Source organism: Papaver somniferum, chromosome 2 (genome assembly GCF_003573695.1).
Source record: "Papaver somniferum cultivar HN1 chromosome 2, ASM357369v1, whole genome shotgun sequence".
NCBI classification, from domain to species: Eukaryota; Viridiplantae; Streptophyta; class Magnoliopsida; order Ranunculales; family Papaveraceae; genus Papaver; species Papaver somniferum.
Genome location: NC_039359.1, coordinates 76429833 through 76501921, shown reverse-complemented (window position 1 = coordinate 76501921; position 72089 = coordinate 76429833). Strand labels below are relative to the sequence as shown.

At 37.8% G+C, this 72089-nt stretch overlaps 3 protein-coding genes, 1 long non-coding RNA gene and 1 pseudogene across 9 annotated transcripts; 2 read left to right on the top strand and 3 right to left on the bottom strand.

The window, feature by feature from the left end:
• Positions 1-15615: 15615 nt before the first annotated feature.
• On the bottom strand, positions 15616-21246 carry LOC113348087. 6 transcript variants are annotated; one of them, XR_003359465.1, is made up of 6 exons: positions 21105-21246; positions 20964-20996; positions 20209-20251; positions 18212-19026; positions 17214-17399; positions 15616-16511 (listed from the first exon to the last, which is right to left on the bottom strand). It is a non-coding gene; the product is annotated as an uncharacterized LOC113348087 (long non-coding RNA). The 6 variants fall into 6 exon arrangements; XR_003359467.1 differs by having other exon boundaries at positions 15616-16090; XR_003359466.1 differs by lacking the exon at positions 15616-16511 and adding an exon at positions 16530-16888.
• Positions 21247-29712: 8466 nt separating this feature from the next.
• On the top strand, positions 29713-31479 carry LOC113348085 (cytochrome P450 86B1-like). The gene has a single exon (XM_026591785.1). It carries the CDS (start codon positions 29738-29740, stop codon positions 31292-31294), a length of 1557 nt encoding a protein of 518 aa, XP_026447570.1. The 5' UTR covers positions 29713-29737; the 3' UTR covers positions 31295-31479.
• Positions 31184-35011, bottom strand: LOC113348086 (annotated as a pseudogene).
• A 3583-nt stretch (positions 35012-38594) lies between these two features.
• On the top strand, positions 38595-39718 carry LOC113351416 (protein SIEVE ELEMENT OCCLUSION A-like). The gene is made up of 2 exons (XM_026595404.1): positions 38595-38963; positions 39104-39718. The coding sequence occupies exons 1-2, from the start codon at positions 38595-38597 to the stop codon at positions 39716-39718; spliced, it is 984 nt and encodes a 327-aa protein (XP_026451189.1).
• A 1526-nt stretch (positions 39719-41244) lies between these two features.
• On the bottom strand, positions 41245-41883 carry LOC113351415. Its single transcript, XM_026595403.1, has one exon. It carries the CDS (start codon positions 41881-41883, stop codon positions 41245-41247), a length of 639 nt encoding a protein of 212 aa, XP_026451188.1.
• Between the last annotated feature and the right edge of the window lie 30206 nt (positions 41884-72089).

Below are 72089 nucleotides of genomic sequence, written 5' to 3'. Positions count from 1 at the left end.
CGGTTGAATTTGTCCTTTTCGTCCCGCTGGTATGTTCGGCAGAGTTTGTCTGGTGTGATTTCTGGGTGTGAACCCTAGGATTCTCCCTACGGATTTCTTCTAGTCTGGCATGTCTTTCGATGATTATTCGAAGATCTCCTTCGGTGGTAGGATTTTTGCTGTGAATCTCGATGAACAATGGACTTAGTCTGTTCAGTCCCCATTTATAAAAATTGATGATGACTACTGGGTCGACGTTCCATATTGCTTAACAAATTTTATGCCAGCCGTCAGTATATTCTCTGATGGTTTCCTTAAACGCGATTACCAGCGAGAAGAGTTTATCCATGCCAGCGTTGACAGTCTTGTTGTACATGTAGGTTTCTAGGAACACCTCTGTGAGCCGCTCGTAGGAGTTGATAGAATTGGTGGGTAGGTTATCAAACCAGGACAGTGCTGACCCTTTAAAGCTTTACGGGAAGTATCTCCACATGACGACATCATCTCTATCCCATCTGGCAATCATCCGGTTGTAGTAACGAAGATGGGAAGCTGGATCGTCAGATCCATCGTAACATTCGAAGGCTGGGATTGGGCACTTTAATGGGATGAGCGCTTTTGCTAGGTGGGGAACCAGTGGAGGTAGATGCTTCTTTCATTACTTCTTAGAGCCTTCCTCCCCCTTGATTTGCCTTTAACTTCTTGATCTCGGCCATCATCTCGCTTCTGAGGTTCTCCATTGAAAGGTAATGCTCATCCCAAGATCCTGCACGCTTCGACTTTATTGACTGGCTGTCATAATAATCAGAGGAATGTGGAGTGTAGTCAGGATCGTCTTGGTAGATTCGTCGCGTGGGGTGTGCGGGGCGTCGGCCCAATGCTTCCGGGTTCGGTTGATTGGCCAGGATCATCCTTCAGTCTTGATTGGGCTCCGGAGCTTTCGAATTGGCTTCGCCTTGTGCAGCAAGTGAAGTCGTGGGTCTTGTATCTACTGCCATCATCCCTTTGAGTTGTTGATTCACCCGTGCCAGTAGAGCTACATCGTCCATGTAGATATTATGGTTTCGTTTCATCTCTTCCAACTTCGCTAACAGGTGGATTGACGGATTAGATCCTTGATTAGATGTGCATGTTTGTCCTTCCACTTCAGCTGTTGTTGGGTCATCGTCCAAGGTGTGGATCATCGGTGCAGGTGGATCCCCTACTGGTCCTTGATGCATGATTGGAGGGACGACGTCCGTGTGAACTTGTCCAGCTACTTGGTTCATCGCGCCTTGAAGCAACAATGGCTGGTTCTGGTCATCGGTCCTAGGCATTCCATATAAAGGTTGTTGCATCATTGAGTCTTCGACGACTTCTTATTGTTCTGCTTCCCTTTCCACGACCGCTGCCTTTGATACATTTATTTTGTATGCCTTTGCGTTTGCTGCTGCTGCTTTTGTTGCTGCTGCTTCTACCGATTCGGCATCGGCCAGATTGACGCTCTCGACTTCATCCGGGTCTTTGCTGGTAGCTTTGAGTTTTTCACCCTTTTTTTTGCTCCTGGTCATGACTGGTGTGGTTCTTGGTGTTTCTTTCGAGGACGCTTTTGTTTTTTCTACGTCTTTTGTTTTATCCATAGCTTACAAAAACAAAAATAACGACGAGGAAGATATATCGGTCTCGTAATGTTAGTTAGCACGACGATGGTATGCTTGGTAAGAATATCCATCTCACACATTTGGTTAAACTAAAATTTGCTCAGGGGTAAAAAAAACATAAGTTTTCAGATTTAAAGGTTTTGTCCAGGAGGGTACGGAATTTGACTAGGTGTAGAAAAAAACGTAGAAAGTACGAAACTTTAGGGATTTTTAGCCAAAAAAATGCAATTCTAATGATTCTTCTGCGGTAAATACATGGATCTGAGATAAAAACGCAGATCCGAAGGTTTTCTAGAATTGAAAGTATAGATCCGAGGGATTTTCAGAAATAATAAAAAAATGGATCTGAGGGTTCATTGCGACTGAAGTTCACAGGATAAGATAAATCTTTTACCGGGACAAAAACAGTCCATATTTCTAGTGTCAAACTGTAAGCACAGATGTAACTATGATGAACATCGTGCTCACAACCAATGTCCACGTTCATAAAAGTGCTAAGGTAGAAGTAATGATAATAAAGAAAACATGCAAAGAGAAGGAAACTCTGAGTCTTCGGACTCATCATCGTTTCTCCAATAGACGTATAGCGATGTAAATCACAATAGGCAGGAATTATAAAGAATAAATTAAATTGACACGATGATTTACGTGGTTCTGCTCTAAGGCCTATGTCAACGGGGATATTGGTTTCACTGTGTATCTTATACGGTTACAATAGACAATCAAATGACTTTGAGTGGGGACCGAAGGTATATAAAGTGAATTCATACTTACAATAATATTCTCTTCCTCACTATAGTTCTCTCTCTTCACTATAGTTCTCTCTCTTTAGAAATTGGTCGACCTCCACTTCATTAGCTGAAGGGGGTCTTTATAGGGCTTATATGTGGGGTCCATCCCTTTGTCTTCTTAGAACCTTATCTCTTTGGTAATTGTGTAGGTGCCGATGGAGACCTTCGTTACTGTCCGATCCTCCTCAACGGTCATGAGCTGCTACGATGGCTTGCCTCCTATCCCTCCATAGATCTCTTGACACGTGCCCCCTGTCTTCAACATTTAATGCGAGTGGTTGGGGTCAGACCACATGCGTGAGACAACTGTTGCAGATGTTGTAACATCCTCGTCAGTGAGTTATATCTCATCTGTTCGTTTTATGTCTATCTCGAGATGGGGTAAAGTAACACTTGGGTCCTCTATGGTGCTCCTCGGACCTTTTCTCATCATGTAGCCCCAAATCTTGGGACCGTAGGATCGGTTTGGTGATGTCGACGTGTCACTTGGTGGTGATCCTCCTCTTTGGTGTAGTATCGTGCTATCAGGGTTGATGTTCTTGCTCTGCATGAGTTACACGTAAGACTTTATGTACACGTGGCTATCGTTGGGATTATGTGTGTACAGTACTGGTCACCTTCTGCTGCTCACTCTATCAATTTGATTTTAAAGGATTTTGGAGAACTAGCTCATATAAAAGATGTCGTGAAGAAAGCATCGCAGGTAACAAAGTACATTTATTTGTTTTAACTTTATACGATAGTATTATTAAGGCAAAGAGTGCTGTCTGGAAAATGTTCCACAGAAGGGAATATGAACCTTACAAGAGTATTATCAACGATAGGTTGCATGAGCACTTGACGCAAGAAATTCATATCATGGGATATTTGTTGAATCCTGCTCTCCAGTATAGTGAGGACATGTCTAAAGACCCGGGAATTCAGTCCTCTGTCTTAGATGTTATTGAAGATGTCGCAGGATATAATCCAGCATTGCAGGATAAATTGATGACTGAAAAACAGATTTTCCGGGATGCAACAGGTGAATTTGGTCGGAGACTTGCAATTAACCAACGTAAAACGATGGCTCCAGGTGAATTTCTTATGACATGGACGCTATGCTGAATTTCATTATTTTTATTGTTAATTCACCACTCAATCCTTGAGAATCTTTTAGATGAATGGTGGAGGAACTTTGGCTCTGCTACTCCTAACCTCCAGAAATTGGCGATTCGGATTCTTAGTCAAACTTGCAGTTCGTCGAGGTGTGAGAGGAACTGGAGCGTATTTGAACGCGTACATTCCAAAAAAAGAAACAGACTGGAGCATCATATGAACGACTAAATAATTTGGTGTATGTTCACTACAATCTTCGTTTAAAGAATAGGTATACTTCTGGACATGCTTCTAAAATCTGAAAACTTATTTACTAGATCCTTTATATTATGCTAAATATTGTCTTTACATTCAGGACTAGGACTAAGAAACCAATCTATGATCCTATTGATTCTGACGCACTTGATCTGACGGAAGATTTGGTAGTAGATGATGATCCAGACCAAATTGATTTAGCTGAACTTGAAGATATAGCTGCTGATTTAACAATTCCAATATTTGAAAATCAAACTCACGGATATCATGATATATCACAAGCAAGAGAAGGTACTCGAATGAAAAATTATAGTGTTTTACGATTACATGGACTCAATTATGTCGTATTTCGCTAAATTATTGTTTCTCATTTGGCAGATGACGGAGTGACGGGCGATTGGAATGAATTTGATATGCATTTGGAGAATGAATTTTCGGACCATGTTCCAGTTGATGCTTATTACTAACATTTCAATCTAAGCAATCTTCCTTGATAATAGGAGTTAAAGTAGAACTTAGAATTAAACTGCAACACTACCTTGATTGGCTACTTTTTAAGTTTTTTCTTACATTTCTGGTTAATTTTGGTGTTTTAAACTTCATGAATATTTTCTCTTTTCAAATGCTTGAATGGAAGTACTTGTTAACTTTCTAAGAAAAATATTTATGGAATTGGTCGAAGATTATCTATTGATAACTGATAAGTCGGAAACTCAGATATTTTTGTTAGCTATCTTATTATTTGACTGATCCAGTTGACCTTGATCCACTGATTTTACTGGTTCGTCGGATTATTAAAACATTGGGTACAAGACAATGAAGACAAGATTTGTTGTTTGAATGCTTTGATAATATTTGTGTTTAAGCAAACCAGAAACCAGCAATAAAGTATGACATACAACAATGTTTTAAAAATCGAAAGCGTAAAGTGATGCGTTCTTTTAGCTAGCAAGGCGCAAAGCGATGCTAGAAAGCGTTATCGAAGTATATCTAGATTAATAAATATTTGCAAATCTATATGAAAAACTAAGACGTTCTCAAAAAGCTACTAAGTATCACCCGGCCTACGACCGGGCTCAATTTTTTGTGGTTAGCTGAGGTATAACGCTAGTGTGTGTTATGATTTATTTTAGAAGTTTAGTTTTTCCACTGTTATTAACAAAGATAATGACGATGGAACGCAAACAACGAAATGTATGTGCTAATTAATAATACAAAATTTGAATACATACTTCCATGAGACACACGCTGTGTTAAGTCCTATTCACCATTGAGGATAATATACTCATATATATATATAATCATTTATCTAGGAAGCGGATGTATTTCCCTCAAAGATTTGTATGATTGCTGCTTTTGATGTGGAATAAGGATGCTTTATTTATCGTGTGATAATGGTATGAACTTGTTTAGTGATGTTATATGCTACATATTACCCTTCTGTAAAACTCTGGATTTGATTCATTCCATCGGCATTATCTCTATTAAAATTTTGCAGTAATTTTCTAAAAAAGTGTAATACCCTCAGTGTCGAGTATACGTGTGTACCAAAAATTCCAAACCCAATACTAATAGAAGCACAATCCACTAACACGGAACACTGTTATTAGTACCAGTGAATTGCTAATGAATCCTATACTAATATTGCATTACATTGATAAAAAACACACATACCATTTGTGTGTCACTATTTTCCCATAGCTTAGCAAACACAACCAAAGTTTTGCATTCTTCCCGGTAAGATCTTGACAGTCTCTCAAGAAAATGAATTGAAGATCTTCTCGGTCTCTCTAGAAAATGAATTGACAGAAAATTAGCTAAGCACATTCCTATAATCGTTGTAAGGACTATGTGGAAGTGAAAAAGAAAAAAAATAATTGTTTATCGCACGTCAACCCAAAAATTGAGACTGATCGCAGACAATGACATACTGGTCCGTTGTGGAAATTTCTTAGGATATGTAGGTGTAAATAATTCACACATCCAGGTGGAGCAATCCTGGGTAACGAAGCATCGACAACAGATGAAGTGTGAAACACCAAATCATCTTACCCGGCCTTGGCGCGAGAAAAGAGACACCAAGGAAACCCGTGAAGACAATACGTGTAAAGGTTGGAGGTGGATGAAGAGATAACCATCGAGTACAAGAGCAATAAATGCACTGACGAAGTAGTTGAGAAGATAAGGAGAATCTGGTCAAAGTAAGACTCGGCTAAGAACATCAAGTGCGACATTGTCTATACTCACTAAGTAATCTACATCGGATGGATGGACGTAGGGAAAAGACATCACTAGGTTCGGCCCTACACCTCAGATGAGACATCACCAGCCACCCGAGAAGGACTCAAGGAAGATGTACCGCGACGCACACTGCAACTTGGATGTATCATCACTTGTAGCTATAAATATAGAACTATGTAGGGAGCTAGGAAGGCAAGTAATCAGTGAGGGAAGAGAGAATACCAAGAGCTCGTAGTGAGAAAAGATAGCTTGCTAGTGATTTATATCTCTTGTAACCTTGAAATCGAGTAATAAGATCATCCTTTCACCGTGGACGTAGGTAATCATACCGAACCACGTATATCTTGTGTTCTTGTACATCCCTTTCTTGTTTACTTCATGATGTGTGTGTTGATGTTTCTTGGATGTAGAAGTAGGGTTTTTCGCATCTACATTCTGACGCCGACTAAGGGGACCGTGTAACATCATTTGATACCTTGCATCAAAACCATTAAAGAGAGATTCAAAAGCTCCTAAAATATCTGTGGATGTTAATTGACGCTAAGTGAAAGACTTTTTTGGTTATAAGTTGATAGTTGAGTCTTTTAAAACCATTTTTTATTCAAGCTCGGGTCTTCTACATTTTTTTTTATCTAGTCTTTGTAAAGCTTGCAGAGTTTTCATGTTGAGTCGAAAAATTATGTCAATGGTCTGAACTGTTTTGTTCCTGTTAAACAAACTTTGGTCGCCTGTCGAACAAAAATCTTCTTATCTTACGACCTTGAGTCAAAGAACTTTGTGATTGGTTTTGCTTTTAAAATATTTTCTTTACATCAAAACCTTTTGAAATAGTTAAGATCTCAGGTTTGAGTTATGGTCGACCGTGTTTCCTTCTATGGCTAAGACGAGTTGTTAGAAAACTTCGAATCTCCCAAAAAGATCATCTTTGATGCTTTGTAGAAGCTAGAACGAAACTTCATCTCACTGGTCATATTTCATCATGGGTTAATTAAACACAACAGTAGCAGCGGAAAAATCAACTCACAATCATTGAGTTACGGTTTTCCAAAGCTTTGGCTAGAAAGGGTATGGTGAGTACTTCGATAACAGTCTCATCCGGATCCCATAACAAAAGCCTTACAACGCCGTTGGAAATCCAAAAGGTCGAGAAACCTTGTTTTGGAAACTTGTGTAGTTGAGACATCGGAAAAGCGATTGACGGAAGTCATCATTACAAACCCTGGACAAGAAACAAATTTTCCGATCAAGCGTACGGATGATTAATGATTTCTGGCATAAAGAATGTTAGGACAAATAATGATTAATGCATGGGAAAAGTACCAAAAGCGACGTAACAAAATAAAATTTAAAAGGTCGTCTTATCAGTCAAAATCACTTGGCTTGTTGAGTTCAGCATGTTGAAGTAAAAAGGAATCGTACTTGTTTGAACTTTTTCCTTTTCTGAAATTCAGAACTGCTGTACTTCATCTTTAACCTTTTCGAAAACAGTCCAAAGGGATTTGTTGTTTATTTTGCTGATGTAGGTAGGGGAGGGAAAGCCGAACAATATCAATCATACCCGATCTGATGGCAAGTACTTTCGGGACAGGCAGGATTCCGAGGAATCGAACGGTAGCAGGAACTAGCGCGCAGGAAGGAGTAACGGGCTCTCGACAAAACAGTCGACAACATTAGCAGGAAGAATCCCAGGTACTGGGTGGAGGCATGGCAACTGTCGACAAGGAAGTCGACCTAGACCGATACGATGATACTTCTCCGAGAAGATTAAGGATCAACCCGAGCCAAATGAGACTAGAGGACATGAGAGACGGAATGACTGCATCGGACACAGAGGACGACGAGGAAGTGCAAATGCAAGGCAACGCGCGGAATACCGATTTTCCTTGGAACAAGAAGGCGAGAGGCTTATAGGGGTGAACCTAGAGATGGGAAATCCCACCAAAGACATCCTACCAATATCAACCTCTCCCTCTGTAGTTCCTCATGTGGCACCACCGGTTCCACCACCCAACATGGTAGGGAACCATGTAAATGGTCATTCCAGTCACGAGAGTACCGACCCAAAATTTCTAGCAATCCTGGCCAACCAGAGAAGGAAGACATATTGAGGGAATTTCAGAGAATAAATCTGGCACTAGAGCATGAAAACTATCAACTTCGAAACCAGAGGTCTGGGTCACGAGGGTCATCGAGCCGAGGAGATTCCATATTCCATACCCGATCAAGGAAAATCCGAACTCCAGCCCTTGTCCGAGGGTGCATACCCGACCCTAACCGTACGATAAGCGGGTACGGTCATCCCGAGAACTCTTCAACTGACGAGGAAGTGCATAACGGGAGACCAGAGGTGGCAACTGAGTCCAAACTCAAACATCTTGAAGAGATGGTTAAGAAATTGGCTGGAGGTGGCGAGGACGATAAGCTGGCAGAAGTGATTATCGAAGCGCAAAAAACTCCATTCACCAAGGAGCTTGAGCGAGCTCCGTTCCTTGATAGACGCATTTATGTGTCTATTTTGTTCTCAATATTCTGTATTGTTAGACTCGATTAAGTACTTATTGTGTTCTTGTAGGAAATTTTAGAGAAATAAGCCCTTACGGCGAAATGGGCTCAAAAAGTGGTGTTTTACACCCCCAAGATAATAAAGGAACCCCAGAAATGCACTGGAAACGTCACAGAAATGTCCCGGAGGAACCAAGAAAAATTACTATTTCCACCCAAAAATTACTATTTCATCCCCAATTGCTAAAGGGACACCAGAACTGGATTAGAGGGAGGCCAGTTTTCTTCCCAAATTCAAATTCCAAAATTGGAGGGAAAATTTGGTTATTTACTGGTATATTTGCCAATCGATTTTTGAAGGAGTTTCAGGCCGATTCAATGGCTGAAACTCATTGGGTATCTTCTGCTGGGCTAGACAGGAAGGATATGGGTGTTGGATGCGATTAAATTTGGCTGGAAAATCCATCAGATGAAATCAGAGCAGACGCGTGCATGGAAAATATTTCACGGGGTTTTGATGAGTTGGAAGTGTACTGCTCGTGTTTGGATGTGGCTTGGCTATATTATGAAGTGTGTTTGAGATAAACAAAGAAAATCTACTCACCATTTACAGCTCCAGACGCGTATAGAGATAATTCAGGGAAGAAAATATTCCGAAATATTTTTCTTCAATGGCCGAGTAAATGAAGATTATTTGGAGTTAATGGAGGAGATGCAATGGTTCAATTACGTATAAATATGTTCCTAATGTGCTACAGAGAGGTTGTCGAGAGTTGGAGGTCGAGAGGATAGCTCAGGAGCAAGAAATCACGAGTTGATCAAACTCTGTTTCTGCTGCTGCTGATGAAGAACACCAAGAACACGAAGAACAGACTAGCGTAAGCAGTCGTTAATCAACAGTGTTTGAGACGCACACTGGGGGGTCGCATTGCACTCTCCACATCAGCAGCACTTGTCTCTTATCGTTCCTTTTGTGACGCCTTATGTGGGTCGTACATTCACTGTTTTACTCATTTTTATCATTTTAATCAACTTTTGAGAAACAATTATGTATTTTGAGAACATGATTAATATGACGAGTTAAACCCCAACACTGGGGCGATGGAGGAAGCCTTATTTCACACTTGGGTAATTATATTTAATTCTTTTCATGACTTTTGCATTAATTTTAATTGAAATTATGATTTAAATTAATTAGTTGTGATTTGATTTGATGGGTCATGCTTAGCTTAGATGATTTGATGTCCCATGTTTAACATTTACACCTAATATTTTGAGAATCTATCTTGGCAATAAATTAGAGTCGATATATTTAATATATTTTTCGAGCTATTATTGATAAAAGAATTATTATTTGAACCTTAAGAAATGAATTTGGCTGAATCCTAGTCCCAGTACCTCTCTACCAATTTGTCAATATTTTTGTATATAATTTTTATAAATCTAAAAATCCTTCACCTTCACAAGTCTTAGAGTTCGAACCATCCTTATCACTTCATTACTACAACCCACAAAAAAATCTTTAATCATTCCTCCTTAAATGTATACTCCCAACTTTTCCTCCCAGGTTCGATGTCACTGGCGACGCAGGGGAGCATATCAAGATGTATATCATGTCCCTATTGCAATGGAAGAACTATGACGTGGTTATGTGCAAGTTTTTTCCGGCAAGTCTGGAAGGCGAGGAAAAGAACTAGTTCTATAATTTTCCCGATGAGTCCATTGGCAACTACGGAGTCCTAGTGGAAACATTTCTTGAAACCTATATGCATAAAAGCATTTCTCTCCCAAGGGTATATAAGTTATTCACACTGGCACGAAGGTTCAGGGAACCCTTATGATCTCTAACGGATAGATGGAGGAAGTTATGTACCGATATCGGAAAGGTCCCTGTCGATCAACAGATCTTTGGGTTTGAAAACTCATTAGGAAAATCCGACCCTATTTGGATATCAACGTACACCGAGAAACCACAAACGTTAAGGGAGATGAGGAAGATGCAAGAGCATTACATCGCATTAGAGGAGATACAAAAGGGGGCACAAGATAGAGGAGTAAAAGAAGCCAGTACGGCGGTGGAGCATGTCCCTCAGGGAGATCCAAAAAGATCAGAGAAAAGGCTGATGGCACCACAACAAGTCTCGGGCAAGAAGGAATGGGTCGAGAAGGGAAAGAATCCTCGTCACGAACCAAGAACTTACACGCCTCTAAACGCACAATTGGAAGAAATATTCAAGCAAATAGAAAAGAGAAGCGACATTAGATACCCCAAGACCAGGGGCATCCAATTTGACGAGACAAGAAATCATCCCGAGTTCTGCCATTACCATCAGTACCGAGGCCACTCGACTAACAATTGTCGAGAGGTAAAAGATATCGTTCAGCATCTGATCCGAGATGGGTACTTGCGACACTTTGTTAAGACAACGCCGACACCCACCCAACCCGACGTACCAGTGCACCAAGTGAGGATTGATCACGGAACTCAGTTTATTTGCAATACCATCTCGCACTCGGCAACTCAAGGGTTCGACTTAGGGACTAATATTACTTTTCTAAAATCCACAAGAGGGATCGAGCATGAAAAGAAATCTTTAGTGTGGAAAAAACATTACCTATGGAACCCTGCTCAGTAAAGGATGTTCCCTCTAATGGCCAAGCACATGGAGATCCTCTAGTGATCACCTTGATCATCAAGGAATGGGGAGTCAAAAGAATACTGATGTACAGTGGGAGCTCAGTTGAGGTCCTCTTTTACGACACTTTTAAAAGAATAGAGTTGGATGATGACATTTTAATCCCTTCAACTTATCGAATTTGCGGCTTTAATGGTACAGTGACTATACCAAAGGGAGAAGTCACTCTCAGAGTCTCGGATGGAGAGGGATACTTGGAAACGCTTACCACCTTTTGTTTGGTAGATGTCGTGTCGCCTTATGAGGCGATCCTCGGCATACCTTGGATTGCATGCATCAAAGGGGTGGCATCGGCATATCATCAAAGGTTAAGATTCTCATCTTATCGAGGGGTGGTGGAAGTGTTAGGAAAACCCCAAGCCGCGAGACAGTGCATGCAGTTAGATATCTAGCAAAATGAAGAAAGAAGATCAAGACAGCGCCGAGAAAAGAACAAATCCAAGGAGATAAAAGCAGGGGAAGAATTGGAAAAGGTGATCTCACAAGCCATCGCAGATAACGAAACAGGCGAGAAAGAGATCTTATAGCAATCAAAGGAGGCGACATCGGTTGAAGGACAAATCGATCATTCAAAGGAGCCAAATCCCAATTTCCCGGCCTTAGAATCTACCCGTCAGGTTAACTTGGGGACCGAGGAAGAACCGAAGATGGTAAGAATTGGAACCCTGCTACGGGACGAAAAAACAAAGCAGTTAATAACTCTATTGAGGGAAAACATGGATGTATTCGCCTGGAAAATGCATGATATAGAGGGGATCGATCCAGAGTTATGCTCACATCATCTAAGGATAGATCCCAAATTCAAGCCGATCCGACAAAAGATGCGAAGAATTTCACCCGAGCTACAATCCGCAGTAGAGGCCGAGATAAAAAAGGTACAAATGGATGGGATCATTCGAAAGGCTCAATACCGCAATGGATATCAAACATAGTGATAGTCCCTAAAAGGAATGGAGGAGTTAGGATCTGCATTGACTTCAGCGACTTGAATAAAGCTTTCCCAAAGGGGAAACTTCCCTCTCCCAAGTATCGATCAGCTAGTAGAACCCATAGTTGGATAAAAGGAGATAACACTAATGGAAGGGTACTCGGGATACAATCAAATCCCCCTGGCTCCCGAGGATCAAGAACATACGTCTTTATTTACGCCTAGAGGGTTATATTGCTACACTAAAATGCCATTTTGATTGAGGAACGCCGGCGCCACATATCAAAGGTTGGTGGAAGATATGTTCGAAGACAATATACACAACACCATTGAGGTTTACGTGGACGACATGTTAGTCAAAAGAAGAGTAGCATCCAACCACATCGATGATATTCGGGGAATCTTTCAAACTATGAGAAAGTATAAGATGCGAGTAAACCCGGCCAAATGCACTTTTTGGGTTACCTCGAGTAAGTTCATGGGATACATAATTATCGATAAAGGTATAGAAGCCGACCCAGACAAGATTAGAGCTGTATTGGAGATGTCGTCCCCAGTGACCATAAAAGATGTACAACGGTTAAACGGAAACTTGGTGTCACTAGGGCGATTCATCTCACGATCTTCGGATAAATGTAAAGATTTCTTAGGGATGTTAAGAAAAGGAGAAAAATTCAAATGGAGCAAGGAGTGTGAGGAGGCATTCCAAAAAATTAAGCAACATCTTGCGAGCCTACCAGTGTTACAAAGACCCGAGTCCGACGAAGTGCTTGCCCTATATCTCGGGGAAACGAGTTATGCCATAAGTGCGGTCTTAGTCAAAAATGTGGGGGCAGAAGAGAAGCATGTGTACTTCATAAGCAAAACTATGAACCCAGCGGAGAAGAACTACACCAGAATTGAGCAGTTGATACTAGCCTTAGTATTTGCAACACAAAAGCTTCGAACGTATTTCCAAACTCACGGAATTTGAGTACTTACGAAGTCTTCCATAGAATTAGTACTTGAAAATGCAGCAAGGTCGGGACGGATCTCTAAATGGAGTGCTCAAATAAAACAGTCTGATATCTTCTATTGAGATGAGAACGGCAGTAAAGGCACAGGCAGTGGCCGACTTTCTGGCAGATTTCCCTTTAGACGATGAGGACGAATTCGAAGACATTCCAGGAATGGAAGAAAACCGAGAAGATTCATCCGACCTCCTTGAAACCTGCAGTCCGACGCGATGCGAAGTCTTCGTAGAAGGGTCGTCCAATAAAGATGGGTCGGGCTTAGGACCAGTCTTTACCAAACCAAAAGGGAAGAAGATGGTTCACTCCTTTAGGCTTGAATTCAAGGCAACAAACAATGTCATCGAGTACGAGGTTGTGATATATGCTTTAGCTGATAGACGAAATGGGGATCCACGACGTGAGTCTAACTAGTGACTCTCAGTTAGTTATTAGGAAGATCAATGAGAAGTACGCTATACATGACCATTATTTCAGAAGTATTGGGAGCTCGCCCAATTTTATATCGTCCAAATACCAAACATCAAATTCCGACACATTTGCAGAAAAGATAATCGACATTCGGACGCGTTGGCATACATCGCCTTCATGCTAACAGACTCGAGAATTGAAGGCATCAGAGTCATGAGAATCTCGATGCCATTTGTACCTGAGCCAGTAGACATAAAAGCATATGTAGCGGTAACCACGACCGATAAATATGAATCCCCATTGGCGAAAGCCCATTCACCAGTACTTGGAGACGGGAGAGTTACCCAAGGGACGACCTGAGATCAACAAAATTAAAAGCAAAACAGCGGCGTACGAATTAAGAGACGGTGTTCTGTACAGAAAGTCCTACCTATGGCCACTGTTAAGGTGCCTAAGAAAATAAGAGGGGCACTCAATACTAAATAAGCTACATTATGGGTCCGCGGGAAATCATAGCTCGGTTCGGAGCTGGGCAACCCGAGCCAAAACCATGGGATATTTTTGTCCCTACATGAACGAAGATGCAAAACATATGGCTCTAATTTGCGATGAATGCCAAAAGTTTGGCAAAAAGATACATACACCTGCAGTAATTCTAAACTCAGTGATTAGCCCTTGGCCTTTCACAAAGTGGGGGATCGATATTGTAGGACCCTTACATGTCGGGTCGGGACAGAGAAAATATTTTATTGTGGCTACTGACTACTTCACAAAATGGGTGGAAGTTGTACCACTGCGGCACATTCGGGATAAGGACGTTTTTTGTTTTATTTGGGAACACATCATTTGTCATTTTGGCGTACCAGCAACAATCATCTCGGATAATGGAAAACAGTTACAGGGCAAGAACATTGACCTGCTATTTAACACCTACAACATCCGGAAAAGCAAGGCGACACCCCTTTTCCCCCAAAGTAACGGGCAGGCCGAGATCACAAACAAAACCATAGCCGACAACCTTAAAAAGAAGCTGGATGCAGAATATGGCGAGTGGTGTGAGTATCTATACAACGTTCTATGGTCTTACAGGACTACTCAAAGGGAAGCAACCGGCTTATCACCCTTCATGCTAACATATGGGACAGAAGCTATTCTTCCAACGGAGGAAATGATACCTACAACAAGAACCGATGCGTGGAGACGGGATATCTCGGCGGATCTTATTTTATCCAAGCTCGATGACTTAGAAGAAACTATGGAAATGGCCTTACAAAAAATGGAAAATTACCAAAGAAGATTACAACGTGAATACAACAAACGAGTTCGACCGATATAATTTCAACCCGGGAAATTGGTATTGAAAGAGCTACCCATGTACGAGCGTGAATGGAAGGGGGGGAGGGAAACTAGAGGCACGATGGGGCGTGCCATATACCATTATGGAAAAGGTTGATAAAGGGGCGTATAAGATATTGAATCCAGATGGAACACCCGAACCACGACCATGGAATGCTAGGCGTCTGAAGTTATATCACCCATGAGAGATGTGTAAATAGGTATCATATTCTGTCATTTATTTCCTTAAAAATCCATGTGGGGTAGGGAATGTAACAATTGCGTCTAATGGTCATTCGTACTCAGGGCGACAGTAGTGTGCAAGTGCCGACATGACTTACATTCGAATGGACATTCGTACTCGGGGAGATGGCAGTGTGCAAGCGCCGAGGTGTCTTACACTCGACGGGCTATTCGAACTCGGGGAAGTGGCAGTGTGCAAGTTCCGAGGTAGTCTAAGGTCCCTGATGATTGGAAACCAGTGGCCGACTGTCGTGGCATGAGTACCCGACAGTCGAGCATACAACATTGCTCCCATCGCAAGTGGCCGAAATCACTTGCCCAAAAAAGTTAATTGATAACTCCTTGGGGATATCGAGCCAATAAAACTTAGGAATGACTAAATACCCTACCACTATATCAAAATGACGGTGATGAGATGCCTCAATCGGTATATGGCATTGGGCCCGATGACCCTCCATATTGAGTGTGTTCGAAGAAATGGATTTTATACTAACTAAGTAAACCATTTTTTGTTCAGAGAAACATTAACATGTCATATAGAAACAACAAAGTACGGTCGACGAAGCACAAATGAAAATATCTGAAAACAACTAATACAATCGATTGGCGACGCATCACCCCTTAAAAGAAAATTTTCAGAAAAGATAATGGTGTTTAAGCGAATTACAGCCCAATGCAAAGGGCACAATAGTGACGCAGAACTACAAAAGATCAACTTATGCCTTTGGAGGAACTGATCCTGATCCTGCCTTCTTAGCAGCGGCATCGGCTCGCTTCTTCTCCATAACCGCCTTCACACCTTATTTTACTTTGGCGACAAGTTCGGTGTTGAACTTCTCCTTCTCGGCAGCACGATCTCGAGTCAGTTGATTCGATGCCGCCTCAACAGTAGCCACCTGCCCGAGTAGTTGGGTCTCCCTCGCCCTTATCCGAACAGTCTCTTCCTCCAAAGACTTCAACTTTCCTTGTTCAATTACAGTTGAGAAGAGACAATTAGTGATAGGGGAAACAACATCATAACATCAAAATACAAACATAACACAACGCAGGCATCAACACCTTCAAGCAAGGGAAAAACTACTTTAACGGTTTCCTCGGACTTAAGCAAACTACACTCAACACTAGTGGAAATCAGCAGTTTCGCGACTGACAAAGCAAGTCATTTAACTCATATCTATGAATTGCTTTGTCGGTCGAAGAAAGGGTCGCTGTTTGAGCGTCTTTTTCAACTATGACGTGTCTCCGGGGGTCGTTGAAAATCTTATATTAACGACCAATTTTAACGGTCAATACTTTCTGACTGACTTCAATCAGTCATAGATATAAATCTTAATAAAAAAAATTAATTTAGATTGGCTATCTGGCCTGACTGAATCTGACTGAATCTGAAATCAAACACAAATGAAACTCAAATGAGAATCAAATGAAAATCAAATTCAAATGAGAATCAAATGAAACTCAAATTAGAATTCAAATGAAAACCAAATTCAAATGAAATGAAAATGAAAATCAAAGTAAACTTGCACCCAAATAATCATTCAATTTAACATTCATTGATTCATTGGTTTCTGACCAGTGTAATCTGTAGTTCTAGTGTTCGATTACAAAACGATGAACTAAAAAACTATTGATTAAAGAGCAAAATGATTTTCTCCACTCCCTTGTGATGGAAACCATATCAAGTGCATAAACTTCATTCAGTCGGAATTCTGCATCATCAACTCTGGTTCAGGAACATTGAGTACAACCTAGGCAGCAATAACTTTTGAAAAGCAGTTTTCAAGAGAACATTTTTCAGTTCATTGTTATTCACAGTTGTGAAATTATTTGTATGACATGCTATAATGAGTCTGACAACCAAGTATTTAAGAGACACACCTCTAGAGCTGTGCGTTCTTATGTAAAAACTATCTAATATTCAGTCGTAGTGAAAAATGCTATGAACTCGTAAGATTGTAAAATTATGGCAGTAAGTTACTAGTCTATTCCGGTAACTATCAAACAATCAATATTTGAAGATATTTGGTTTATTAATATTCAATACACATAAGTAAAAAGAAAACAATATTAAGTAAAAATAAACTGACCTGAACATTTGGGAATATCCCACACCACACGGCAATGGATGATAAGTCCAGTAAGGTTCGCCCAACGAATGATTATTTGCATGGTTAACATTCATTGTTACCATCGATGCGCCAATGGTAACATCTTTATTACAGAACATTCAGAAACTGTAATTCCAAACATATAGGTTCGTTACTCGACACCACCTGGACAAACTAACGATACTTAAATAGAAGAAAAAAACTCCTGGGATAATACTCCAAAAGGTGGATCGTAACAACTATGTTCTTATTCGGCAATCTCATAGGAAAGAAAAAATAGTAAGCCAAAAAAAATTATGAGTTGTCGTTCCTTGACGTGCTTAGTTAGCTTACTGGGCCCTGTGGTTTCTATCAATATAATGCAGCATTCAAATGAAACTCAAAATATAGACCAGGTGTTTCAGGTCCACAAGTGCAATCTAGTGTGTTCTTGTTGTTATTAGTATTTTTCCTACCTTCTAATAAAATGTGGAACTTAACAATAATGGAAGGTACAAACTTCTTCTTTGCTATCACCTGATATCGCTTTTAACATGGTTGGTTGGTCATATAAAATCAACTCAACATAAATAATTTTGTTTCACCTTGTGCTGATCCGTTCCTAGATGCCAGCTTGTAAGACCAATAAAAAAGATAAGCATAAGACTGTTTAAGCTAAATATTAACATAGCCATCGAATTTCCTTAAAAAACCCAAATATAAATTGCTTTTAAAACTTGTCAAACAATAAAATTTTATCAAAGGCAAGTCCATCAAAATCTAAGATTGACCCTTCGTGCTATACATGTACATGTAACTTCTGCTTTCGCATACTTTCATTACAGTACCAAATATTAAATAATTCATAATACCAGCAACCTTTTCATTTTGTATTCTTAAGCTAGGTTTTAGGTATAAATACTAAATAATTACCTAGGAACCTTGAGTGTTTCCATAAAGTATAAACAATTTCCATCAGATGGGTTCTTGGGATTTACCTGTGTTCGAGCGGCGTTGGTCCATCTTTTATGTTTTTCGAGCTCCAACTCATCAATGACATACAAAAAAGGAAATATATATTCAGAAATAGAAGAACTATGTAGTGGAAAATATTCATCTTAAGAAATTACTGATCGTGTAGTCAAAGATAGCATATGGTAAAAATAATACCCAAATGAGGAATTGTTGGTGCATCAGTGTATAGTAGGTTGTTCTTCATTCATTAAGAGGTTGTTGCATAACAAACGCACAAACTTAGAATTAAAAAATTTAGCTAATCCAAGATTGGTAGTTATCTTCTGAAGGAGTAAACAAGTAAAGTTAAACCGTAACTCAGAAAATTTCACTGAAAACTTGAACGAAGGATCAAGTAGAGATACATATTTTTGGGACTGAAAGACCACTATCTTAAGCTTTATGGAGGACTTTCCATGTCACTAATCCAGGCATGATCACGTGAGGCATCCAGGTCCACAAAAATAACTATACCAAACCATAGATAAATTAGTCAGTTAATCAAGAAGGTTCCAAGTTTTATTCGTTATTAGGAACACATGATGTAGTTATATAAGAAATTAAGAAGTGTGTATCCAAAATAAATAAATTAAGAAGTGGTTCACAAAATATTATTTCACAGAAATGAGATGAATGAACATAACCTTAGGTCACTAACGTGAGTAAATATACAGCTGGAAAAATGACAACTGAAAGATGAGCTTAGCTTTTCCACACTTGGTAGTAATGCAGAATCACCACTTGCATCAGCGTCAAAAGCCAAGTTGGGATAACGCTCAATCAGCGCCAAGTGCTACATCTACAAAAACGTAAAAAGGAGAATGATCATATAAATTTAGTAAGTATTATCGTAATTTAGATTCCCTTATTACCAATCAAAATCATAATCTTTTTAGTATTAAAAAAAAGAAAAGAGTCAAATCAATATAGACTTAAACTCTTACATGATTTGAACGAAACGAATTAATCTGCAAACATATTATGTGACTGAGGTTATTCATCATATTTATTAATTAATCAGGGTGATTAAGATATTATCTGTGAGACACTCAAAAATATGAAAGGATTACATATACAACCCAAGGATCTAATGGTCTTAATGATGCATGTAATAAAATGAGATAACAACATACCATGAAGCTGGAAAAATGGTCAGAATCTAAGCATGTAACAGACTCAATTGAACATCATAGACCCCTGCCGGATGAGATAATGAATTGTTTGGATCCAGGACACCCAAAACAAGCGTTTCTATCCATTTGGTGGTAGTTGTACCCAAACCAACTTGGCTCAGGTGCTCTTCCAGCTGCAAATAGAAAGTATTGTATGGGGCCACCTGTGCCATACTAATAACTCTTCTGATCATTTTCTAGAATGAGTAGGACGATAATGAATTCATATTGTGTATCAGCAACATTTCTATATACTACAAGGTTACAAGAGACTTTACATGCAACTTATGATTATCCCCAAGAATTACTAGCCACTAGTTTACTCCTACATAGAAAACGCACTCATGACAAATGGAAACGGTTATTCGTTTAGTTGCAGTGACTTCTTTCTTTGGCAGTTATCTCTTAATGGAGAAAACAAATATAATTAAATTCTAACCCATAATTGAACAAGGATTTTTGTTGGTTACAATAGTAACTCAATAAACTAGAATCGGGTCAAAAGTCTTGCACCATTCACTACAAAAAGTATATTTTTATACAGGACAAGCATCTATTACCATTCACGACACAAATGAAAACTAATAACTCAACCATCGTCTAAAGAAAAAATCCATATCATAGAGAGCAAAAATCAATTATAGCAAAAAACTACACTTCACTGAAACCCACTTTTAAAGCTTAAATTACTTTAAACAGACTTGGTTACAAAAAAACCAAAATACTTATGCATCAAACACAACTGATATATTACAAACATGATCATAAGCAAGTAAAAAATTACAATCCAGATAAGTAATCGGACAAACCTTTGCATCAAGTGGGATTGTTACAATTTGAACTATATCTATCCTGCACCATTTATACAAAAGAAAAAATAATTAGAGAATTACAGATCCAAACACAATAAAAATTAACCCCCTTATAAATTTCAATATTTATGAGTCTCTTATTGTAAAATAAATAAAACTCTAGATTTAAATGAAAAGGGCGTTCACCTTGTAAGAAACAACTTTCAATATCAAACCCAAATATGCAAATCACAACACCCCAAATTATTCGCGATATTTAATTGAAGACTAGGATTAAAAATTTCACAAGAGATTTAAGATGACATGATGCTGAAAATTACTGATAATTCCTAATAGAAGATTAATATCTAATCAAAACATCTTCGCTGATTTCTACTAGTTTATGTTACTATGAAATGATAGTGGTCAAGTATAAAACTGAAAAAAATCAGTTCTATACCTTTGGATCTTCGAGAGAATAAGTTAGGGATTTCTGATTTTAATGATAAAAAATCAGAAATAGGGTTCATAGACGTGAATCAATTAACCAGCCACACCACAATCAATAAATATGAATCAATCTAAATCAAGAAACAAAAACCCTAACCAGAAAAACCCCTCAGATCAGCCCTAATCTACTAATTGTACCAATATTGATAACCAAAAATCATGGAAACAAACCCAAAAAAACATGATAAAACGACCAAAAATTTAATTAAAAAAGAAGAAGGTGTAAATAGAGATTTAGGTAGAAGGACAAGAAATATCCTCACCAGGATCGCACTGCGTGAAAAATTCTTTTACATCTACAACAAAACAAACACAGAAACAAATTAGAAGAAAACCCCTAAGACTAAAAATAAATCAAAATTACATAATAAATTGAAGATGAGTAGAAGAAACTTAATACTAACAAAGATATTGTTTTGTCATGGTCGGAGATTTCTTCTTCGATTAATAACTTAATCCCTTTGTTTTTGAGGAGAAACGACTTGGGCTTTTTAGCTTCTGTATAACAAAAAGGAAAGAGAAGAGGTGAGAGGGAGAAGGATAAATATGAGATGCAGCGTATGAAGAGGATACAGTAAAGTTGATAAAAACAAGAGATAAGGTATCTTCATCCAGCCGTTCACTATAGTTGCTCAATCGCGACCACGCAGAGAATGGGCCCAAAAATCCTGACTACAGGATCAACCATGGTGACCGGTCGAGGCATGGGTCACGGATTTGAAGGATAAAATGGTAATTATCCAATGACCGTTTTTGGCGCTTTGTACTGTGCTCCGCATTTTTATTAGTTCTGGGATTGTCTTGACCGGTCCACGGTCCGTTGACCGCCATTGAGGGTCGAGGTTGTGGGTCAGGAAAACCTCATTTTCCACTAGTGCAAGGGCCGAGAACTTAGCAGTTAACTCATTATAATGTTGCTCATTGAACTCATTGGTGGGGAAATATTTTTTGTGGTCGCTCCAGCTATCCTTCTGTCGATCATGTGCCAACTGTAAACCCGATAACTGAGCCTGAACCCACTCCAAATTTTGGGATACCTGATCAAACTGTCGAAGTTTCTCCCGTAATTCATGGTTAGACTTTTCCGCAGTGTCTTTCTATTTCAATATCCGTTTACGATCGACATGCAGGTCCTTAATCTGAAGTCTCATCCTACCACACTGACTTTCCAAGCTATTAGCCAACAACGTCTTCTCGGCAGCAATCCCTTGGGCCCGAGACAAGTTCACCCGAAGATTGTCCATCTCGTCAGGCACATACTCAAATCTCTGATATCGAAGTAGCTCATCTCGAAGTTGCTCGAGCTCGACCGCTTGTCTATCTATCTTGTCGTCCTTACTCACAATTCTTTGGTGGATATTATCAACATGGTTCAGTTCAATGTCCAATTTTCTCTTCAACAAACGATATTCAGAACCTGCGTCGGCATCTATACTAGACATCTCGGCTAACAAGATAATACTAAATTCAGGATATTGGCACTATGGAATCAATCATAGCGACTGCGGTTTTGGATAAATACCTTGGGTCTCGGCTAGCTGCTTCTCTAGTCCTCGAGCTCGATCCTGCTCTCGATGCAATTCAAGACGAAGGTTCTCAATTTCTACTAATTCCTTCTGCCTTATCGCCGCACATAGCAACTGCCTATTGGAAGCCTGAGAACATCGCACTTCATAGCATAAGGAAATAACCACATTACAACAATATGATTAAAAATTTTTACTCACAGCACGAGAACGTTCACTCACCATTTGATCGAAAGTGCCCTTCAGACCAACAAAATACAAGGATACAGCCTGGATCATCTCCTCGTCGGTTAGGGATCCAAAATCGGGAGAAGTAAGAGCCCCTAGAGAATTGCACACTGGTCCCGAGAAAGTGAAGAAGGTAGTCTGGCCCGAACCCGGGGCAGGAACAACAGAAGGCACGGTTTCCAACAACTCACCCCCAGGAGCAACATTTTCTAAACCCTCAGAAACAACATTATTTCCATCACCAGCATACTTGTCTATTTGCTTCGGTTCTTCTTCCTCGCCCACACCACCAGCCCCGTCCTCTTAATCAAAAAGATCGGCATCATCATCATCCTCACCATCCGACAACAGAAGCACAACACCATCGGCAAGGACGACACCTTTATCAGCAGATTGCTGGGGCATAACTGTCCCTGGGGAAGACTCATCGACCTTCAGTTCCTTACCCTTCCCACTAGGCTTACCACCTACAATGGTAGAAGAAACATCAGAAGATTTTTGAGGGGGTCCTCAGAAACTGAGATAAGGGAAGCCGATCATCGGGATCCTCACCACCGGTCGCAGAAACACTCTCCATATTTTCCTTATCATCTTTTGATATATGCACATGAGTATTCGTTAGATCCATGCAAGGAAACAAATAGGGTAAAGTACATGTACTGTGGGTAGATCAGTATATTTGTTACCTTCCCTGCCTCTCCCTCGACTCCTGTGTTAGGACCTCTATCACTCTTCTTAGAAACCGAAGCCTTAAATTGTATACTTTGAGAGTGAGGATGCAAAACAGGAAAATATCAAAACATGACTCATCTAGATACCCGGGCCGACAAAGTCAAACAGCCAAAGCAACTTACTCGGTCAACGTTAACCACCTAAAATGGATAGGGCTCGGCTGAAGGAGGAAATCGGCCACTCAGAAGAGGACCATAAATAGAAAGAGGGACCCGATCCCAAGCAACATCACTAGTGTGGTGGGCATGTTTGTTAGAAGTACCTCTCTCCGAATCCTCATCCAACAAAAACTTGTTAACACCCTCGGGGAGAGATTTATGGCGATGAGGACTAGCAGCGAAACCGGCGAGATCACCATTAGTGGAAGTTCCACTTCGGTAGTTGGCAACAAAACTGGAAGGCTGTAGTCGCCCGCCTCAGAAGGATCATAGGTTGACCACTCAGTAGTAGAGCATTCGCCTCGTCCTCGCCTCTCCCACTCGGCCATGATACAGAAAGTGTTACCATTCCATTGGGCTAAAGCACGAGACGGTCGGATCTTGGAAAGAACTTCATACATAAAGGTACGGCTAGGATCATATAAAGGAAAGCGCAATCCGAGCTCCAACTGACCCTTGGTGATGACGGTCTCCTCGGCTGGGTGTGGGAAATTCATGACATCACTCTTTTTCAAAACACCTCTTCGGCCCGATAAGAGCTTGATGTCATAACATTGGAGATCAAAATCATCTTTTAACTGCTTGATGAACTGTCCATCAGACAAGTCTTTGGCAACCTTTTTGTCATTCCTACATGAAAACGAAGGAGAACCGTCAGAAAGGATAGAGTTAAGGGCGCGATAATCATGGTGCAAAGGGCTGTCAACAATAAACAAAGAATCAACGGAAACACCATCATCATCAGAAAAAGTATAACTGACACACCTCTTCTCTGTCGTGAAGGGAGTCGAAGAAGCCATGGAAGAACTGTTGGGAAGAAATCTCGAACCAAAGAAGATAACAAGCGGCAAAATCGCAACAACAGCAAGGGGAAAGCAATGGAAGGATCAAAGGATGGTTGAAGCTCTCAAAGATTCGGAAGACGAAGGAATATCAGAGCAGCAGTGGGAAGAAGGAACTAAGGAAGGAGAATGCAAGTTTTGGAAAAGGTAAACGTGAAAAACCAAGGGCTTATGGTTTGAATTTATAGCCCCAACGATTGTAACCGGAGAAGAAGGTAGACAGGTCATAAAGACAAATGTAATGGGAAACAACATGGCGCGAAACACGGCATGGTAGCGGACGTGGAAGGCGAAGCGGTTTTTTCCCCTCGTGTCTATCACACGAGTGAAAGAAGGGGCATAAATGTAGGTGTAAATAATCCACACATCCAGGTGGAGCAATCCTGGGTAACGAAGCATCGACAGCAGATGAAGTGTGAAGCACCAAATCATCTTACCCGGCCTTGGCGCGAGAAAAGAAACACCAAGGAAACCCGTGAAGACAATACGTGTAAAGGTCGGAGGTGACTGAAGAGATAGCCATCGAGTACAAGAGCAATAAATGCACTGACGGAGTAATTGAGAAGATAAGGATAATCTGGTCAAAGTAAGACTCGGCTAAGAACATCAAGTGCGACATCGTCTACACTCACTAAGTAATCTACATCGGATGGATGGACGTCGGGAAAAGAAATCACTAGGTTCGGCCCTACACCTCAGATGAGACATCACCAGCTACCCGAGAAGGACATCAAGGAAGATGTACCGCGACACACACTGTAACTTGGATGTATCATCACTTATAGCTATAAATAGAGAACTATGTAGAGAGCTAGGAAGGCAAGTAATCAGTGAGGGAAGAGAGAATACCAAGAGCTTGTAGTGAGAAAATAGGATTTGCTAGTGATTCATATCCCTTCTAACCTTGAAATCGAGTAATAAGATCATCCTTTAACCCCGTGGACGTAGGTAATCATACTGAACCACGTATATATTGTGTTCTTGTGCATCCATTGCTTATTTACTTCATGGTGTGTGTGCGTTTATGTTTCTTGGATGTAGAAGTAGGGTTTTATGCATCTACAGGATATATTGCAGTTTTTAACAGATACTGAAAAGGTCATCTCGACACAACCCGTTGCTTCTTCGGCTTTAAAGAGATCAATTATATCCTCCAGATGTATTCCCCTCCTTTGGGCGAGCATCACTCCGACGTATCACCAAATTCCTGATATACAATACAATATAGAAAATAATGAAATTTCCTTAAACGGTAAGAAGAAAATGTCTAATACCGATACTACAATTCATATAGTTAAGGCCAGAAAATCATATATCCTCCTTCGTAATGATCCTGATACTCATATCACAATTGCATTAGCCTTATTACTCTTTTTCTATGATAAATGGTACAATTTTTTAGTTAATATGGATATTAAAGTGATGTCGTTAATAATGGCCGTTCATGGGATATAAGATTTCTTGTCGGTCATATTTACCTGACTAAATTGGGGCCTATACCACTTAATTGGGGCCTATAGGTTTTTTCTTCTCACACCCCCAAATTACTCTAGGCACCCAAACCTTATAAAAAATACTAATTTACTCCCACATTAATTTCTAAAACTCACTCATATAAATTCTAATCTTTCTATTTTCATTAAATCCAAAATCAAAAAAAACTAAACTTAAAGAATCTTTCTATTTTTATCATAAAATTTCCAAATTCTCAAAACCCTAATCAATTTTTTTTTCATCCTCTACTCCGACGATCTTCGATCCAACCAAGAAGAAGGTAAATCTTCACCAACCCATCTTCTTATCTTATTGATTTACATCTTTAAATCATCGTTTTTGAAAAATCAAAACTCCGATTACACCCAAAATCGGTTTTTATTGACCTATCGAATAAATCGATTCTGGGTTTTGTTTTCGACATGAAGAGCATGCACAGTAATCGGTTTACATAAATATTAACATCAACTGATTCTGGCTTAGAAATGAAATATGAAAATACATCGCCAAAATCGATTTATATATGTAATATGTATAATCCGATTAATATAGTCTTTTCATCTTTCTTTCATAATCAGGTTACATAGTTTTCTTTATGTACCGATTTTTAACTTGATTTTTGTTTATTTTTTATGTAGAATGGACTTCGGACACCTACCATTCTACAATCGGTTTATTTTTTAACCGTGGAGGATATCCTGAGGCTACCACAAAGAGTGTCAGTAAGGAGCCTATACAAGTTTGCATTCGGAGCTGAAACCCGTCTTGAACAAGCCCTCGCATTGATTGATAAGCTTTCCCTTGAAGAGCTTATTGAGGTCATCACCTTCGCCAGGATGAGGAGAAACCTGATTTCATCTGGGAGGGAGCTCCATGCAGAAATGGAAGGTATGTGGGAACTAATGGCTGAAGCACAAGCTGATGCTCCTGATGGTGGTGATGCTGGTGTTGGTGCTCCTGCTGATGGTGGTGGTGCAAATGCTCCCGGTGGTGCTGCTGTTGCTGATGTTGGTGCTCCTGCTGTTTAAGTTCTTATGTTTAAGTTTTAGATATTAAAAGTTTAGGTTTATAAGACTTGTGGTTATTTTAAGTTCTTAACACTCTTTTAAGGTTTTTATTTTGGATGACATCTGTGTTGAACTTGATGAACTTGACGCTTTAATTATAATTATGTGATGCTCTATAATTCTAGCCTGACATGCCAAGAATCGGTTTACTCGATATGTCATTATAAACCGATTGTGCAAGCCAATCTTTCTGGATGTTTTGGAATCGGATCACATTTGGAAATATATAAACCGATTAGTGTCGGTGAAAATTCAAAATGACTTTAATCGGTTTACATTTATCACAAGAAAGACCGATTCTTGTGGCATATAAACACAATCGGTTTTATTGTTCTTCTAAAAGATCGATTATTTCAAATTAGTTCACGTTTTTCAAAAAAAAATAGTCGTTTGGGACATTCTCTATAAATAGAGCCCTCACCCTTGGACCCCATTTGCCCCAAAATTGATCAGTTAATTCTCCCTCACTCCATATAATCCACAACTACTCATTTCATACATATACATACAAGAAATGGCATCATTCGACTCCGCGGAAGATTTGGCAATCACGAAAGCATGGTATGCAGAAAATCGGCTTAGACGTCAATCCTCCGAAAGGGAGGATTCAACAACCTTTTGGGTTCAAGTACACAACACATTTATCCAAGAATTTGGAAATCCTAACGCAAGAAGTGTTCAAGCCATCCATGAAACGCACCTAGTCATCGAAAATGCGATACTTGCTTTTTTAGCTCTCCAACCTCTGATTTTTGACGCTCGCCCCTTCACCTTGTCCATTGCACAATTTGTAAGTAATTTTGTGGTTTTTTTTACGTACCCCATGTTGTGTTATCTTCCAACGAAACACCACTAACAAACGTAAGCTTGTGTTTTTGTAGCACGAAGTCGTGAAAGCGCCTTACTTGAAAGTAAAGGGGGAAGCATTCGCTTTTGATGCAAGCTATCACTTCTTGGAAGATAGAATCCCGGAGGATAACCCACACTACTTGGATGCGGTATCGTCTTCGTCGGAGGAATATTGATGGCTTTAGAAGTTTTTGTAAAGGTTTTGTGGGTAGACCTCTATGTAAACCCTCACGGGACTATAACTCGTCCACTAGGATCGCCTAGGGGTTTAAAGGCTTGATGCATGTGCTAAATGCATCCTACGATAATAGTGCAATGAAAGAAAATTGGTAATGAAAAGAAAAATCGGTTTATATATGTCACAAGTAAAATCCGATTTTCATAATCGGATTATAAAACATGTCAGTGTTAACCGACTCTGGACGTCCTCTGGTAATTCTAAACACCAATCCAGAATCGGTTTACAAGTGAATTAACGTAAACCGATTCTGAGTAATTTTTACGAAAAAAAAATCAAAATATTGATGTTTTGATGAACTCTCTAACATTAGTTAATCTCACATCCAAAAAAAAATTAACCCCTAATACGATTAATTAGTGCTAATTAATCAAGGATAAAATAGGTAGTTTGGTAATTATTTTGATAAGAGGTGGTGTGAATTGATTCCTAGTGACCTTTTTATTATCTAGTTATAGGCCCCAATCTAGCTGTAGGCCCCAATTAAGTGGTATAGGCCCCAATTTAGCCAGGCATATTTAGCATACTTATAAGTTGAAACAGTGAATGCATGTTTTGTTATTAGTTTCTTTTAACTCTGAATTTCTGTTGGCAGAATCTGAATTTCAATTTCGTAAATAGTAGGCAGATGCTTGATATGGTTGGACTTGGACGCGGGAGAAACTATTGGTTATCGAGGGTCAAAGCAGATGGATCGGCAGAGCTAGGGTCAAAGCCTCTGATGGGGCCAAGGCATAATCTATGTCGTCCAATATCACGAACAATCTTAGCCGTTCTTTGGCCCATATACATACACACCACCTTTTCTTAGACTATTGATACCTTTTTGGTTCGCTTTTATTTAGCTTGGGTAGACATGATCGAAGAATAGACGTAGATCACGGAGGGGAAAAAAAAAGAAGAAGAAACATCTAAAAATAAGTGGCTATAAGAGAGAATAAAATAGTTATAGGTGTTTTAAATACTATTTTAGGTTATAATAAAATTAAACAGAGTCAACAGACATCTACAAAAGGTTTTTGGGCTTTAAAGCCTTGAAGAAAATCCGACAGCAAAAACCTATTAGCAAAGCATGAGTATCAAGGCGTTTTGAAGGCAAAGCGCTAAAAAAACGGGTATTAAAGTGGGAAGCGAAACGTTTTTTAAAACACTGACGGACAATACTCGATGGACCCTGATTTATTCATGTTAAGCTAAAAAATTAAATTCTAGTAGAGGAGGGATTAGTTAGTACCGGTGGAGTATGGAAACACTTGAACTACTAATCAAATGTGTTTTTTTCTTTCTTTTTTCCTGTATTCCAGTGAAGTATCATTTTCCAGTTACCTATTTGTTCATCATCAATCAGCTACAGATAAACGCCATATAGCTTAGGCCTATGCCTAGTCTATAGGACCTATATCAAAGCTAGGTGAGAGTTTTGCACCAAACTAATGTAGGATCAGTTCCCTAAAGGTTCCATAGTTAGCATTAATTGATGGTAATAAAGATGATTAGTTAAGCCATTACGAGGATGCCCACAATTCCCAAAGTTAAAGGTTTTTGACAAACCCTTTCACCAGTTCCATTTCATTAGGTGAGTCCCAATTAATGGCGGAATTCTCAAGAATGTGTTTTGGTGGTAGTTAAACTTAATTACTAACCAGACGAAACCCCATCTACTGACCAAGTTTCTTTTCTTTTATTCTAGACTCTATACCATTTCTAGCCGTTTCTATGTCACATGCACCAACCGTGTGCAACACAACAACCTGCCTGTATAAAGAAAATACAGCTATCTAGCCGTTTTTATGTCACATGCACCAACCGGGTGCAACACAACAACTTACTTGTATAAAGAAAATACAGCTCCTTCATTCATTATCTGAACCTGAAAGAGAGACTCCAAAGAGAGGAGAAGCTAATGCAGCATCTTCCTCTAATATTGATGGAGTACTTTTGCATCAAATTTAGTGATGTAGCTGTTGCGTTACTTGGTTTATTCATATTCAGTTGTATAATTCAGAAAGTCACAAACAAAGGTCCAATGTTATGGCCAGTAATGGGTATAATACCTACAGTCTTCTTTCACTCCAATCACACTTATGAATGGGTAACTGAAGCTCTAATCAAAAGTGGTGGCACTTTTTACTACAGAGGCATGTGGATGGGTAACGCTTATGGAATCATAACGGTTGATCCTTCAAAACTCGAGTATATGCTTAAAACAAGGTTCACAAACTTCCCTAAAGGAAAATATTATAGAGATAGGTTCTTTGACTTACTTGGTGACGGCATTTTTAACGCTGATGGTGATACATGGAAGGAACAACGACGTGCTGCTACGTTAGAGATGCATTCGAGTCGGTTTGTAGAGTATTCTTTTCAAACCATTCAAGAGTTGGTGCACATGAAGTTGTTAAAATTGATAGAGAAGCTGGTTATTTCTAAGGAGAGTATTGATCTTCAAGACGTTTTCCTGAGGTTTACTTTCGATAACGTTTGTACTGCAGCATTTGGAGTAGACCCTGGTTGTTTGAGTATCGATCTTCCATATGTTCCTTTCGCCAAGGCATTCGAACAGGCCACAGAGCTGACTTTGTTTAGGTTCACCGTACCTCCTTTCATATGGAAAGCCATGAAGTTTTTCTGTTTTGGTTCTGAGAAGGAGCTCAAAAAGGCAGTTGGAGTTGTTCATAAGTTTGCTGACAAGGCTGTGTGCAACAGGAGAACTGAGTGCTATAAATTGGGTAGCTTAAGTGATCGATCTGATTTATTGTCGCGGCTCACCGAGATCAGAGAAACTAATCGACCAACCAAGTATAAATTCTCTGAAAGGTTCCTCAGAGATTTTTGCATAAGCTTCATCTTAGCAGGACGAGACACCAGTTCGGTAGCATTGGCATGGTTCTTCTGGCTTTTAAGCAAAAACCCACAAGTAGAGTACAAAATACTGAACGAGATCAATGAAATTCTCAGCCATCGAAAGTCCAAAAATGAAATTACGGACGTTGTATTTACTATCAACGAACTGAAGCAAATGGAGTATCTTCAAGCAGCGCTTTCAGAATCACTGAGACTTTACCCATCAGTTCCCTTGGATCTCAAAGAGGTACAAGAGGACGACATTTTTCCTGATGGAACCATGGTTAAGAAAGGCTCCAGGGTTCTTTACTCGATATATTCCATGGCCCGAATAGATGCAATTTGGGGCAAAGATTGCAAAGAGTACAGACCAGAGAGGTGGATTAAAGATGGCAAATTTGTGAGCGAGAATCAGTTCAAGTATGCTGTGTTCAATGCAGGGCCTAGGCTGTGTGTAGGAAAAAGTTTCGCTTACTTACAGATGAAAATGGTTGCTGCTTCGGTCTTGTTGAGATACTCAGTTGATGTGGTTAAAGGTCAAGATGTAGCTCCAAAGCTGACTACAACATTGTATATGAAGAAGGGGTTGATTGTCAATTTCAAACCTAGAGAATGATGGATCAATTCCATGGAGTGCAAGCCTGCAAGATAAGTTCAAATAGTACCTGTGAGAAATAACCAGTGTTTTTTTAGTGTGCTTGTGAGGAGGTTGTGTTTCCTTGTAATAGCAGTGTGATTATCCTGAAATTGGTGTTCTCTTTAAGAGCCTTCTACTATTCAACTCTGGATTTTATTAACAAACACCTAAATTTCAAGCTCCAATTTCTGGAGCTCGACAACCATCTGATGTAAATATGCATCAAAGACCAAAGAACCATTTATCACTACAAGGAAGAAGTACGAAATAACTACAACTTAAAATACTAGAGGTAGATAACCAACCAGAAACACCGGCAGGTGGTCAAAAAACTGTGCAGGCTGACCAACCAGATTGCATCCTAACACCTTCACGAAACTACTAAGACTAACCACCAAAACAGAAAGTTTTGGGAACTAAGCAACAAAGAGCAAGCTCACGTAGGGCGTGGACGTCAATAACCTCGCAGTTGTGCATCTTTACTAGTCAGTGGTACATAGCGAACAGCAGTTTCATCGTGCATGGTGATTGAGCCGTCTTGGTTCTTGTCTATAACCTTCAAATCCTGGAAGATGTTACCAACTGGGATCACCAGTCTACCCTCCGGCTTCAACTGGTTAATAAGTTGTTTTGGAATTTCTCTAGCTGCTGCGCCAACATGAATAGCATCATATGGTGCGAACTCCGGCCAACCATTCCTACCATCTGTATATCATAGAAAGATATATCACAAACTCAATAACTAAGTTATATGAATCTAGTACCTCTGCATAAGAATAGCAATCTTGAGGTGATTTTCATTCAAAAATAAACTCCAAAAAATTTGTTAAGACACTATAAAGTATGAAATAAATGGAAAGAATTGGAGAAAAAGAAACCCGAGTCTTGATAGAAATACACCACCAACATGTACAGAAAGTGAACATAGTTCCAGAAATGGTGATGCAGCACTTTTTTGGATATTCTCAATTGAAGCAGAAACCAGCTCAGGGATATGCTCTATACCCACTGCACGACCTTGCGGTCCAACCATACTTGCAAAACATGCTACCAAATACCCAGATCCTAGATGATCAAATACAAAAAACACAATAATAAAATTGGAGGTACAACAGATATAATCTCATAAATCACACTAAAACGTAATGTAATTCCAAAGGTATCAAAAGGACCTGAACCGATATCGAGTGCCCGCATCCCAGGCAGTAAGTTATCCGTCGACAACTCAAAGCATGTAGCATGCATATGAGGTGCAGAAATAGTGGCATTAAAACCCTATCTGCATAAGCCGTGTTCTCATCAGGTACAAAGAAACCTCTATCAATATTTACCATCACTTCAGCTACCTTTGGCGACCTAATTACACCATATCGCTTTAGATTTGCCACCAATTCCTGGTTCTTTTCCATACTAACTCTAGTCGCTAAGAACCGCTGCAACATTTTCATTTCATAAAATTCAGTAACAGTGTATACTAGATGACCGCGCGCGGTGGGGGGTTGACGAAGAAAAACGATATGACTAAAGATCAACAAAACGGCCACCGTTAAACAAATGGAACAAACAACATAATCTTGCACCAATGGCCCTCAGAATAAGGAACTGCTCTGCTGGTGCTCTGCCTATACGTGTCAATGTTTAATCTAATTATGATCGGAATGGGAAGAAATATATCTCCTACAAAATCCCAACAAGATGAAAAATGACTTTCTCATATACAACCACAGAAAGCTGACATTTGCTTTACTTACAAAGTGGGGAAGAAGTGGACATAAAACATAATTAAGAAACAAAATTTCTACAATTCTCTGACTGCAAAGATGACTGATCTGCTAGAACCTACTTATTGCTTGCTGCAGGACTATAAGACCTGCCATGTTCGTTGCAGGCAATTGGGGGTAATTCAGAAATTGTTTAACTCTATTACCAGCAAGTGGCAAAAACAGTATAATCTAACTCTTAGCCGAACGGATTTGACTAGTTAGTGAATTTAAAGAAACTTTGTTCTTTTAATGTGCTTATACCAAACACAAAACTATAACCAGCAAGTGGTAAGCAGAGAGATGTATCATTGTCATATAACCACGAAACATACTCCCAACTAATAAGCTCAATTTCAGCTCTGGAGTCTCGCTTGTAAAGCTATCGACCAGAAACTACGCACAACACTATAGCTAAAATAAAGCTCATTACAAACTAACCTCACGCTTTGAATTATAACCACGAAAGTACATTAAACAAGGGTAGTTGAGAAAACAAGTGAACCATCTATAAATATTTCAGACATAAACCACTTGCCTCTGATCTAAGACCATTTCAAGACCATAGATTAATCATTTGCTACTATGTTGTTTGTTGGTGCTACTGATTACCTGTATTAGAGAGAGGTTAAAAGACTGCACCAGAATTTTTTTAAGTTTCATTAGCACTTATTCATATCAGTAATCTCATTTACCATAATTTCATTCATGTTAGTGCACTAATCTCTTCCTAAAAGGTAATCGCCTATGTATATACAATCAGCTTCAGTTAACCTGTCCTCGATGTCTAATTTTATTGAGACAAACTAGGAAGAATCTAAAACCTCAATACTTGCAAACAAAGATGCATTTAGCCTCTTTTCAAATCATTTGCAAAAAGAAGCCGTCATAATCACGAATGTTATGTCCAGAAGCCCCATGTTTATAATCTCACTCTCTATAAGGCATCTCAATTTGCCTTGTCAGTGACTCAGTGCTATTTGAACTCCTAAACGCCAATAAATGTCCATATATGAGTCGTTTACATTTTGACAGGGTTCCTCTCAACTTAACAATCAAATATCAGAACTAAAACCAAATCTTGAAATCAGAATTCAAATTAGTAAAATACCTTATTGCAGTCTTCTTTGCTCTTGGGTTCCATATCATCTGACAAAGAACGCATAACCAAGCACCAGACTAACCAACTGCACATAAAAACCCCAAGAACAAATTCATTTCCTTACTCATTGACATTAAAACTTTACTCAAATTTTATTCTCAACCTTTCCACATTTTGAGTACCCATTAATCATAACAGTCCAAGAAAAAAAATCTTGTCATGCATTTCACCAAACACCCTCTGAGCAAGTTCAATTCATATACCCGTCAAAGAATTCCAATATATTGAATATCACAGCATCTGAGCATTTGACAGAATTCATATTCTGTAAAACATTTTCAAGCTAAATCAATTTCAAAGCATTTGAAACACAAGGTAACTATAAATTTTCATCCTAAAAATATGAACAGAACCTCTGAGTGAAACGACATGAAAAGGATTCTGAAATTCAGCGATTCCAGTCGAATCAATGTAATTACTTACCTCCATATTCGAGAACAAGGGATTTTTCTTATTATTTGGTTTTGAAGCAGGAGGGGAGGAGGAAAAGATTTTGATTATATAGGAAGGAGAAAAGAGTAGCGGAGGATAGGGTGGTGGTGGTGGTGGTGGTGGTGAACAGAGGCTTGAGAGGCGTGGAATAGCTACAAGCAAATGCTGATAACAGTGAAGACGGTATCTTCTTGCATTTTCGCGAAGGTGATGATGAGGATTGATGACGTGTCCCACTCCCTTCATCTTCCCGAACTCTCTCCTTTTTTTTTAGCCATCACATTTAGTAGACACTAGACTGGAGCCTGAACCATTACAGGGATGAGGGATGATACTGGACGAGAAAAGTAAGCTAATACACGGATGAAAGAAATGAAACGAAGGGAAAAGCATATATGTGTCGAGACAAGAGATATTGCATCAAGGAAGTAAAGCATATATCCTCAGCCGGTCCAGTTCTAATGAAGAAATCTTCAAATTCGCTAATAATTTATCAGCGCAACTTCGACCATGATTACAGTAAACCACTACTGGAACCTTTTTCAAGACGTGAGTATGTTGACGTTTAATTCTCATATATGAGCCACGTGTGACATACAAAGATGCATCATTCCTCCAAAGAGTAAGATGACTAACAAATATGAACCAATACATGTTCCCTCCAAACAGAAGAATTGTATTAGACTGATTGGAAAAAAAAGAACATGATGAAAAACTCCTCAGAAACCTGCCAAGAAGAAGATCCGAACCACTGAAATATCCAAACAAACCACTCATGATTATTAACCAGATTCGCCTTAAACATGTAACAATCATATGAATTGACATCCCAAGCCCCTAAAAGTGATAACTGGCTTAAAAGTATGACAGCGAAATATGTTCGACAAAAGAGTAAGTTGAAAACCAGCAAATCATCCCAACAACTCAAGGAACTACCAACAAAGTCTGAACAAACTCCTAAACACCCATTATTATAAGAAGACAACCAAACAACCTCATTCTCCAAGTTAAACATTCGGCTCGTATCAGAGAAACTCTCTCCTTTCTCAAAGCACGTACTGCATCGCTTCTCCCATAAGTGTCGGGCAATATCATATTTTTGGTTTGAAAAGACGGGTAATGGAAACTGTTGTGACGAATTTTGCCTACTTTTTCTCTTTACACCACTTTAGTTTTATGCTCTGTGAAAATGATTCTAGTAACCCAATTAGAGAATAACAAAACGGAGAAAAGTGACAGTGTGGTATATAAGCTTGTATAGTTTTGGTATATTTAAAGTAGTGGAGTGAAGCAAAACTAAGATATCAAGTAAAGGATTTATCCTGTTATTTCCATTCAAGTTTTTAAAAAAAAAAATAATGTCCAAAATCGTGCTAACATTGAGCATATATCAACATTAGTCAAACCACTAACTCGTATCATGACTAGTATTTTTTTGTTAATGAAATTATGATTATGGGATCGCTTGGAACGATTACAAATCCATATGAAAACTGAATACGAAGTTTATCATTTTGCTTGAAACAAAAGGTTATTCAAACGCAGTTTGCATCCTAAAATTGAATTCCAACCTTCAAGTGAGCAAGATAATTTAGCAAAATCGAAATGTCATTTTTCTAGGTAAAACTAAAACACAACAAAAATGAAAGCAAAAAAAAAGTAGTGTTGTGAATATTCAAGAGTAAAGAACGCACATCATAATCAGTGTGCAAAATCTGATAAACAACTGACGTGACACAGATTAATAAACAAATTTTATGTTTAAAATACTTAAAATTTCTTTACAAAAACATTTTATAGATATTACTTTAGTGAATAGAGAAAGTTGAATGGATATTTTTCTTTTAATTTACATGGCATCTAGCGAAAAGAAGATATGTAATGCTGGAATTTCTATTTTAGAGAAGCAAAGAATAAGTTTGATTTTCACATATCTATCTTTTTCATTGAGTATATAATAAGCTCATAACCATAATAACAAAATTGATTCAAATAGGGAAAAACAGAACCTTTCAATCACCATCCATTTGTTAAATACTTCTTATTTTAGTTAGTTTCTTTTATTTGTGTGTTTATGGTATCATTGTCACATCCAGCATATATGCAGTTGTCACAACAGAGCGTCATAGTGGAACCTCATCATCAACATATAATGATAAATTACCATCACCCATTCTCAACACCAGACGACAATGAGATTATAAAACAAATTCAGAGCACGCATGCACCAGATGGTCGTGAAGTTGATGTCACACCAATTGTTCAATTTTGTGAAGATATCTTTGAAAGTTCAACTGTAGGAACCATCTTGGAGGTATATATATAAACAGATTCTATATTTGTTTGCTAGTTCTATTACATATTGTTGGCTCAAGATATGCACATGGTTTGATGTTTGATATTATGTATGTGTATTCAAACAATCAAGCACATATGGATGCCCTGGAAGACATGAGTAATATCGCCAGTTTTCGTAACATGCTTGAAGCTTTAACTTATACAATTAACAAGATTTCGTGCGAGGTATTTTATTTTATATCATCGCTACATCCTCTTAATGTGACGTTAATTTGAATCTTTTTATAATAATATAATTATTTTGAACGATAATTGTGAGTACTAATAAGATTATATATATATGTTTGACAGATATCTTGCAAGTGTTCTAGTGGTGGTGATGCTCACGTGGTCACTCTAAATTTTCTCAACTTTTTATCAATTTATTTGTGGGATGCTAAGGTGGTGCTAACCTTAGCATCCCTTGCTGTGAATTAAGGGGAATTTTGGCTTATTGCACAAATCCATCAAACAAACCACCTAGCAAATTCGATTGAAATTTTGAAACAATTGCCAGATATCCTAGAGCACAGTGGTTCACTTAGACCCAGGTTTGATGCCTTAATGAACCTTATCAAGTCAAATATGGATCTAAATAGGTTCATTGTCCAATTTAAGGCCCTCCTACCACAATACATTACTCCCAATACATCTGCGATGTCAATTTCCATAGCTCATACCCCTACTGCCGCATATTGACAGTGAGAAGTGTCGTGGCTTGCGCTTCTCAAATAGTAAGCCTCATCGGATTTGGCCATGAGTATGTTAATTCTCTATCCCTAATAACATTATAAAAATCAACTCTTCTTATTCAAATGGTTACCAACTAATGTTTTCTGGTATATATATTTATAAAGGTATTTAGCATTAATTACAGATGCTTTGGAAATTTCGAGCTTAGGTCGCAAGCTAAGTTATATTCATGGTCACCTTATGAAACAATTGTATGTCTGCAATCAACACATAGGTAAAAAAGGTCTCAAAAGTGTAGCTATAACCATTCCTCTTGTCCTCTATATCATTAAAGAGATGATGCAGGATTGCAGCGCAAAAAAAATATATATATACATTTACAATCATGAGACTATAACACATATTATAATATAAGGATCTATACAATTGTATGATGTTAATTGTATTTTTATTTCTTTTTTATAATCAAGTATATTTCAAAAGAAATATCACAATATTGATTCTAGATACTCTATGCAAAGAATAATAGACACGCTAAAGCATATAAAACACTTGTACGCATGTTCGAAATGTCCCCAATTGATAACTCGAAAATTCTCAAGGCTTTGATTTATTCAAAAGATGATATTATGCCACTCTACGACGGTTCCAACAAGAAAGGGGTTTAATTCTAAACTAATTTTATTTTCGTGTTTTAGTGACTTCAATTGTATTTCCATATTTTTCTTTCAACTTTTTAACTTTGATAAATATGCATGATTATATCAGGTAACTTTTGATGTGCTGAAGAGGAAAACGGTGTTATTATTAATATCAGATGATGAAATGCCTCAAGAAGAACTTTCAATTCTCGAAAAAATGTATAGGGAATCACGACACCAATCGATCGATAAGTATGAAAGGTCAATGTGAAGTTATATGGATCCCAATTGTGGATAAGTTAACACCATGGACAGAAGGCAAAGAACAGGCATTTGAGGCATTACGATCATTGATGTCGTGGTTCACCATTCACCATCCTTCTTTGATTGATCAACCCGTGATTAGATACATAAAGGAAATTTGGCATTTATCTAAGAAACCAATTCTAGTTGTATTGGATCCACATGGAAGAGTTGTATGTCTTAACGCACTCCATATGATGAGTTTTTGGGGAATTTTGGCATTCCCATTGACTAGATCAAGACAAGATGCGGTTTGGAAGGAAGAAACCTGGAGGCTCGAACTATTGATGGATGGCATTGATCCAACTACCCTCAATTGGGTGGGTTTGTTTATCGTATAACAAAATTATTTACATTTTGCTGATCTTATAATCATTAGTAAGTGAGGTTGATATACCTTATGCATGAGTTATACGCTAATATATTAATTTTTCCAAATTTCGGGTTTTTCTATTTACAGATAGCTGAGGGAAGATTTATTTGTATGTATGGGGGAGAAGACATGGAATTGATCAGGAAATTCACTGCAACAACACGAGTTGTTGCACAAGCAGCTCGAATTCCCTTAGAATTGGTTTATGTAGGAAAGAGGAACCCAAGGGAACGAGCAAGGAAGAATATGACAAAAATAAGTTTGGAGAAACTTAGTTATTATTGGCAAGACTTAACATCCATTTGGTTATTTTGGGTCAGACTTGAAAGTATGTGGTACTCTAAAATGCAACTAGGTAAAACTATAGAAAATGACCCAATAATGCAAGAAATCATGACAATGTTAAGTTTTGATGGTAGTGAACAACAATGGGCATTGTTCAGCAGAGGAACCACACAAATGGCTAAAGGTAAAGGAGAAAAAATCTTAACATCATTAACACAATTTGATTCATGGAAAGTTGATGCGGAAGAGAAAGGGTTTCTCCGTGCTATGAATGATCATCTTCATAAACTTCACACAACACATCACTGCAACCGTCTTGTATTACCGGGAACTATTAGAATTCCTGAGGTCGTGTTCTGCGCAGAATATGGTCAAATTATAGAGAGATTCATGATGTATCGTTGCTTCACTGATTGAGCACCATTATTATTTTCTCCTAGTAGTCTACTGCAATTATTACAACAACTGGGTGCTCTACTGTTATGTCAATCACTGGTATTTTTTATTAACTGCTAGTCTTTTTTTGTTATTCCAATAAACGAAATCTCAATGGCATTGTAATAATCTCTTTATAGAGAAATTCATAAGATTTGTAACTATTGACCCTATTGTATACGTCCTCATATTTTTTTTATGTTTTGTCTGTCTGTAATATACATTGAGCTAGCTAATAAGTACATAGTTTTAACTATTTTACTATTATATTTTCATGTTTCTATTTTTCATGTTTCATAATAGTTTTCTTGCAATTTTTTGCGTTACTACTCTTATTTCCTAGTTTGTAAAATTATTGGAGCTAATCCATGAAAATAATCAGCTATATTCGATTTCTTGTCGAATAGAAAAATAACTTTTCCAATATGGAAAAAAAAGAAGCTAAATGGACATTTTACATATTGACAATTAGTTCCACATCTTTTCTAGAACACGTTTCTTTTTCCACGACGTTCACTAGGAAAAGTGATTAGGGTTTTCCTTAACGACTACTAGGTTATCAATAACACTAATTATTATTGTATGCTCAAATAATTTTTACATTCTTGTAGTTTATTATAGAAAGGTGGTGTAAAAACGGAAAAAGTAATAATAATTTTGCTGATTCATGCACTATTTTGTGTAGGAAAGAAGTATTATATAGAATCCACCACTTGGACTTGGTCAAGTTCCAGGAGAGAAAAATATATATTACTTCACAACTTCGATGACAAACATATGAAGCAGTGAAAAACTTGACCAAATTGATGCTCAAAGTAACAAGATGCATAGTCGACTCAGTACAAGGATATTAATGTTAATATAAATATTTCTATCAATGTTGTTCATGTGAAGGATGCTAACTGATCACATCCCAATATCTGTCTAAAAGCACTAGCCACGCGATGACAAGCTTTGGTCATGTGTACGTATGCCAGTAAAACAAATGTTTGAAGCATCTTTTATATGCATACTGCGTCAATCTTTTTCTTCGAAAATATTGTTTATATATGACTATGTGCATATTTTTCTATAAGTACATGTAAACATTAAAGGTGTAGCCTACAGTGTGATACTTTGTACACTTTTCTAGGATTTAAGTGAACCCATTAGTCAAATTATGTGCCGAGGGTGCCTAATAAACTAATACTTTAAATGTTTCTGGCATTTTTAGGTTTCTTTAAAACTAAAGTTGTACATAGATAGAGAGGGATTCCTTAGAAAACCCTTTGGTGCTTTAATATTTTTTATGCATGCTAGACACATGGCATTATAGAAAAATTGTGTTTTAAAGATAAAAGAAGGTAATGAGATTTATTTTTTTAATAAGAAAGAAAGACGCATTGATAAACTTTAGAAAAGGTTTACATTGATTTCATCTCTAATGAGAGATTTTAACCAAACTGGAAATTCTATGTTCCAGTGTTCATCAACTCTGAAGTTCCTAACTCTCTTGGATAAGTTATTTGCTACTTCATTGGACTCTTTATGCACAAAGTGCATTTCCAACTTGAAAAACTATCTAATAAACTCCCACAATCCTGAATTACATTATTGTTTGTCCATTTGACAGATCCTAAACTACCATTGATAGCACTTACTACATTCAGGAAATCACCTTCCAGATGTAGTTTCTGCACTGCTTCAGCTTTTTCCCACCTAATTGCTGCTAGTGCTGCCAAAGCCTCATCATGCTCCTCATCATTAGCTATTCCATGGATTGACTGTGCACCCCCACAGATCCCTGCATCATTAAAATTTATTAGTCCAATACCCATATGTTTGTTTTCTTTTATGAAATAAGCATCAAAATTGAATTTCTGAAACTCAAAATCTGTTAAACTCCATGGAGATACAATTCTGCTGTTACTTGGAGTATTTCTACTATTCAAAAGTCTCACAGAGTTTGCATTCCAGTCACTAATGTCTTTATGCACCTGGTTGATCAGATTAGTAACCTGCACTTGGGCACTGTTAAACTCCACATTACATCTAAGATTCCAAATTTGCCACATAGAGAAACTAATAAATTGGACAAATTTTTTATTAGACTCCCCATTGTTACCATTGGAAGTAAACCACCTAGCAATCCATTCCTGCAGATTCATATTTCCCATATTCCTTGTTAGAATCTAAGCCAAACCACAGTCTTTTTGTAATGTCACATTCCACAAAAAGATGATTCAATGTTTTAGTATCCCTGTTACATAAAGGACATTCACTAGGTATAGAGGAAACAAACCTTGATAATTTACTTCTAACAGAAACACAATCATGCATACATTTCCACAGGAAATGCTTGATTTTTTGTGGGAGATCAAGCTTCCACAAAGACTTCCATGGAAAGATAACAAAACTTTTCCCCTTTATTTTTATTTTCCTTTTCTCCGGTGGTTTCTTTCCTGAAAATTTAGAGAACATGGTTGAAGTCGCGGAAAATTTGTAAGCTTCGTGGCGGTACATCTACCACATCTTGCTGATGGAGTTCATGTTGATTGAATTATAAATGGGGAAGAGGAATTTCTGTTTTTCAATTGTGAATTGGGATTTTGTGACAACTGGTGCTCTCCCAAATTGGTTCAATGATTCTTATCATTTGCGTCTTTATGTATCACAGTAGATGCATGTTGATTAGAAACTTTTATGTAATTTCTCGCTTGACTTTAAGTTGTGAAAAACAGAAAGATTACGGTTCTTTTTGATTTTGAGGGATTTTGTTCCTTAATTCAAATTAATGAATAATGCTTGAATGGGTATGTACGGATTTATATTGGTTTGAAAGTCTAACATAATCAAACTTAATCATGATAATAGTTGTAGTGATGATAAAAGTTGTTTAATTTTGATTGGTTGTGGTGGATTAATGCCTAGAGAGAACAAAAGTAAAAGTTTGTTGAATTGTACCGTTGGGTCCTATCTCTTTTATGGAATATATGTTTATATACATCTATGATTAACTTTTGTTTATGAAGATAAATAAATAGGGAAGCATAGAAATAGGGAAAAGATGGGAGTGAAGTTTTAAGGTGCAGAAATGGGTGATTGGGGATAGTTAATGGTACTATAATTTGATTTCAACGGCCATCAATTTGATTTAACTAAAGTAAACCATTTACATTTATGAGTTTCATTTTGAATGACCTAATGATGGCTGATCATACTTTGGTTCCTAACTATGAACTAATACGGTTACTAATTTGTTGATGGTTTAGTTCTAATTGTATCACAAATTATTATCATCATAATGATTGGTTAAGTAAGAAATTAGTTAATATTAGTAATTGTATTCATTAGACAGTAATTTAATTGTATAAATGTGTGAAATCACCCGTTTTAGTTAAGACGTATTTTTGGTCATATTAGATCTCTGGCCATGTATTAGCTTTGACATAGAAAACGAATCCAACATTAGTTTATTTATGCGTCACATTGCTACTAGAGTGATATTATTATATGATAATGAGATGATGTACAAATGTTTACAATGGTTGGTATATAAGATATGTTGATGCTAGTACGAGGGTTTTCTAGTCGTCATGCCTAATTTCTTTGTGGAGTTTCCTAAATCCCGGTACTTAGTTGTAGTTGGGTACTGTAAGACACTGAGCTCGAAAGTACATAATCATGGATTGATCATGAAAAGATGAGGGTACCCAAATATACCTCAATCTAAAACTTTTCCACCTATAAGTCCTTTATCCGAAAGTGATTGTCTATGGACTGAGTCGAGACAATACAACAAATTGATATCACACTTCGAGTGATCGTCTATGGATATGAGATCCAGACAATACAATCAAAGAAGTGTGTTTACTTGATAATAGGTTCGGACTTAACCAAACACTATAGGATTACCTATCAAGTAAATGGGAAATAATGTTTGTGTATTACTTCTAATTATAATAACAATTATAATTGCGGAAATAGAAAAGTAAAAGACACAGCAAGATTTTGTTAACGAGGAAACAGCAAATGCAGAAAAACCCCGGGATCTAGTCCAGATTGAATACACTCAGTATTAAGCCGATATACAAAATCTAAACCAACTTCGAATAGTTGAGACCAAGCAACTAACCTATAGTTCACCTAGTTTCCTCAGTATCCCTGCGCCTCCAACTTCCAATAAGTCATGCACTTGGATCAATTCATTTGGTTCGTATTCCAAACAGTAAAGGAACAACAAATCTGTGCGGTAACAACTCTTTTCAACCAAGTGATATGAGTCTGACAAAGGCTCTTTCGTTTAACACATAAACACCTTTGTTGTGTCCTTAGATCTCTTCCTTACCAATCACCACAGTGATTGTAATCCTTAAGCAATCAACACTTTTAATCACAAATAAGTGTGTTTACGCCGATCTACACAACTAATCAATCAATGATTATCACAAGGATAAATCGGATTATAGTCGGATCTCTTTCCAGCCTAAACAAGTATTGTGCACACCAAAGATTATGAACACAAAAAGTCTTATTGTCTTCAAATCTTCTTTGATCTTCAATAAACACCTGCACACAATCAACTTGAATCTCTTATGATCAATCCACACAGAACAGAGTCTGTTAACGTCGGATTATCACAAGATATCTTTAGATCTACAAACAGTCTAAAGATCCCCGTCGAAACTTCGATCTAGTTTGAGTAAATCTTATATCAGGAGAGAAGATTCTCAAGCATAAACAAACTAGGTGCAATCAAAGTTCAACCACCGTTAGTCAATCAAATCAATCGAAAACTAATAATAAACCGCAATTATCTAGTTTCCCACCAACGGTACTAATAGAGCTTCTCAAATAAACCGAGCGGCCGTAAGACATTTCTCCTAATTAGGGTACTCTCCACTCTGATAGGCGGCTCCACCAGTAACAACACAACTAAGTTAGTTTTGCTGGCTCTGAGAATTAGTTTGCAAGAGAAGCAAACTTCAGTATTTATAGACAAGGAAGTTTGGACACCAAGGAATTTCCAAAACCGAATATTCTCAAAGATATGCAATAAACATAGAATGGGTTTTCATAATTCCTGGAAATTATTTTTCCAAATATTGACCGATATTCACTTAGAAAAAACTATAATCAGTAAATGCACATTATTAATTATTATTTTCTAAAGATACATATTTAATTGCTGGAAATTAAATACGATATAAAATTAAGAAACCTTTAATTAAAAAGATTCTCAATTAATTTTGGATCCTGGGATTCTCCTTAGCTATCAAGGAATATCTTTGAACAATTAATGATAAGAGTTACAACTCGTGTTCAAAGAATGACGACATCCTTACTTTGTAAGTCCTCTTTCATACTTATAATTTTAGGAACGAAAACATTCGATTTCTAAGAACCATGTGATTGATCATCCTATCAAATCACTAATGAAAAGACGAGGGTACCCAAATATACCTCAGTCTAAAACTTTTCCACCTATAAGTCCCTCTTCTGAAAGTGATTGTCTATGGACTGAGTCGAGATAATACTACTAATTTGTATCACACTTCGAGTGATCGTCTATGGATATGAGATCGAGGCAATACAATCAACGAAGTGTGTTTACTTGATAATGAGTTCGGACTTAACCAAACACTATAGGATTATATATCAAGTAAATGGGAAATAACGTTTGTGTATTTTACTTCTAATTATAATAACAATTATAATTGCGGAAATAGAAAAGTAAAAGACACAACAAGATTTTGTTAACGAGGAAACCGCAAATGTAGAAAAACCCCGGGACCTAGTCCAGATTGAATACTCTCAGAATTAAGGCGCTATACAAAATCTAAACCAACTTCGTATAGTTGAGACCAAGCAACTAACCTTATATTTCACTTAGTTTCCTCAGTATCCCTGCGCCTTCAACTTCCAATAAGTCACGCACTTGAAACAATTATTTTGGTTCGTATTCCAAACAGTAAAGGAACAACAAATCTGTTCGGTAACAACTCTTTTCAACCAAGTGATATGAGTCTGACAAAGGCTCTCTCGTTTAATCACATAAACACCTTTTTCGGGTCCTTAAATCTCCTTCTTACCAATCACCACAGTGATTGTAAGACACAAGCAATCAACACTCTTAATCACAAAGAATTGTGTTGATGCCGATCTGCACAACTATCCAATCAAAAATTATCACAAGGATAAATATCATTATAGTCGGATCCCTTTCCAGCCGAAACAAGTATTGTGCACACTAAAGATTATGAACCCAAAAAGTCTTTTTGTCTTCAATAAACACATGCACACAATAAACTTGAATATCTTATGATCAATCCACACAGAACGGAGTCTGTTAACGTCGGATTATCACAAGATATCTTTAGATCTACAAACAGTCTAAAGATCCCCGTCGAAACTTCGATCTAGTTTGAGTGAATATTATATCAGGAGAGAAGATTCTCAAGCATAAACAAACTAGGTGAAATCAAAGTTCAACCACCGTTAGTCAATCAAATCAATCGAAAACTAATAATAAACCACAATTATCCAGTTTCCCACCAACGGTACTAATAGAGCTTATCAATCCCAAAGAAGTATTTAAACCGAGGGACCGTAAGTGGTTTGTCCAAAATAGGGTACTCTCCACTCTAATAGGCGGCTCCACTAGTAACAACACAACTGAGGTAGTTTTGCTGGCTCTGAGGATTAGTTTGCTAGAGATGCAAACTTTGATATTTATAGACAAGGAAGTTTGGACACCAAGGAATTTCCAAAACCGAAAATATTCTCAAGATATGCAATAAACACAGAATCGGTTTTCATAATTCCTGGAAATGCTTTGTCCAAATATTGACCGAAATTCACTTAGAAAATCTTTAATCAGTAAATGGACATTACTAATTATTACTTTCTAAAGATATATATATTTAATTGCTGGAAATTAAATACCATATAAAATTAAGAAACCTTTAATAAAAAGGATTCTCAATTAATTTCAATCCGGGATTCTCCTTAGCTATCAAGGAATATGTTTAAACAATTAATGATAAGAGTTACAACTCGTGTTCAAAGAATGACGACATCCTTACTTTGTAAGTCCTCTTTCACACTTTCAATCTTAGAAACGAAAATTCGATTCTAAGAACCATGTGATTGATCTTTCTATCAAATCGCTAATCATGGGTATCACGGTTCTAATAAAACAAGTTTCGGTTCTACCTACTGTGAGTACTTTACATAGTCACGCTAGTTACCAAAATTTGGTTGACTAGGCACTAAGATCGGTTCCCCACGTATTATGGTAACTACCCGCAATTTGGTGCACATGTGCATAGGATCGATTCCCCTCACTACTAAGAACTTGTTGCACATGTTCATAGGATCGGTTCCCCTCACACTAATAACTTGTGCCACCTCTTACATGGATCGATTCCCCTCTTGCAAATCTCCATGCACCTCTTACTAGGATCGGTCCCTTTCACTAATAAAAGTTACTATTTGCAAGGCATCGATCACACCATCTTGTGTGATTTCTTAAGATCGTTTTTACTAATAGAAGTTATACCAATAACTTAAGTCAGGCATCCGTGAATAGTTTTACCAACCACATAAAAAAAATTATGATGGGTTATACACATCATGCATATTGGTTGTTCATAATAGATTTGCAATATGAATAGCAATACCAATAAGCCTACCGATTTCCCTTTCGATCCACAAACGAGTTTGTGAACTTACTTCCTTTAAACGAATGTAAACATTGTTTCCTAGGATGAAATCTTCACTCACACCCATACATAATCACAATAGCATTTAAACGATTATGTCGATGTATTATATACAAAGTTTAATGGTTGAGAAATAACCCTCGTATCGTATTCCTTAATACTATGTCTATCTAGAGTTCATACACAGCTTCGCAGTTTCGTTTTCAATATGCACGACTTGAAAGATACGTCAGGGAATGAAACAGTCCAAGTCAAATATTACTAACCTCAAGAGGAAGGATGATTGTTGCTGTTGTGGCTCCATACTTCTTCACGTCTTCAAGTCTTCAGTGATACTTGTAAGTCTCAAATGCTAAAACTTTCAAGCTAACCTATACGAAGTTGACTCTAGTATATAATCAAGTGACACTTTAAATGAGTTTTGATTCACAAAAATATGACAACCAAACTTGACATACCAATACTTGGTGGGTTCAACCGAGAAATTCTCTAACAATCTACCTCTTTGCCAATTTTAGTGAAAAAACTCTTACATCATATGGATAAACAAATTACAAGAATTCATTATACACATACGCTTGATTCCAAGTTCAACAACACATAAACTGCATTAAATTCAATCTTCAAATACTGTTGCTTACACCATAATAACAAAGATAATACTCCCCCTAAAGGCAAGCTAGGTATATTTTCAAACCGTACAACTTTGTTATTCCAATGTAGTACCTCATAACTACATATCTCATGGTATGCAACTCACCCTTAGTCTATGCTTTCACTCTATTTGTTAGAATAAACGTTTTAGCACATATGTCCTTTCCATTAGTGATACTAACTCATACAAGCCAATACCACTTGTTTACTCCATATGTTTCTCCCCCTTTTTGTCACAAAATGACAAAGAAATGAAAAAAAATAAAGGACAAACCGAAAGGATCTTACAAATCTCCCAAAGAGTAGATGTAAACCTATAAGACTTAAGCACGAGGGTTTTACGCACCATCTTTAGATAGCCAATACTAAAACCGAAACTACAAGTAATTTTGATTTTATATATTTTATCTAGAACACAATTGTACAAGGAAATATTGGATAGTTTAGCAAACCAAAAATCGACTAATAATATAGTTCTTTGCTAAACCTATTGTACAATTACAATCGCTTGTTCGATAAGACCAAAATAAAGATAAGAACTTTAACTTTACTTTTCTCATCAGGCTCTAATTTTTCACAAAGAAAAACTTATACCTCCCCTTTTAACAAGACAAATAATAGGTTAGTTAACTAGTAATTGTCGTTAAGGCATTCGGATAGACTTGAATAACCGAATCCTACCACTTTAGATAAGTCTAACTTGGATCCTAAGATCTTAGTTTCTCTTATCCGGACATCACTTGGACTAAACAAATGATTCCGAAACCAATTTTTTGTTAAGCCTCAAACAATCCATACAAACCAATAAATTAACTTGCATAATTGTTTATCTTAACCGGAAGCAATTGAATCAACATAGACATTAAAACACCGCAATTGCACCGTCATTTTGTAATCCTAAACTATTGATATCAAAGACACCAATGGTTTTTCTTAACCGGAAGACAATTGAATCACACATATCAATTGTACCGAACCTTTTGTAAGCCTAAACAATTGAATTCAAAAGATAACAAATGTTTTTCTTAATCGGAACCAATTGAAACACACATCCACACACACATAATGGAATAAACATCAATTGTACTGAAACATTTTGTTAAGCAAAAGCAATAGGGATATAAAATAAAATCATGGCTTTTCTTAAACAGGAAAACAATTAACTAACAAGATTGTTACCTCAAATTTCACATCCTCATCTCCAAAAATATTTGCATCTTCTTTACGGGAGAATTGATATCTAAATATCATCATGTTGTCATCCTTATGCAAAACAAAAGAATAACAACAACCAACCTTTGCCAGAGAAAGGTTGAAAACCGGTTTTAACTATTGCAAGCAAAAGTTAGAACCTTGAAACACATATGCTTTTATGCTAAATCGAAATTCAACATATTGTGACTTTTTCGCATATTGTTTCCCAGAACTCCTCATGATCCTTTTAAAGCCTATCAACAAGGTCTAGAACTTAATCCCGCTAAATCAAAAAGTCACGCAAACCACAAGGGTTATCACAATATGAGATCGAATATCAAGGTAATAAAACCGAAATCAAACATAGCAATATTAAACAGCAATTAAGCACATGATGTGTAAAAGAAAACTATCACAATAAAAATTATAAACTAATAATTTTATTCATAAGATAAGATAGAATAGTTTTATTCATAATAGACTTTTACAAGAAGTATCCCAATTTCAAATAAGAGTTCAGTCTTATTTTATCTTTGCAGCCAATACTAGAGAATTCCTTTAGAAGAATCTTGGATTCAGTTAGATCCTTTTTAGAGTATTCCAAATTTCTTTTTAATTATCCAAGGTCTTCTAGCCATTTATACTTATCTATTGAGTGTTCATACCTGGAGATAGCCATCATAGTTGTTGTTATATCATCTTTTAAAAGATCATTTCACCCAATTAGTTTCATTACTCCTTCAAGAAAGTTAGGAGCAGGGGAAGTAGGCAAAGATTCCTTGATGGGAAAAGAGCAATAATCGGAACATAGTCCAAATTTTATTTTCTCATAAAATAATGAGCTTGACTCAAGAATGTCTTCAATTTTATTCACAAAAAAATCACAGATAGCATTAGTACATGATGAGTGCCAAATATTGTATATATTTATCCCTTTTTGTTGGAATTTAACTCATCTTTTGTGCATTAATTCTACATTTTATCCCATATTCTGTATTTTCATTGTTTTCCAGAATAAATATTTTTCTTACTTAATTTTGCATTTTTAGGTAATAAATAAAGTTTGGATGAATAGCAGAGCGGAAAAGAGCAGAAAAGTAGTGAAAAGCCGGGAGGAATTACACAAGGAAGCCGCGAAGAATGTTGTGCACAAGACCAAAAGGCTAGAAGTGGGCTTGAAGAAGAAGAATTGTCCTTAAAGAAGATATGGGCTTGGCATACCCAAGGCCCAAAACCCTTACTCAAACACATTTCCACTATCCAAGCCCGTCTCGGATTTCAGCCGTCAGATCGAAGCATTTCAGCATCCTACGGTCGCTCCATCATGGCACATCAAACTCTGAAGCCCCCGCTTTACATCGCAACGCCCATCTCCATCTTGGGTCGTCCGTTTTGCTACATCCCTTCATCCAACGGTCGCTCCACGCTTACCTCCGTATCGCCGTTGGATCCACCTACCATCTTCCCATCCATCGCTCCTTGTCACAGATCATAAAACCTCGCTATCCCTGCTTCACACCCTAGTCACCGAACCCTATTACCCAACCAAACGGACCCTTCTTCTCCATCGGGTTCTTCCTCTCTTCTTCCCAAATTCTCTTCAACTCCATCACCTCCACCAGCTACACCTTCTTCTCGAACCACACCACTACCACCTTCCCCCGACAAAGTCAGACCACCCTTGTCTCTTCCTTTCTCGTCTGTAGCATCGAGTCCTGATGCTACAAACTCGACAGTGAGAGAAGCTAGGGTTCACACAGAGCTAGAGATCAGTTACAGTGGAGAGAAGACCAAATTGGAGCGTTGTTCGAGTTGACAGGAGCAAGTGGAAGCATGGGTCAGCGCTCAATTGCAGAGGAGACAACGAATTCAGAGGGTACGGTGAGTTTTCCCCAATTTCCCAAGAACCCTAATTTTATCAAATTTGGGGAAAATGCTTGTAAGCCCTAATTGAATTTTTTGGGTATAAATAGAGATGAAGGGTGAATGTTAGAATCATCTCTGGGCCAGCCAGTGAACAATATTTGCAACCAATTTTCATTATCCAAATTCCTTTTTAGCTACAGTTGATTGTGTGCAATTTGTGTGTATGTTGTATCTTAATTTAGCTTATTTGATGAATGTTGTTGTTGTACTCATGTCTAGCATGAGCTAATTCACTGCAACTAAGGCTCTGATGAAGCCTAGTGCACTGTTAGATGATGCATGGTTAGGATAGTTTTCTTGATGCCTGTTTTGCTTGAGCAATGGGAAGTACTCAGTGCTCTGGCATGCCTGTGATTGATTGTGCTATCAAAAGACAGTCAATGCTAGGGGTATATCAGTGAGCAAGCTGATTTTCCTCCCATTCTAGATGTATGCATAGGATTTCCGACTCAACCTAGATTGCATTGCTTGACTAGGGCACAAGGTGGATTCAATTGCCTTAGTAACTTCACACAGTTCTGCATCTTTCTCCTTTTCTGTCACTGATTGCTCAATACCTTTGCCTTAGGCTGCTGCCTTTGTTTCACCACCACTGTTACCTTGCCTTGCTCACTGCTATAGTGCTTTGCACTCATTGATAGCTTAGGATAACTTCTTGTATGATCCAACTCCCTGTGGACAAACCCCTACTCATCCCTATACTATAAAACTTGGCCTTGTATACTTGCAAGTTTTGTGTGCAACCCCATTTTGCCACCAAGTTTTTGGCGCCGCTGCCGGGGAGCTGGCTGCCATATTTTTGAAGTTTTCATTGATGTTGTGTGGCCTTGTTGTGCTTGAAGTTGTTGTGGCCTTGCTGTGCTTGAAGTTGTCTGAGATCATTGCAATCTTGTTCACTTGCAGGTGCTGTTGGAGCTGGTGCTAGGAGAAGCTGCCTGACCCTGGTGCAGCTTCTGTTGCTAGAGATGTGCTGTATTTTTGTTGTTGATGTTGCTTACTGAGTTGCTGCTGCTGCTGCTGTTGCTGGAGCGGGTGAACCAAGCCTGCTGCTGCCAAGCCAAAGCAACTGGGCTGCCAACTGAAGCTGCTGGGCTCTGCCTTCTACTGGTGGGCTTGTACTTCTCTGAAATGGGCTTCACCAAGCGCTGCTGGGCTCTGCCTTCTTTTGTTGCTGGGCTCGTGGTCTTCTGTGAGCTGGGCTTCGTTGCTGCTGCTGCTGGGCTCGAGCGTGAGCTGCTTAGGACGATCCTAAAGCCCAACTGGGCTGTGCAACTAAAAGGGGACCAAAAGCCTATTTTTGGGCTTCCCTCCAAAAATCAAGTAAGCCTAACCCATGAGTTAACCCACTTGGGCCTCATTTAAATTCAAATTCGGGCTTGTAATAATTAATTTAATTATTTAGTTGGGATTGTAATAATTTTTATTTTTCCTTTATTTTCTTTTTCTTTGGGACTGTAATTATTCTTTGTCTTTATTTTTCTTTTATTTTTTTCTTTTTCTTTTTCATTTTCTTTTATGGGCTTGTCTTAATTATTATTATTGTTTTTATTTTCTTTTATGGGTTGTGCTAATTTATGCTAGGTTTAGTTCAAAAATTTTTTCCAAAGCCCAACTTTAAACCAAAAAACCAAAATCCCTTGTTAGTCCAACACCCATTCAAAACCAAATCTTAGTAACCCTTGTGGGACAAATTGTTTCCGATTGCTCTGTCTGACCAACATGTTAGTTGAGGTACCTACAAGGACATGATTGTGACCTATAGAGACCAAACAAACAGACTTGTTAGAATTAATCAAGAAGAACCTATCGAAATTCTGAGTTCTGAGGTAGACAGCCCAGATCAAACCGAAACAATGGGAGAACCCCGTACCCTCAAGGATTATATGTACCCAACTAGAGCCAGTCAACCTTCTTGTATTGTGCTACCCGAGGCTAATGGCCATTATGAGCTGAAATCAAGCACAATACAGATGCTCCCTATTTTTAGAGGTGTTGAGAATGAAAACCCTTACCACCACGTGAGAGAATTCGAGGAAATTTGTGGAACTCTGCGTTTCACTCAAATGTCCGACGAAACCCTAAAGTTAAGGCTTTTTCCTTTCTCCCTGAAAGATAAGGCAAAGGCCTGGCTTTATGCTTTACAGCCTCAATCCATCATGACATGGGATGACCTCATAAAGGAGTTTTTCAAAAAGTTTTTCCCGAATCACAAGACTGCGACAATTCGTCAAAGTCTGAATAGCTTTGTGCAAGTAGAGGGTGAGACCTTAGCTAGATACCTGGAGAGATTCAATGAATTATTGCTCCAATGTCCCCATCATGGTTTTGAAAAATGGAGACTTGTGCAAATTTTGTATGAGGGTCTAGATGTGTCCACCCGAACAACGGTTGAGTCGATGTGTAATGGTCTATTCGTAGACAAAACTGCTGATGCGTCTTGGGACTTCTTGATTGAAGTAGCTGAAAAGACGCAACAGTGGGAATCCATCCGTGAACCCAGAAAGACTACATCTGAAGCTAAGGATTTTAGGATTGAAGCAGATTTCGAGGGAAGAGCAAACATGGCATCAATAGTTAGGAGATTAGAAGAGTTAGAACTACATAAAAATTCAAAACCTTCCACCACTACTCTCCGAGAACATGTCGCTTCGTCTGTATGTGCCGCTTGTAACGATCCCAACCATCAATTCCAAAATTGTCCCGATTTGCTTGCAGTCCAGGAATCTAGGCTTGAACAGGCACATGCCATGTTTCAAAAACAGAGCATAACCCTATTCACAGACCTACAATCCAGGATGGAGAAACCACCCTAACTTTTCATGGTCAAAGGACCCACTCAGGAGGACCATCTCAACCCAATCAGAGCTATCAAAACAATCAGGGATCTCAGAACAATCAAGGTTATCAACACCCTAGGAACCCTCAACAACAATCAAACTCTCAACAATCATATCCTCAACACAATACCGACAAGAGATTATCCACCCTAGAGGAGATGTTCCAGAGTGTGCAAAGTCAGAAAATCTGATCAAAAGATGGTCAAATGTGATTCCATAGTGAGAGAGAAAAGGGTAAACTTCCTAGCCAACCCCAACAAAATCCAAAGAGGATATTTCAAACAGGCACAACATCCTGCACTGAAACCTCACCCGATCAAGTCCATGCCATTACCACCCTCCGAAGTGGTAAAGTCATCGAGAACAACGTGGGCGAACCTAATGAATCTGATACAAATTCCACGCTGTCTCCACAACCCCAGAAAACCAAAGAATCTGAGCAAGTTGGAAAGCCTGACAATTCTACTGCTGTGAATGTCCCTTTGCCAACTCATTCTCCTGTTGCCCCATTTCCTCAAAGATTGATCTATCAACAAAAAGTACCCATTTAATGAGATGTTAGATCTGTTCAAGAGAGTCAACATCAACATTCCTTTTCTTGAAGCAATAGCAAATCCCTGCTTATGCAAATTCCTCAAAGACTTGTGTACTCAAAAGCGCAAGCTCAATGTGCACAAACGTGCTTTCTTAGCTGAACAGGTGAGTTCCATCATTCTGAACAAAACTCCACCCAAGTTTAGGGATCCAGGATGTCCAACAATTTCTTGCACTATAGGAGAACACACGGTCAATAAAGCGTTATTAGACCTAGGTGCAAGTGTTAACCTACTGCCATATTCTGTTTATGAGCAGTTAGGTCTTGGGGAGTTGAAGCCAACATCTATCACTCTACAACTGGCAGACCGATCTGTCAAGATTCCTCGTGGAGTGGTCGAAGACGTTTTGATCAAGGTTGACAAATTCTATTTTCCCGTAGACTTCATTGTCTTAGACACTCAACCTGTACAAAACCCAGACTGTCACATTCCTGTCATCTTAGGACGTCCTTTCTTGGCTACGTCCAACGCGATCATTAATTGTCGTAATGGAGTGTTGAAACTGTCTTTTGGCAACATGACGGTAGTAGAATTGAATGTGTTCGATATTAGTCAACAACCTGTGAATCTTGATGATGATGATGTGCATGAAGTTAATATGATTGAAGGATTAATACAAGATTCGTTGACTAACATTCTATCCGTCGACCCCTTTCAAGCATGTATGGAGAACTTTAACTCAGATTCCTATGATGATGCATACTGTAGTGACGTCCTATCTCTGCTCGAATCTGTACCTCAAATGGACGTCACTGAAAGAAATATGAAGTGGAACCACCCTTACTCTCTGATTCCAAGCTTTTCCATCCATTGTTGAGCCACCCAAGCTTGAATTGAAAACATTGCCTAGTACGTTGAAGTACGCATTCCTAGGTTCTTCTGATACTTTACCTGTCATTATTTCATCATGTTTAGACACGGAACAGGAAAGTAAGCTTTTAGAAGTACTTAAGGAACACAAAGAGGCCTTAGGATGGACCATCTCAGATCTCAAAGGAATAGCCCCACCATTTGCATGCACCACATTAATTCGAAGAGAATGCCAAACCATCTAGGGAAATGCAAAGGAGACTTAATCCTAACATGAGAGATGTAGTCAAAGGAGAGATGAAACTACTTGATGCGGGTATCATATACCCAATACCGATAGCAAATGGGTTAGTCCCATTCAAGTTGTGCCTAAGAAGTCAGGCATTACTGTAGTTCAGAACGACAAGAATGAATTAGTCCCTACGTACAACCACAGGATGGCGAGTATGCATCGACTACAGAAGTTGAACACAAGTAACAAGGAAGGATCACTTCCCGCTCCCTTTCATGACCAAATGCTAGAACGTGTGTCTGGACACAGTCACTACTGTTTTCTAGATGGTTTTCCGGTTATAACCAAATTCACATTGCTCCAGAAGATCAGGAAAAAACTACATTCACGTGTCCTTTGGGATTTGCTTATAGACGTATGCCCTTGGGTTGTGTAATGCACCTGCTATTTTCAGCGTTGCATGATGAGCATTTTTTCTGACATGATAGATAGTTTTCTCGAGATCTTATGGATGATTTCTCGTGTTTGGTTCTCGTTTGAAATGTTTGAAGCATCTTACCCTGTGATGTCCAGATGTAAGAAAAGAACCTTGTTCTAAATTGGGAAAATGCCATTTTATGGTGAATTCAGGAATAGTTCTAGGACACATCATCTCGGAAAAAGGAATTGAAGTGGATAAAGCTAAAGTGACCTCATCAACATTACCAAACCCGCTCTGTGAAGGAATCAGATCATTTTAGGTCATGCTGGTTTTTACCGGCGATTCATCAAAGATTTAGCAAAATCTCCAGACCTCTGTAGTCTCTCGCCAAAGATGTTGCCTTCAATTTCGATGATGCTTGTGTGAAGCATGGGAGGAATTAAAAACTCTCTCACCGCCGCTCCTATAGTCCGACCACCCGATTGGAACTCCGTTGAACATGTGTGATGCCTCTGATTATGCTGTTGGTGCTGTTTTAGGACAGCGTGTTGATAGACTATGTGATATACTATGCTAGCAAAACCCTTAATGATCAACTCAATTACAACTACCGAGAAGGAATTGCTTGCCGTCGTTTTCGCATTAGACAAGTTTAGATCTTATCTGATAGGGTCTAAGATCATCATATACACAGACCATGCGGCTTTGAAGTATCTTCTTTCCAAGAAGGATGCTAAAGCTCGCCTTATTCGATGGATACTCTTATTACAGGAATTCGATCTCGAAATCCGTGATAAGAAAGGTTGTGAGAATGTGGTTGCTGATCATTTGTCTAGATTAACTTTAGAGTCTATTGATGAGTTGAATTAGAGAATCATTCCCAGATGAAAGCTGATGTCTATCTCAGACCTTCCTTGGTTTGCTGATATGTTAACTACCTGCTGCAGGTAGGATGCCCTCACGTTGGTCGAGACAAGACCGCTATAATTTGGCTGAAGTTAAACATTTCCTTTGGGATGACCCATATTTGTTTAAGTACTGCCCGGACCAAATCATTAGGAGATGTGTCCCCAACACTGAACAGAAAGATGTGATATCTTTCTGTCATGACCAAGCATGTGGAGGCCATTTCAGTGCCAAGAAAACCGCTGCAAAGATCTTGCAGTGTGGATTCTATTGGCCATCATTGTTCAAGGATTGCCATGATTATTGTGTTGCTTGTGAACGCTGTCAAAAGCTAGGAAGCATTTCGAGGAGAAACATGATGCCATTGAACCCCATTTTGATTGTGGAGATTTTTGATGTTTGGGGGATCGACTTCATGGGTCCATTCCCATTCTGAGTAGATTGTACATCCTAGTCGCAGTTGATTACGTTTCTAAGTGGGTAGAAGCCATAGCAACCAGAACAAATGACCACAAGGTGGTACTTTCATTTCTAAAGGAAAATATATTTGCACGTTTTGGTACCCCTAGAGCTATCATCAGTGACGGCGGTTCACATTTTCGTAACAAGTACTTTGAGTCTTTAGTACGCAAGTATGGCATAACTCACAAGGTTGCTACTCCGTACCACCCTCAGACTAGTGGACAAGTAGAAGTTTCTAATAGGGAAATTAAGCACATTCTGGAGAAGACGGAACCCGTCTAGGAAAGATTGGTCATTAAGATTGAATGATGCTTTGTGGGCCTATAGAACAGCTTATAAGACACCAATTGGCATGTCCCCCTATCGTCTAGTGTATGGAAAGCCGTGCCATCTACCTGTGGAATTAGAACATCGTGCCTACTGGGCAATCAAAGAGCTGAACTTCTCTCTGGACGAAGCTGGAATTCAAAGGAAACTTCAACTCAACGAGTTGGAAGAATTGAGAAATGAGGCTTATGATAGTGCCAAGTTATAAGCAGAAAGATGAAGATGTTTCATGATAAGCGTATTCTGCGCAAATCCTTCACTCCTGGTCAGAAAGTCTTGCTGTATGACTCCCGATTACATCTTTTTCCAGGAAAACTGCGTTCCAGATGGAAGGGTCCGTACCTAGTACGCACAGTTTTTCCTCATGGAGCTGTAGAGCTGGAGGATGTCTCCAACAAGAACGTTTTCAAAGTCAACGGGCAGAGATTAAAGCCATTCCTTGAGCCATTTCCACCCGACATTGAAACAACCAACCTGGAGGACCCAGTCTATGTGGACTAAACTGGTCCACTCTTTCCCTAAATAACCAAAAAGTTTTCCAAATGTTTCCCTAAAAACCAAAATTTTCTTTTCCCATCAAAACCAAATGTCTCCCGACAAAACCAAATTTTTCCCAAAAAGTCCAATCCCATTAAAAACCAAATTTTCTTGTAGATAATGTGTTAGTTAAATTTCCTTTTGTATATTTGTGCTCATCCATTGTGACTCCTAATATGATGGATTTTTGCCTTGAATAACGGAGTTTTAATCGAGCTTTCGCCGTACAATCGGGTATTCTCTCTCCTTTTACTACTCAGCATGTTCCTCTTCATATATTGTTTTATAATTCTTTCCATATTTTGAAACATTGAGGACAATGTTTAGTTTAGGTTTGGGGGTATAGAGTAGATACCACGATAATATGCCATAATTGAAAAAAACTCCATCTTTTTGAAAAAAAAAAAAAAAAAAATTGAAAAATCAAAAAAAAATTAAAAAAATCATAAAAATGGAGCTCATTTACCTTGAAATGTTGACTCTTGTGCAAATATGTATTTTATTAGGAGTCTTAGTCTAGATATTTAGGCACCCTGATTCTAGCACAATTCACATAGTGATAAGAAATTTGCACGCGCACGATCTACCAATACATGTATGGCCTCGATCTTCAAGGTGTTTGATAGGAAGTTACGATTGCCAATCACTTTAGAATACTGAACGAAACTTGACTAGCTTGTTCTTTGGTTGGTTGGGATAGAAGGTGGAGGTTACATTAAGAAAGACAACCATCGAATTTAACTGGGTGCATCAAAAAGGGCTACCTCTTGCAAAGTGTCATGTAATTTTTGTTTCTTTTGTTATGTATCAAAAGAGCTACCTTATGTAAAAATCAATTTCAAGTTCTTAAAAAAAAAAAAAAAAAAAAAAAAAAAAAAAAAAAAACGATGTATATATTCAGAAAAATACAAAAAAATCAAGTATTTATCAATTCCATCATCTCTTGTTCCAATAATAAAAGAGAGTAGTCAATGTAAATAAGAGTCATTTTGTTGTTTCGTTGTAATAAGCAAGGAGGGTGTATGCCATTGATGTACAACGCGAGTAATTGTGAAATACCTCCAACTCATTCACAATTCTCGTAAAGTCCGGACAGCTAGCTAGATTTCGACCTTGGTTCTTAGCCTGAGAAACTATCTCTTGGTGATTAGTAGTCATAACATCCGATCTTTCTTTACACATGTGTAGATACACTTTACACTCTTATCACATGTCTTTATTTGTTATCAGTGCTAGGATTGTGCCTTCGATAGCTAGATTGACATCTCCATTTTGCTGTGAGCCTAACTGACTTGCACATGTCACATTTGATGGAATCTGAGCCTATATTTTGACCTAGAACTTTGTAGGTACGTTCTAAGCAAACCTTCACGAGACTTCAACTCGTCCACTAGGGACACTTAGTGGTTTAAAAGGCTTAGTGCATACGCTAAATGCATTTGAGAGACCAGCGACAGTGGTATAGGTAGGATTTCCTTAGTTTTGTTTTACTTGAGGACAAGTAAAATTCAGGTTTGGGGGTATTTGATGAGTGCCAAATATTGTATATATTTATCCCTTTTTGTTGGCATTTAACTCATCTTTTGTGCATTAATTCTACATTTTATCCCATATTCTGTATTTTCATTGTTTTCCAGAATAAATATTTTTCTTACTTAATTTTGCATTTTTAGGTAATAAATAAAGTTTGGATGAATAGCAGAGCGGAAAAGAGCAGAAAAGTAGTGAAAAGCCGGGAGGAATTACACAAGGAAGCCGCGAAGAATGTTGTGCACAAGACCAAAAGGCTAGAAGTGGGCTTGAAGAAGAAGAATTGTCCTTAAAGAAGATATGGGCTTGGCATACCCAAGGCCCAAAACCCTTACTCAAACACATTTCCACTATCCAAGCCCGTCTCGGATTTCAGCCGTCAGATCGAAGCATTTCAGCATCCTACGGTCGCTCCATCATCGCACATCAAACTCTGAAGCCCCCGCTTTACATCGCAACGCCCATCTCCATCTTGGGTCGTCCGTTTTGCTACATCCCTTCATCCAACGGTCGCTCCACGCTTACCTCCGTATCGCCGTTGGATCCACCTACCATCTTCCCATCCATCGCTCCTTGTCACAGATCATCAAACCTCGCTATCCCTGCTTCACACCCTAGTCACCGAACCCTATTACCCAACCAAACGGACCCTTCTTCTCCATCGGGTTCTTCCTCTCTTCTTCCCAAATTCTCTGCAACTCCATCACCTCCACCAGCTACACCTTCTTCTCGAACCACACCACTACCACCTTCCCCCGACAAACTCAGACCACCCTTGTCTCTTCCTTTCTCGTCTGTAGCATCGAGTCCTGATGCTACAAACTCGACAGTGAGATAAGCTAGGGTTCACACAGAGCTAGAGATCAGTTACAGTGGAGAGAAGACCAAATTGGAGCGTTGTTCGAGTTGACAGGAGCAAGTGGAAGCATGGGTCAGCGCTCAATTGCAGAGGAGACAACGAATTCAGAGGGTACGGTGAGTTTTCCCCAATTTCCCAAGAACCCTAATTTTATCAAATTTGGGGAAAATGCTTGTAAGCCCTAACTGAATGTTTTGGGTATAAATAGAGATGAAGGGTGAATGTTAGAATCATCTCTGGGCCAGCCAGTGAACAGTATTTGCAACCAATTTTCATTATCCAAATTCCTTTTTAGCTACAGTTGATTGTGTGCAATTTGTGTGTATGTTGTATCTTAATTTAGCTTATTTGATGAATGCTGTTGTTGTACTCATGTCTAGCATGAGCTAATTCACTGCAACTAAGGCTCTGATGAAGCCTAGTGCACTGTTAGATGATGCATGGTTAGGATAGTTTTCTTGATGCCTGTTTTGCTTGAGCAATGGGAAGTACTCAGTGCTCTGGCATGCCTGTGATTGATTGTGCTGTCAAAAGACAGTCAATGCTAGGGGTATATCAGTGAGCAAGCTGATTTTCCTCCCATTCTAGATGTATGCATAGGATTTCCGACTCAACCTAGATTGCATTGCTTGACTAGGGCACAAGGTGGATTCAATTGCCTTAGTAACTTCACACAGTTCTGCATCTTTCTCCTTTTCTGTCACTGATTGCTCAATACCTTTGCCTTAGGCTACTGCCTTTGTTTCACCACCACTGTTACCTTGCCTTGCTCACTGCTATAGTGCTTTGCACTCATTGATAGCTTAGGATAACTTCTTGTATGATCCAACTCCCTGTGGACAAACCCCTACTCATCCCTATACTATAAAACTTGGCCTTGTATACTTGCAAGTTTTGTGTGCAACCCCATTTTGCCACCAGTACACACCTGATCCTTTACTAGGAAAGAAACTTCATGAAGTACCTTTAACCGAGGAAGAGAGATACACGGGATAATAACTTCCAGAAAATTCTTAGTTAGATCTTCCTTGCTTTCTTCACAAGAGGAGAGAATTATTTCATAGGTCAGGTGGAGCTAAAAACAATCATAATCACAAACACAATGTATATACATATATATATATATATATATATATATATGTTTCGGAAGAAGAAGTATAGAAAGACCAAAAATTCTTAAATAAGGAAATTTCTTCTTTTATGTATTAATCAAAAACCGAAAGTAACTACTCACAGGTAATACATGATTTCTCATGTGTTTTTGACTGAATTTCCTTTTTCTTTGTGAAATTCCAGCAGATTGTCAAAATAAGTTTGTGAGGCATTCTATTTAGAAGTTTTCAACTCCCTTTTTAGTCTAATAATTAGACTATCATAATCATCTTTGTTTAAGACTACAACACTCTTGTTTTTCTTAGAGTTTGTATTGAATGGTTTCCTCTTGGGTACCATCTTAGGTTTTAGAAACCACATGGGGGAGTTCATAGAATGAATATTCTTTATTTCTTGCATCATTACATCTTTCCATCTTGATGTTTCTGAGATCATATCTTGTTTCGTAAATTGATTACCCCTTTTATTTTTCTTAGAATATGACACTGAATTTTTGTAAACATTCTTTTGTCTCATTGGACAATGATTTTCTGAATTTTTATTGGTGGTGAAATTATTCAGTTCCTGTGAAACAAAACACAGATCATTCTGCATTTTTCTAATTTTACAGTCTCTTCGCATATGACCTTTATCTTTACAATAATAGCAATGTATATTGAAAGGAATAAAGTTTTTAGATTTACCTTTATGATTTTTTCCATAGATATGGTGTTTTTTAAAAGGAATCTTTCTTTCCCTTTTGGAAATGTCTTCTGTCAGGATCTTGCTTGTGCTCATAGTTGGATCGGATGTATGAATAGGTTCAGTTGAATCTTCTGGATTTTTGGATACCTTTAACAAATTTTATTTCCTTGCAGGTGGGGGAAGTGTTTATCCCATAAAAACCTAAACCACGTTTGTCACCATGACTTCTTCCTGATTCCAGCATGGATGACAGATTGGTTGTGCTGTCATTGAGTTTTCTTCTTCTGGCAACTTCTTCTTCTAACAACTTGATTTTTTCAAGAACTTTAGTTATTTGATCCTCAGAGGGATTTTTTTCGAAGTCATCAGACTCATATGGATCTTTACTTATTAACTGTTGAGAATTGATCCATGCTTCAGTCTCAACAAGTTTCTTATTTAACAGATAATGTTTCCTGTTAAGATTCTTGAACTCAAGGGTTTTTGAGAGCAGCCTTTATTTGCTGTCTTTGAGAAGATATCTAGCATTCTGATATCCTAGGAAAAATCCGGAGAAAACCTTTCTCAGTTTTCTGTTTTCTCTACTCAGGGGAGCAAGAATCCCAATCACATCAGAGGTGGAAAGTTTCCATGTAGAGACATCATTTAGGATTAAAGAAATTCACACAGATCTTCTTCAACATCTTGATCAATTTCTGAGTCACCATTTTTAGAAATTTCATCAAGTTGTTTTTATAGGAAAGTTTTCCATTCATCAGCATCTACATTATAGGGATCAGCCTGTTTAGTAGATTCAGGAAGATTATCATTCTCCAGAACCACTTTTTTCATCTTGGCCGACGTTAATAGAAGTCGATTCGTGAGAACTCGAATTCATTTCTTATAGGTTGGATCGCACCAAACACAGATTTTTAGATCTTTTCGTGTTTTCCTGCTCTGATACCAATTGAAAAGACGAGGGTACCCAAATATACCTCAATCGAAAACTTTTCCACCTATAAGTACCTTCTTCCGAAAGTGATTTTCTATGGATTGAGTCGAGACAATACAACAAATCGGTATCACACTTTGAGTGATCGTATATGGATATGAGATCGAGACAATACAATCAACGAAGTGTGTTTACTTGATAATAGGTTCGGACTTAACCAACCACTATAGTATTATCTATCAAGTAAATGGGAAATAACGTTTTTGTATTTTACTTCTAATTATAATAACAATTATAATTGCAGAAATATAAACTTAAAAGACACAACAAGATTTTGTTAACGAGGAAACCGCAAATGCAGAAAAACCCCAGGACATAGTCCAGATTGAATACTCTCAAAATTAAGCTGCTGTATAAAATATAAACCAACTTCGTATAGTTGAGACCAAGCAACTAACCCTATAGTTCACTTAGTTTCCTCAGTATCCCTGCGCCTCCAACTTCCAATAAGTCATGCACTTGGAACAATTGCTTTGGTTCGTAATCCAAACAGTAAAGGAACAACAAATCTGTTCAGTAACAACACTTTTCAACCAAGTGATATCAGTCTGACAAAGGCTCTCTCGTTTAATCACATAAACACCTTTGTCGGGTCCTTAGATATCCTTCTTAGGTATCACCACAGTGATTGTAAGACACAAGCAATTAACACTCTTAATCACAAATAATTGTGTTGATACCGATCTATACAACTATCCAATCAACGATTATCACAAAGATAAATCTGATTATAGTCGGATCCCTTTCCAGCCGAAACAAGTACTGTGCACACCAAAGATTATGAACCCAAAAAGTCTTCTTGTCTTCAAACCTTCTTTGATCTTCAAATAAACACCTGCACACAATCGACTTGAATCTCTTACGATCAATCCACACAGAACGAATTCTGTTAACGTTGGATTATCACAAGATATCTTTAGATCTACAAACAGTCTAAAGATCCCCGTCGAAACTTCGATCAAGTTTGAGTGAATCTTATATCATGAGAGAAGATTCTCAAGCATAAAAAAACTAGGTGCAATCAAAGTTCAACCACCGTTACTCAATCACATCAATCGAAAACTAATAATAAACCGAAATTATCTAGTTTCCCACCAATGGTACTAATAGAGCTTCTCAATCCCAAAGAAGTCTTTAAACCGAGCGGCCGTAAGAGATTTCTCCTATTTAGGGTACTCTCCACTCCAATAGGCGGCTCCACCAGTAACTACACAACTAAGATAGTTTTGCTGGCTCTGTGGATTAGTTTGCTAGAGATGCAAACTTTGATAATTATAGCCAAGAAATTTTAGACACCAAGGAATTTCCAAAACCGAAAATATTTTCAAGATATGCAATAAACCCAGAATCGGTTTTCATAATTCCTGGAAATGCTTTGTCCAAATATTGACCGAAATTCATTTAGAAAATCTTTAATCAGTAAATGCACATTACTAATTATTATTTTTTAAAGATATATATTTAATTGCTGGAAATTAAATACCATATAAAATTAAGAAACCTTTAATAAAAAATATTATCAATTAATTTCGATCCGGGATTCTCCTTAGCTATCAAGGAATATCTTTGAAAAATTAATGATAAGAGTTACAACTCTTGTTCAAAGAATGATGACATCCTTACTTTGTAAGTCCTCTTTCATACTTACAATCTTAGAAACGAAAATTCGATTTCTAAGAACCATGTGATTAATCTTCCTATCAAATCAATAATCACGGGTATCACGGTTCTACCAAAACAAGTTTCAGTTCTACCTCATGTGAGTACTTTACATAGTCACACTATTTACCAAAATTCGGTTGACTAGGTACTAGGATCGGTTCCCCACGTATTATGGTAACTACCCATAATTTGGTGCACATGTGCATAGGATCGGTTCCCCTCACTACTAAGAACTTGTTGCACATGTTCATAGGATCGGTTCCCCTCACACTAATAACTTGTGGCACCTATTATAGGGATCGATTCCCCTCTTTCAAATCTCCATGCACATCTTACTAGGATCGGTTCCCCTTTCACTAATAAAATTTACTATTTGCAAGGCATCGATCATACCATCTTGAGTGATTTCTTAAGATCGGTTTTACTAATAAAAGTTATACCAATAACTTAAGTCAGGCATCCGTGAATAGTTTTACCAACCACATAAACAAGTTTATGATGGGTTATACACATCACGCATATTGGTTGTTCACAATATATTTGCAATATGAATAACAATACTAATAAGCCTAGCGATTTCCCTTTCGATCCACAAACGAGTTTGTGAACTTACTTCCTTTTTAAATGAATGTAAACATTGTTTCCTAGGATGAAATCTTCACTCACACCCATACATAATCACAATTGCATTTAAACGATTATGTCGATCTCTTATATACAAAGTTTAATGGATAAGCAATAAACCTCGTATCGTATTCCTTAATACTATGTCTATCTAGAGTTCATACACAGCTTCGCAGTTTCGTTTTCAATATGCACGACTTGAAAGATGCGTTAGGGAATGAAACATTTCAAGTCAAATATTACTAACCTCAAGAGGAAGGATGATTGTTGTCGTTGTAGCTCCATACTTCTTCACGTCTTCAAGTCTCCAGTAATACTTGTAAGTCTCAAATCCTAATACTTTCAAGCTAACCTATACGAAGTTGATCTAGTATATAATCAAGCGAATTTTTAAATGAGTTTTAATTCACTAAAATATGACATACAAAATTGACATACCAACGCTTGGTGGGTTCAACCGAGCAATGCTCTAACAACTAATCATGGGTATCACGGTTCTACCAAAACAAGTTTCGGTTCTACCTTCTGTGAGTACTTTAAATAGTTACACTGGTTACCAAAATTCGGTTGAATTGGTACTAGGATCGGTTCCCCACGTATTATGGTAACTACCCGTAATTTGGTGCACATGCGCATAGCATCGGTTCCCCTCACTACTAAGAACTTGTTGCACATGTTCATAGGATCGGTTCCCCTCACACTAATAACTTGTGGCACCTCTTACATGGATCGATTCCCCTCTTGCAAATTTACTTGCACGTCTTACTAGGATCGGTTCCTTTTCACTAATAAAAGTTACTATTTGTAAGGCATCGATCATACCATCTTGAGTGATTACTTAAGATCGGTTGTACTAATAAAAGTTATACCAATAACTTAAGTCAGGCATCCGTGAATAGTTTTACCAACCACATAAGCAAGTTTATGATAGGTTATACACGTCATGCATATTGGTTGTTCACAATATATTTGCAATATGAATAAAAATACCAATAAGCCTAGAGATTTCCCTTTCGATCCACAAACGAGTTTGTGAACTTACTTCCTTTAAACGAATGTAAACAGTGTTTCCTAGGATAAGATCTTCACTCACACCCATACATAATCACAATAGCATTTAAACGATTATGTCGATGTCTTGTATACAAAGTTTAATGGTTAAGCAATAAACATCGTATCGTATTCCTTAATATTATGTCTATCTAGAGTTCATACACAGCTTCGCAATTTTGTTTTCAATATGCACGACTTGAAAGATATGTTAGGGAATCAAACAGTTCAAGTCAAAGATTACTAACCTCAAGAGGAAGGATGATTGTTGTCGTTGTAGCTCCATACATCTTCACCATCTTCAAGTCTTGTAATACTTGTAACTCTCAAATCATAATACTTTCAAGCTAACCTATACGAAGTTGACTCTAGTATATAATCAAGCGACTCTTTAAATTAGGTTTGATTCACTAAAATATGAAAACCAAACTTGACATACCAACGCTTGTGGGTTCAACCGAGCAGTGCCCTAATAATCTCCCCCTTTGTCAATTTTAGTGACAAAACTCTTACATCATATGGATAAACAAATTACAGGAATTCATTATACACATACGCTTGATTCCAAGTTCAAAAACACATAACCTGCATTAAATTCAATCTTCAAATGCCGCTGCTGACACCATAATAACAAAGCTAATACTCACCCTAAAGGCAAGCTAGGTAGATTTTCAATCCGCACATCTTTGTTATTTCAATGTAGTACCTCATGACTACATATAACACGGTATGCGACTCCCCCTTAGTCTATGCTTTCACTCTATTCGTTAGAATAAACGTTTTCGCACATATGTCCTTTCCCTTAGTGATACTAACTCATACAAGACAATACCAGTTGTTTACTCCATATATTTCTCCTCCTTTTTTTCACAAAATGACAAAGAAACGAAAATATAAAGGACAAACCGAAAGGATATTACAAATCTCACACAGAGTAGATGTGAACCTATAAGAGTTAAGCACGAGGGTTTTACACACCATCTTTAGATAACCAATACTAAAACCGAAACTACAAGTAATCTTGATTTTAATATGTCATCTAGAACACAATTTCACAAGGAAATATTGGATAGTTTAGCAAACCAAAAATCGACTAATCACATAGATCTTTGCTAAACCGATTGTACAAGTACAATCGCTTGTTCGATAAGACCATAATAAAGATAAGAACTTAACTTTATTTTTCTTATCAGGCTCTAATTTTTCACAAAGAAAAACTTAGACCTTCCCTTTTAACAAGACAAATACTAGGTTAGTTAACTAGTAATTCATGTTAAGGCATTCGGCTAGACTTGAATAACCGAATCCTACCACTTTCATAATTTTTTGTTAATGCATTCGGCTCTAATTTTTTTGTTAAGCCTTAAACAATCCATACAAACCAATAAATTAACTTGCATAATTTTTTATCTTAACCGGAAGCAATTGAATCAACATAGACATTAAAGCACCACAATTCCACCATCGTTTTGTAAGCCTAAACTATTGATATCAAAGACATCAATGGTTTTTCTTAACCGGAAAAAAATTGAATCACACACATCAATTGTACCGAAAAATTTGTAAGCCTAAACAATTGAAATCAAAAGATGACAAAAGTTTTTCTTAACCGGAACCAATTGAAACACACATCCACACACACATGATGGAATAAACATCAATTGTACCAAAACATTTTGTTAAACAAAAGCAATAGGGATATAAAATAAAATCATGGCTTTTCTTAAACAGGAAAACAATGAACTAACAAGATTGTTACCTCACATTTCACATCCTCATCTCCAAGAATATTTGCATCTTATTTCCGGGAGAATTGATAACGAAATATCATCATGTTGTCATCCTTATGCAAAACAAAAGAATAAAAACAACCAACCTTTGCCAGAGAAAGGTTGAAAACCGATTTTAACTATTGCAAGCAAAAGTTAGAACCTTGAAACACATATGCTTTTATGCTAAATCGAAATTCAACATATTGTGACTTTTTCGCATATTGTATCCCAAAAACCCTCATGATCCTTTGATAACGCCTACCAACAAGGGTTAGAACTCAATCCCGCTAAATCAAAAAGTCACGCAAACCACAAGGGTTAACATAATATGAGATTGAATATCAAGGTTAGAAAACCGAAATCAAGCATCTCATAAATCAATTTGAAATACACCATAAATAATCAACATAAAAACAGGTATTGCAAATACCCCTATCTTGTAGGGAATTGAATTGCGAAACAAAATGTAAAAAGAATGAGTTCATTCCGAGTTCAGACGAAGAAGTTATGGAAAAACAGTTTTACACTTCTTCGTATGGGGGACCTCTCACTAGGATCGGTCCACCCCCCCCCCCCCCCCCCCCCCCCCCCCCCCCCCCCCCCCCCCCCCCCCCCCCCCCCCCCCCCCCCCCCGCTGCACATGGTACTAGGAATTGGTTCCCAAGTGTTACTTGTGACGGATCACAACAATAAACTGTTTTTGATATAACTTTTGCATACGATGTCCGAATTCAGTGTTTCCGTATAAACAAGAGCTACACATATATGATCAGTACATATCAACATCATAAACTCAAAATTATTGTTTCTATCAAACTTCAAATATATATAGAGAACGTAAGAGTATGGAAGAAAAGAAATCTCCGAAAAGATGTTAATTAGTTAAATAATAACCGAGATCATGTGCTCAGTTTCATGTGCTTCCTCACCCTTCATAAGATTGAGCACAAAGATGAGTATGCACATCCCAACACAACTAGGTTGTATTGATTTGATCCTTATCTTGTTCGTCACGAGTGACTAAGACAGAATCATCATTCTTGACCTTTTTTTTGGTTTGTTTTCTCTTGTTCCATCTCTTGTTTTTCTTCTTTGACTTGTGATGAAGAGTGTCATTATCACAACGTTCACTAGTACAAGATATTTCAGACATGACGTCTTTCTTTAGTCTTTCAAGAAGACTCTTGTAATTATTGTCACCAACAATTAACATCTGAGATTCATTCTTGTGACTAACGTTTGGTTCCTTCTTGGCTATGGTGGACTTAGGAACCCATTTAGAGTTGGGTTTCGCAGGAGCAGCGTTCTCCTTCATATCATTAGGATCATTGTCCTTTTGAATATTTTGCGGAACACCCTTTCTCCAGTTTGGAACATCAGATCTTGTCTTTGCATTTAAAAAGTCATCTCTCCTTCTATAATTGGGTCTTTTATGAAATGACCTTGTCGAGTGATATGCAAAGTTTGAACTATCATTATAATAATTCTTTTGCCTAAACTTAGGACAATACCGATCTGAGTTCATTTGGGGAGCAACCTTAGCCAATTCGTTTGATACAAAATAAAGTGCATCTTGCATCTTACGAACTTTGTATCCCCGTTGCAAGTTTCCTTTATTACCACAATAATAACAATGCTTAGTATAAATATACGAAGTATGAGTTTTAGTGTTACTTTTTTGTGGATCCTCTTGCATTGGAGCTCGACGATTTTTCTTCTTATTCTTCTTATCTTTGTTCAACGTTGTAGCTTTCTTGACATTGGCGAAAGTGCTCTCTTTGACGGATGCACTTGAAGCGTATGGTTGAACATGCTTCTTAGGACTGATTGGATTTATTTCTTTATGAGAAATATGAGCATCTTTGACATTAGTGGAAGCCTCTGGTTGAGAAGAATTTGTAGCTTTAACAAATTTCACCTCTTTGCTATTATTTGAAGCATCTATTCCCTTATAGCCCAATCCTCGTGTATGACGATGATTTCTACTTTCTTCTGACATCGAGGTTACATTGTTTGAGCTATCAATGCGTTTTTTCAAGTGAAAAATTTCTTCTTCTAGCATCTTGATTTTATCAAGAGCACCGACTAGATCAGTCTTAAGGTGTTTTTCTCGTGAGAGATATACACCTTCTTTCTCTTCAAAATTCTCTGGTAAGAATTAAACATTGCTTCAGATTCAACAAGTTTCTTTTTCGATAAAAATAGATCTCTTCGAAGATATTCACATTCTAGTTTCTTAGAATTTAGCTCGTTTGTACGATCTTTAAGAAAATAATCACTGTTACGGAAACCCATATACCATCCTTGAAAAACCCTCCTCAGTTTTGTGTTCTCACGACAAAGAGGAGTCATAAAACCAATAAAATAAGTTCTCAGTTTTCCATTTTTCAATGGGTCTATTAGTTTATAGTGTTTTGAGATATCCTCTTCTACTTCTCGTTCAAAATCCGAGTCATCATCATCGAAAATTTTATCTAACCCTTCTTGTAGACGTATTTTCCATTCGTCATTGGTTTATACATTATTGACAATATTAACTTGTCTAGTCGAATCTCTAATGATGATTTCATGAACGTTTTCAGATATTGAATTATAGATCCCATCATCAAGTGTTAATTCAAAACTCTTGATGTCTTGCTTTACGTTAACTGAATCATTTATTAGATACAATTCTTATAGGTTGGATCGCACCAAACACAGATTGTTAGATCTTTTCGTGTTTTCCTTCTCTGATACCAATTGAAAAGACGAGGGTACCCAAATATACCTCAATATAAAAAATTTCCACCTATAAGTCCTTTCTCCAAAAGTAATTGTCTATGGACTGAGTCGAGACAATATAACAAATCGGTATCACACTTCGAGTGATCGTCTATGGATACGAGATCGAGAAAATACAATCAACAAAGTGTGTTTACTTGATATTAGGATCGGACTTAACCAAACTCTAAGGGATAACTTATCAAGTAAATAGGAATTAACATTTGTGTATTTTAATTCTAATTATAATAACAATTATAATTGCGGAAATAGAAAAGCAAAAGACACAACAGGATTTTGTTAACGAGGAAACTGCAAATGCAAAAAAACCTGGAACCTAGTCCATATTGAATACTCTCAGAATTAAGGCGCTATACAAAATCTAAACCAAATTCGTATAGTTGAGACCAAGCAACTAACCTATAGTTCACCTAGTTTCCTCAGTATCCCTGCGCCTCCAACTTCCAATTCCTTTGGTTCGTATTTCAAACAGTAAATGAACAACAAATCTGTTCGGTAACAACTATTTTCAACCAAGTGATATGAGTCTGACAAAGCCTCTCTCTTTTAACACATAAACACCTTTGTCGGGTCCTTAGATCTATTCCTTACCAATCACCACAGTGATTGTAAGCCTTAAGCAATCAACATTTTTAATCACAAAAAATGATGCCGATCTACACAACTAATCGATCAACGATTA

Bases quoted from the DNA above. Each gene is read 5' to 3' on its own strand.
- LOC113348085 (XM_026591785.1), top strand. From the start codon at position 29,738: ATGCAGCATCTTCCTCTAATATTGATGGAGTACTTTTGCATCAAATTT.
- LOC113351416 (XM_026595404.1), top strand. From the start codon at position 38,595: ATGAAAGGTCAATGTGAAGTTATATGGATCCCAATTGTGGATAAGTTA. The intron at 38,964-39,103 runs GTGGGTTTGTTT...TTCTATTTACAG, and splicing joins ATCCAACTACCCTCAATTGG to ATAGCTGAGGGAAGATTTAT.
- LOC113351415 (XM_026595403.1), bottom strand. From the start codon at position 41,883: ATGAATCTGCAGGAATGGATTGCTAGGTGGTTTACTTCCAATGGTAAC.